Genomic DNA, 72,089 nt, shown 5'->3' with positions numbered 1-72,089 from the left:
AGGGCTTTGAAGTTTGAAAAATCTTTGTGCGGAATTCTTGCCTCTTCTTGTAGCTTCTAGGATTCCGTAATCCCAAACTATATTGCTTTATGTTTTGTGTGCGATCATTCATCTTGGCAACCAGGATAAGGGTCTTTTTTTTTTTGTAAACTGAAGTCCTTGCATCATTATTTATTTATTTATTTTTTTAAAGAAAGGAAACCCCTGAGCGGGCTTGAAAAATAACAATTAAATGTGTTGATACATGCAGCCATGCCTGTACACAATCACACACCATGTGGATTCGTTCTGTACATCACACGCTTAATAGTAACAGAGACGTGCAGGTCATTAAGACAGTGCACACCTTTTATGTAGTATTTCCCAAAGTAAACTGCTAGACATAAAGTGGACTTCTTTAATGATGTTATGCTTCTTTATCTACTCCAGTAGATGGCTGATGTAAGATAACGTACCTTCCATTCAAAGTCAAGCTGCTTCATGGCCCGGTAGACTTCTGCCATGATATCGTACGGTTTACTCTGGCTACGGATTCCCAGGTGCCATTTTGCTTTTTTCACTGCCAAAGGTTTGGGTTTGGTGGTGTTCAGCGCATCTAAGGGACATCTTGCTTTGGGGCTATCTGCTACTAGCGGAGGCATTCGTTCCGGATGTGGCTTGATGCCAGACGTCATGTGCATGGAGTATTCGTCCATGAACGAGCTTGTGGGTGGGCTGGATGCCAGGTAGAACTCACTGGCTTGGTTCATAATTCTTCGGTTGTCTATTATGAGGTGGTACGCTACAGCAAGTTGGTCTTGAGGGTCACCGCTGTATAGACTGTTCATGACTTCCGACTCTGTGCATTCGAACTTTTCGCACACTTCCTTTATCGCCTCGTCGTCAATAACGTTGGCATCATACGAGGGGTCCTCGGGAAACAAGTAACTGGGCAAATCCTGCTTGAACCACTCGTGTTCTCTGTGGAGTAGAAATAACCGAAATCATCAGAACTTTCTTATATATGAAAGTCTATGCAAGGAGTGATTGATCTGTAGATACAAAGTGACCTGATGTTGGGTTTCTAATCTTATGGACAATGCAAAAATAAACTATATTTCATGAAAAATGTAATACTTTTAAGGGAAGCTGTTCCGACCAGATTCTGTTCATGTTCAAGACCAAAGGTGAGTCTTTTATGTATGAATAACGTTATAGTTCGAAACCTTTTAAGACTCTTCATTTTACTTACCGTCTCCTTTAACCCCGTAAGTACAATGGGTTGTCCTTAAACCCATTAAAACCAGTGCATTGTGAGCCCATACATGTACAGGCTTTGTCATGAAGGGGTTAAATCCTCAACTATACCAACCTTCCCTAACCACTTTTCTCTGGCAATTAATTACTCCAACTGTCAGAGGACATTATTGACCTCGTTGATTTCTTAGTAACTGTCCAAAAGCTTAGAGAGCTCTTTGAGACTCTTAATCCAAGGTCTGTGTATGAAACACGTCTCATTTGCAGAAAAAAAAGGAAGACGTGAAAAAAAAAAGCCCCTTCAAACATTGGTTGCCAATGACAATTTTTTAAATTCCTTTCTGAAAGGGAAAGGTCACTAAAGTGTTCACAGCTGAGCAGCCGTAAAAAGTTAACAAATGTTCCTTGATGTTGTTGTCATCTAATTGAGGATGTGGAAAATTGTCCGTAATCCAATGTTCCATATGATACCATTTTTTTTCTATGGTAACTCACTATTGATACCATAACAAATGATTAAAGTCCTATATTTGTATAGATCTAATTGTCTACTCTTTGGGATTGTCAAAAGGAGTATGAGACTGGGAAGAAGAAATTTAATTGTATGTCTTCGTTTATGTGTTAATACATTCTGCATCGTGAAAGAACTTGTCAAAGGTAGCAGTTATGATAACATTATTTCCACACTACACCAATACTAAACACACACATGATTGATTATATATATATATATATATATAAAATTATATGTACCTGAATCTCACGTATTAAATTACTTTTTGTACTCTATTTACCCACTACTGGACCTTTTGGCGTTTATTCACTAAATGGAGTGTTTTCACGAGAATAGGCCTGTTTGTATTTGAGAACGTACATGAATATTACCTTATATCTTTTATTGTAGCGCGTTTCAGTGGGTCGACTTGCAGCATGTGCATCAACAAGGTCGCAACAGAGCGATTCAAGTACTCGGGGATGTAGAATACGCCTCCTCTTATTTTCTTGAATAACGTTGGAACGTGTTCATCGTCGAACGGGAGAGTCCCGCACAGGAGGGCATAGAGTATTACCCCACAGCTCCATATATCAACCTCAGGGCCAGCGTACAGTCTGCGCAAATAAAAGTGATAAAAGTTTGGGGTCAATTCTCAGCTTTATACACATGTAACAATACGAGAATTGTATACACTTACTCCTTAATAATGTTATGCGTGGGAGAAAAGGTTTGGGGTCACTCAGCTGTAACAATAATTGCAAAACAATTTTAAACTTAAACTTGGATTAGAGAACAAAAGGAGCCATTGGAACACAGGAGTGATGGGAGTGATAAAGGGCCATTGGAACACAGGTGTGATGGGAGTGATAAAGGGCCATTGGAACACAGGAGTGATGGGAGTGATAAAGGACCATTGGAACACAGGAGTGATGGGAGTGATAAAGGACCATTGGAACACAGGAGTGATGGGAGTGATAAAAGGCCATTGGAACACAGGAGTGATGGGAGTGATAAAAGGCCATTGGAACACAGGAGTGATGGGAGTGATAAAGGGCCATTGGAACACAGGAGTGATGGGAGTGATAAAGGGCCATTGGAACACAAGAGTGATGGAAGTGATAAAGGGTCATTGGAACACAGGAATGATGGAAGTGATAAAGGGTCATTGGAACACAGGAGTGATGGGAGTGATAAAGGGCCATTGGAACACAGGAGTGATGGGAGTGATAAAGGGCCATTGGAACACAAGAGTGATGGGAGTGATAAAGGGCCATTGGAACACAAGAGTGATGGGAGTGATAAAGGGTCATTGGAACACAGGAGTGATGGGAGTGATAAAGTGTCATTGGAACACAGGAGTGATGGGAGTGATAAAGTGTCATTGGAGCACAGGAGTGTTAAAGGGCCTCTGTGCGCCTATGAAGAGATTCCATAAAAAAATCGTTTCCAGCTACAATAGTCATTTACAACATTAACCCCGTCTTCGCTGGATTTCTGCAGCCTGAATCAATGTTACTGGAATTAAACCAGCCACAACTTTTACTCTCTTTTTTTAACTACATATGCCTCTTTTTTAATATATATATAAATATAAATAAGATTGTATCTGGCATACACAATGTACACTGTCATGAATAGCTACATTTATGACATCTGGATTATTCTTATTATTCTTATTATTATCTTTTATTTATATAGCACCAACATTTTATGCAGCGCTTAATACAATACAAATATTCAAGGGGTCTGACAAGAGGAGAATTGACAGACTAAGACAAACCGATACATTAGGTGGAGAGAGCCCGGCTTGCAAGCTTACAATCTTGAGATACATTGTAACAGTTCCAATTTATGCATTTACAATCAATTACCTGTCCACAAAGGGTTAAATAAATCAAGCAAAATCCATACCTCCCTGATATGACTTCCGGCGCGGCGTAATTGGGAGAACCGCAGCTGGTGCGCAGGAACTCCCCATCTGACATCATGTTAGACAGTCCTAAGGAGAATTATGCCAATTATGCATTAAATTGTTTGAGCTTTAAATTGTAAATTAGATGTTTATTTTAACTTAAAGCACCGTGTTTTTCTAACATTTGTTGGTCTATTAGTAAGGAATCAGGAACTTTCAAAGCGAAGTTTACTATACAAGGTATGTGAAAAATGTATGGCGTCTTATTTGAAGTTGAGACGCTTTATTCAGCCGACTTAGAAATTAACTTAAACTTAAATATGTTTCGGGATCTCAGAGGTCCCTTCTTTAGATGAAGAGGCCCCTGACTTAAGCTAAAGACTTCATTTTCTCTTGGGATAATACGGCTATATCTATTTTTTCTGGTGTAAAACTTCTACAACTCTGGAGTACTTATAATATTTTACCCAAAAATCTAAAAATAAAGTCAAAAAAAGGTTTTAAGATATCGAAGAGCAATGCATTTCCCTCGCACTGAAGGGGTTAACGGGGTGGCAAAAAATGTGATTTTTGGAATTTTTGGCAAAGGGATCATTTCCTTCTGGCTTTCAGTGGGTTAAACATGCAGTGTTCTGAACCAAGCTGCGGAGATAACCTTCAGAAAGTGACCTGCTTCTTGGCTGCGTTCCTGGAAGGCTTGCAGAGTCACATACCAAAATCTGCAATCTTGGCATTCATCTGTCCGTCCAGCAACACGTTCTCGGGTTTCAGATCTCGGTGGACGACCATATGCCTGTGACAGTAATCTACCGCGGAGAGGATCTGCTGGAAGAGGCGCCTCGCCTCCGCTTCTTCAACCTGGAAAACCATTAGCGTTACTCCTTAGTTACAAAGTAACCCAACATTCTTGCGTTCTGTACAGCGCAAAACAAGCCAAAACAGCAAGAAAAGCCCTTAATTATGTTTGGAAGGTCCCTGAGCCCAGAATAAGTAGCGTATAAGCAGAGGGGCTTAATCAGTAGGTGGCCCTAGGCGCCGTGCTTTAAAAATGTAAAAAGATCTGTAGGAAGGACATGGAACGCGAGTAGCGTGATGGACAATGAGAAGAATATGGATGGAACTTGATTGAATGTGCGGTGCAAAGTCAGGCGTGGGTGGAAGGGGTATCTAAAACCAAAGTTAAGAAACCAAATCAGGGCCAGACTGAGGATGCCTAAACGGCCCTGGCACTTTAAGGCCATGGTCTACTAAATGAGATGCGTGTTGCCTCCTGCTGGATACATACTTTTTATAGTATGTATAAAGCTGGCAGCCGCACATTTCAGGACCCAATCTGAACCAATACTTCATAATGCAGTGACGCGCTGTATAGATGGTGATCAGGAACATGTATTACTTAAATGCGTCGCCAAACGAAATAAGAGCAGCCTAGGGAGAACGTGACCCCCCCACCCCCACCCTGCCTCCTTGCACATTTCCACTTCTATGTATATTCATTTATATTGTTAGGTATATTTGAAATGCTGGCCTAAAATAAATTGCTTGGATTACCCGTCCATGTTTGCAGATATAATCGAATAATTCCCCGGCGGACACGTACTCCATGACCATGAAGAAATCCGTCGGCGTGCTGATAACCTGGTACCTTGGGAAAAATAATATAAATTCAAATACAGTAGGAATATCGCCCGGTAATACAGCTCTGCCTCAGGGCAGTTAAGTTGCGGAATTCACCAAGTGGCGTGAATGCAATTAATATTTTCAAAAACATTGGATGCCTTTCTAGGGAGGGGGGCACACCGGCAGTTACAACAATTTTACTTTAGCCTAGATTATTTTTATCCAGTGAATTATTTAATTGTTTTAAAGAAAAAAAAAAAGATTGGGAGAATATGAATGCACATTTTATTGTTTTTTTGCCTTCTTCTGTATCAACAGCTATGGGGTCTTGGAAGGGTCAAACTTGATGAACCTTGTCTCTTTTTTTTAATTGACATCCTCTTCTTTATTATTATAATTATTATTATATTTTTAGTTATTTCATTTTTTTAATAATAATAATTTTCTCCATATATACTTGTTATTTTTATATGCTACCATTGCAATGCACCTGCAGGCCCAGACTGGCCATCTGGCACACTGGGCAAATGCTGCTGTATCCATGTCCACCCATTACCAACACTGATGTCATCAGGTGGCTGCTGGCCTTAAAGTGCCAGGGCCGGTCCATCATCCAGCCCTGTGCATCTTGGTCACATAACTCCTAATATTTCTATCCTAAATCTTAGATAAAATTTTACTTTGGGAGACATATGCCTATCCCATGCACATATAACTTCCCTCATTGTATTAGCCTCTACCATTTCTGCTGGGAGGCTGTTTCACTTACCTACCACCCTCTCTGTAAAGAAAAACTTCCTTACATTACCGTAGCACAGGAAGATACATTTCTCTGTAAGGTGTGGTAAGTACCGTATTTGCTCGATTATAAGACGAGGTTTTTTCCAGAGCAAATGCTCTGAAAAATACCCCTCGTCTTATAATCAGGGTCGTCTTATAATCAGACCTCAAATAGGTCTGATTATGAGACTAAGATCCAGATCCCCCGCAGCGATGCAGAGGACCTGGATCCTCCTGTGTTAATCCCCCCCCCCAACTTACCGGTGCTTCTGAGTCCCCGGTGCTTAGTCCGGGCTGCGTGTAGAGCTCTACGCGATACAATCGCGTAGAGCTCTACACGCTTCCCGGACTAAGCACTGGGGACCCAGATGCAGGGGACCTGGATCCTCCTGTGTTAACCCCCGACCCAACTTACCGGTGCATCTGAGTCCCCGGTGCTTAGTCGCGTAGAGCTCTAAACGCTGCCCGGACTAAGCACCGGGGACTCAGAAGCACCGGTAAGTTGGAGGGGGGGGCATAACACAGGAGGATGCAGGGGACCTGCATCCTCCTGTGTTATGCCCCCTCCAACGTACCGGTGCTTCTGAGTCCCCGGTGCTTAGAGCTCTACGCGATTCGCGTGGAGCTCTACATGCTGCCCGGACTAAGCACCTGGGGCTCAGATGCAGGGGACCTGGACCCTCCTGTGTTATGCGCCCCCCCCAACTCAGAAGCACCGGTAAGTTTGGAGGAGGGAGGGGGAGTGTTAAATGTGGGTTTGAGGCATTTCTGGAGGCAGAGTGCTCTGTGAAATGCCTTTTAACCCCTTTAATGCCACTCTGCCTCCTGAAATGCCTTAAACCTCCCTATATGCCACTCTTCCCCATAATATGCCTTTTAACCCTCTAAGTGCCAGAGTGGCATATAGGGTTAAAAGGCATATCATGGGGCACAGTGGCATATAGGGTTAAAAGGCATATTATGGGGCACTGTGGCATTTAGAGGGTTAAAAGGCATATCATGGGGCACAGTGGCATATAGGGGGTATAAGGCACTTCTGGGGCAGATGTGCATAACTGGGGGACAGGTTGGAAAATAGGAAATAAAACCAAAATATTTTTCTCAAGCATAGCTTTTATTAAAAAAAGTGTTTAAATGAATTAACATTTACTGGTAAAACTTTTTTCCTATAGGGTCGTCTTATATTCAGGCTTTTTCTTTTTTTCCTAAATTAATATTAAGATTTGGGGGGTCGTCTTATAATCAGGGTCGTCTTATAATCGAGCAAATACGGTAATATTTTATGTATGTTATGATAAGTGTCATGCTATTTTAAGAAGCCCTGTAACCTCTCTGTCTTTGGTTCATTTTAGAAAACAAGTATTACTGGAATACACAAAGAGATCTTATTTCTGTAATGTTTATCCTATGATATATATTCTTGCTTGTAACAAAAAGAGTAATTCTTTATATTAGAGGGTAACATAGTAACTAAGATACTTGAAACAAAAACATAAGGCCTTACATTAAACACAAACGGGAACATAGAAACAGAAGGCCAATCAAATACACCCACAGGTTACATTACACCTAAAGAAAAGCTGAAAAGAGTTTCATGCAAACATTTTAATTTCTGAACTATCAATATCAATATAATTAATCCCACTTTAGGTACATAGATTAATTATGTTGTTAATAATAATAATAATAATAATAATAATAATAATAATAATAAATCTATGTACCTAAAGTGGGATTCATTACATTGTGGTTGTTAATTATTATTATTATTATTATTATTATTATTTCTTTTTTAAACACAGGGCACCAGTGGTCATAGACCTGAAAAAAAAACATTTATATTTTCATTTATATTATATAACATGTGCAACAACTGGTGCCCTGTGTTTAAAAAAAATAAATCTATATTTTAATATAAATAATAATAAAGAAATATATAATTCATCTACGTACATAAAGTGGGATCAATTATATTGTTAATAATAATAATAATCATATTTATAACTATTATTTTTTTTTTCAACACATAAACCAGTGGTCGTAGACCTGAAAAAAAACAAACATATATGTTTGAAGATGTGCAACCACTGGTTCCCCGTGTTTGTTTAAAAAAACCCAAATCTATATATTTTAATATTCTGACACTTACAATTTGATAATGTGCGGGTGACGGAATAGCTTTAGATTTTGAATTTCACGCTTGATTTTGCCAACAACGTCCAAATTCCGGATCTTCTGCCGATTTAAAATTTTCACTGCTACCTTATGCCCTGTGAGCTGATGTTCGCCCACTGAAGAAAGAAAACATGCGTTAAAATCTCTCTCACCCCATATACATGAATTAGATTTAAAACGTGGTTCTATTATCAGAATTACCGGTAATTAGTTTGATATTAATTGCTGGTCGTTTATAAAGCATAGACACACTTTCATGGTATTCCACCCAGTAAACACAAGGCTAAACTCTGGTATAATCTGGTATGGGTACCAATCCAGCCCTGAGGCTAGAATATAAATAAAATGAAATGTGAAAACATTATCGCCGTGATATAAGGACTTTATTTGACAGACTGAAAAAGTAGGAGCTATATTCTCAAATGATTATTAGAATTATTATTATTATATTTATTTAACAGATTCTCAGCAGCTCCTGCAGCACTATTACAGCGGACGGCAAAGACTAAATTAACAATCACATTAAAATGAACAATATATAAAATAATGTCTCGGTTTGTCTCATTTTGTCCATTCTCGTCTTGTCATACCCCGAGGGAATATATGTATTGTATTAAGCGCTGCGTAAAATGTTGGTGCTATATAAATAAAAGATAATAATAATAATAATTATTATAATAAACAGTAACCTGAACAAACATTAGATAATTCTGATAGAAGAGGACCCTGTTTTGCTAAGCTTACGCTCAGTTAGTAAAGTCATATACGGTAGTAAATACTCATCAATTAAAAAAAATAATGTATTTTATAGAAACTGACAATACTAACGATAAAATCCAATACACTTTATAAAATGACACCAACATAAAAATGGAAAATGATGAGATTTGCTCTTTAAAGGCAGCCTCCAGCCATTATAAGGACTTTAATGTAGGCCGTGCTGGGTGGTCCCTTTACATTTTTATGGCGCCCTTTTTTAAAATGCGAGGGGTTAATTTTGTCCCCCAATCCACGAATTGGCATTTTATTCCCCAACATCTCCTGCAGGTCGCTTCCACGTAGAATAGTCCCACGCAGAAACCGCTTCTATTGATTTTAATGGGAGAGCTTTCCTGCCACCGATTGGCTACTTTAAGCAGCCAATCAATGCTGGGGAAACGGAACCACCGAGGGATAGTTGTGTTGCAGCTCTGGAGCTGCAGCTTCCCCAAAAGTGAAGTGACTTTATATTTTCTTATTTATATAGGTTGAAGAACGCTCTTTAATATGCGTTCGTTGTTGATCCCTTTAACCTGCACTGTACATTATTTAATTCAGATTTTATATTATTCAACAAAACCATGGATACTTTTTCATGTATTTGCTAAAAACAACTTCCGCTGGGAAACATGCTGCGATGTGTTTGTTTTGGTCTGTTTTGGACGCTATTTTTAGCAAGGTTAAAGGGTCCTCCAAGAAACAGCTCATAAACAACAATTACCCAAAACGTCTACATCTTGTTAATAAAATCCCTAGGTATTCCTGCAACGGATTCCGAGGCACTAAAAGCTTTTTTTTCGTAACTGCATATTACTGGGGAATATTATTTGTACTAATTTAACGAGAAAAATACACGATCGCGGGAAAATATTTTGAAAGTAGGTACATATTTATATTGTACAGCGCTGCGGAATATGATGGCGCTATACAAATCGGTATAGCTCGGCCTCCCAAGAGGTTCTGCAGCAGCCACAGACGTTGCGAGGCAGAGATCTCCTCTAAGGCTTTCACCTTCCCTGCTTCGGGGCAAATCGTTCCTCGTCTATAAATACTACAGAAGGCAAGCCGCTCGCTGCCATCTCGGCCGACGAGAACGATTTCCCATCCACTTCCCGGCCGAAGCCGTGCCAGCCATTCAAGTCCCATTAGAGATTTCTGCCCCCCCATAACATAGTTTGTTTTCTGTGCTGACCACAAGCCAATCAGCAGCCTCGTTAGTACCTACTGCCCCGATGAAATACCCCTAGCACTCTACTGCCCTGATTAAATACCCCCAGCACTCTACTGCCCCGATTAAATACCCCCCAGCACTCTACTGCCCTGATTAAATACCCCCCAGCACTCTACTGCCCTGAATAAATACCCCCAGCACTCCATCGCCCCTTTTATATACCTCCAGTGCTCTACTGCCCCCAATAACTACCCCCAGCACTATACTGCCCCTGCAAATGTCGATCACGCTCTGATGGGGCCTTGTCACAAAACATCAAATTTTTCCGCCTTTACTTTATGCTCAGGGACAGAACACAACGTCACCCCGAAACTCAAACAACTGTAAAGACTCAAAACCTTAATCAGGCGTTGGTCTCGTCTTAGATTCGGGAGCCGTATGCCTATACCATGTAATTTTAAATCCCCTCACTGTATTACCCTCTACCACTTCTGCTGAGAGGCTGTTCCACTTATCTACCACCCTTACAGTAAAGTAAAACTTCCATCCATTCCATCTCAGCCTCTGACCCTCTAGTGTTAGATCCTGGCCTCTTGTTGTAATATTTATCCTCCTTTGAAATAATCTCCCCTCCTGCACTTCATTAAATCTCTCAGGTATTTGGAGCAGGACCCCCCTCCCAGCGGCCTCTCAATAAGCGGACCCCCTGACCCTCTCACGTAACCTTTAATACTAATTAACCCTAATAAAGTACCGGAAAGCCCCCCAGACCCCCCCTTGCTTCCAGACCCCCCGGCAGGTGCATTAGTGCAAAACCCGTTACAGTGTATCCACTTTCTCCTCCCTCCCGACGTTCTATACACTGACAGCAAGGTACGCTCTATTCACGAACCGAGATGCGCAAGGACCGAGGGGGTCTTTCTGTATCCCGCGCTGTGCACAGCGTTACGCAACTTGCGCAGCTCCCCGCCCTGCATGTTAGCAGCGTCTCTCCTCCGCACCGAATCGATAACATTGCGCTAAGCGGCGAAAAAACGGCCGCGAAATGTACTCAGCTTTTCACTTTGCCGAAGGTGCCGACTCCCAGCGTGTCCCCCAGGATGTAGTGTCCTATTTTAACCCGCCCGTCGTGCTTCTGCTTCTCAGCCATCTTTGCATGCCGCTGTCCCTGTACCCACAATGCAGCTGGGAGAGGCGATGCCCGGGACTGGCATTTGTCAAACCTGACAAGCCGAACAGCTGGACGGGGGGGGGCACCGGTCAGGAATAGCCCCGGGGACGCGGTGGGACAGGGGGGTGGGGGGAGGGGTAAGAAAGGGCAGGGGTTTAATTTACTTCAGCGAGGTACCCCCCGCCTGCCTGCGCCCCCCCCCGCACACACACCGTCTCTGCCACTCCCATCACCCTCAGCCAGCCACCGTGCCCAGAGTGTTCTCTCTCTCTGCAAGAGTCCTTTCCCTGCCTCGGGGTGATGGGAATGGAGCTCCACATTTCGGGGTACCCGAAGATTACATTTAATTTTCTCTTTTATGGCTTTACTGGCTTTACTGGCTTTGGGATTGAACAATGGCTGATTAAGGGCCATTGGGACACAGGAGTGATGGGAGTGATAAAGGGCCTCTGCGCCTATGAAGAGATTCCGTTAAAAATCAGCTGTTCCCAGCTACAATAGTCATTTACAGCATTAACCCCTTCTGTGCTGCATTTCTGATCCATTTCATGTTATTTTAATGGACAAAATGTGCTTTTCATTCCATATATAGTATATCTGCTTCTTTAACTAATGGGTTTACGCGGAAATACAGGCTGCAGGACAGGCGCTTAGTGCCTTATGTGAGGATATAGGTTCTGGGTCTTTACAGCAGGAGAAACGGGCGACTAGACAGGGGCCGGATGGGGCTGATCTGCCGTTAAGTTATGTTTCTCGTTTTCTATAGAATTGGAACACTGGCACATTGAAAGAAAAGGCAATGTTTACTAAATGATGCATGCTCCCTTTTCTTTTCATTTCAATTTGGGATTTATAGAAGTGCGACAGCTACAGTAAAAGACCTTATTCATAAGTTTTTGGGCTCGCGTCCATAAAAACGTTAAGTTTCGCAAAACTGAAAACTGGGATTTGTCTTCCCCGCGCAGGAATTCACTTCTGCCCCCCCCCCCTTCTTTTTACCGTAATACAAAATCTATTTTTCCTGTAAGCAGGTCAAACACCCCCCAAAGATTTCTGAAAAAATAAACTAGGATTGATTTTGAAGGGTTTTGTAGGTTTGCCCCTGGTCACCATTACCCAGATCACCTGCCCCCCCCCCCCCGATTCTCCGGCTGAATGGAAAGATTGCTGCGTTCACACATTCTGGAGATGACTTCTTTCTTCTTCTAGATCTGGATATCCCAGCCGTGCCAGATTATTGCCGGCAAGTATATGTTTTTTAATCACGGACGCTTGGGCTCCGATGAGTTTCCTATGCATGTGTATGAACCTCTACCACTTCCGCTGGGAGGCTGTTCCACTTATCTACCACCCTCTCAGTAAAGTAAAACTTCCTTACATTCCATCCAAGCCGCTGATCCTCTAGTTTTAGATTCTGGTCTTGTTCTAACATTTCTCCTCCTTTAAAAGATTCAAGGTCGTCTTATAACCTCAAATAGAAATGACTACAAGACTAAGATCCAGATCCCCCGCAGCGCCGCAGGGGACCCGGATCCTCCTCTTTGGCAGCCGGTGAACGTCTGTGCGATGCACTCAGGCAACCTCGGCTGCCGGGACTTCCGCCGGGGCTTCTATGACGGAACGCCGGCGGCACATGACCTTCCGGTGCTCAGTCATGGAAGTGCCGGGCAGCAGCAGAGGTTGTCCACACGCATCACACAGACCTCCACTGGCTGCCCCCACCAGGGAGCACAGGGGACAAGCCTGGGGATGCATTGGTAAGTCTGGGGGACAGAGTGGCATATAAGGGGGTATAAGGTACATCAGGGGGGCAGAGTAGCAAGCCGGGGGGCAGATGTGCATAACTGGGGGCAGGTTGGCAAATAAAAGGAAATAAAAACAAGAAATGCATTTTTTTCAATCATAGTTTTTATTAAATATGAAAAAATAGTTTACATGTGAATTTATTTTTTTTTTCTTCCTATATTAATATTCAAAATTTGGGGGGGTCATCTTACAATCGAGCAAATAGGGAAAATAAAAGATAATAATAATAATAACAATGATAATAATAATAATATTATCTCGTATCAGAAGACGGAGAGATATAAGATGCGCCTATACGTATGGGGCGTCTTTATTGCAAAATAAAAGAACATGTTCCGGATTTAACCCTTTATAATTCGTATTTAATTCTATGGAGCTGAAGAGGAAAACAAACGCGGAACCTTATCATAAACACCCTTGCTTTTTCCTCCCCAGGTACCGAACATCTGCAGGCCATTAGCCCGGCCTTTCGCTGAGCCTGTAATCCTAGCTGAGCGAATTGATCCGTTTCGGTGGGCTGCCGGCCCCTCCTAAACAGACGGGATTATTATTGTTACTTCTGCGGCAGAAATTGCGGTTTACAGGGTTGTCGTTTTTACGTTTTACAGTTTTATAATGCAGTTATTCTATAATATATAAAAAGGGGGGGTGAAAAGGAGAGTGAGGGGTGGAGCCAGCTCTGGAAGGGGAGGTACCAACCCTGAAAATGGGTGGGGCAAGAATAGTCGGACCGTGGAGCAGGTATATTAAAGTACTCCCAGGGTGTTAGGGTTAATATTCTTCTATAGAGGGTATCTCAGGGACATTAAACTGTCTCTTTAACCTCAAAAACCTAGAAATCCAAAAAATATTTCCACGTGTCTGCAATACAGAAATCTACAAAACTAATAGTGTTTTTATAACACGGCAATTTGTAACATAAACGTAGAAGTAACATTTTCCGCACCTTGACGGGAAGAATGCAAATACGGTAGTAAAAGGCTAATGGCGCTTGGCAAGCAATGCGTACCGCACACGCAAATCACATATAAATCAGCAAAAATGAACCAAAAACACTCTAAACCGTGTGCACTGAAATAACTCTATAATACTGGAACTTAAATACTTATCTAAATTCTAGATTTTTCTGGAAGCTTTGAGAATCAATGTTTCTCTGATTTTTGTTTTGTCAGAAACATTCCCTTACAAAAAATTACTGCAGTTTTTCTGAAGTAATACTGCAGTTTTTTGGACATGAAAAAACTGCAATACTGCACTTTTACTGCAGTATTACTGCACATTTAGTGCACTTTTTTTTTATACTGCAAACCTACAGTTGTACTTCAATGTACTGCAGCTTTATTGCATTTGTACTTCCGTACAAAAATAACTGCAGTACAACTGCAGTACAGTGAAGTACAAATGCAGTAATACTGCAGTAAAAGTGCAGTATTGCAGTTTTTTCATGTCCAAAAAACTGCATCCACTTGATTATAACCCCCAGCACAGATTTCAGTAATAACCCACCCCAGGGCTGTATACAGTAATATAACCCCCCAGCGCTGTATACAGTAATATAACCCCCCAGCGCTGTATACAGTAATATAACCCCCAGCGCTGTATACAGTAATATAACCCCCCAGCGCTGTATACAGTAATATAACTCCTAGCGCTGTATACAGTAATATAACCCCCCAGCGCTGTATACAGTAATATAACCCCCCAGCGCTGTATACAGTAATATAACCCCCAGCGCTGTATACAGTAATATAACCCCTAGCGCTGTATACAGTAATATAACCCCCCAGCGCTGTATACAGTAATATAACCCCCCAGCACTGTATACAGTAATATAACCCCCCAGCGCTTTATACAGTAATATAACCCCCCAGCGCTGTATACAGTAATATAACCCCCAGCACTGTATACAGTAATATAACCCCCAGCGCTGTATACAGTGATAACTCTCCAGCGCTGTATACAGTGATAACTCCCAGCGCTGTATACAGTAATATAACCCCCCAGCGCTGTATACCGTAATATAACCCCTCAGCGCTGTATATAGTGATAACCCCCCACGCTGTATATAGTAATATAACCCCCCAGCGCTGTATACAGTGATAACCCCAGTGCTGTATACACTATACAGTAATATAACGCCCCAGCGCTGTATACAGTAATATAACCCCAGCGCTGTATACAATAATATAACCCCCCAGTGCTGTATATAGTGATAACCCCCCGCGCTGTATACAGTAATATAACCCCAGCGCTGTATACAGTAATATAACCCCCCAGCGCTGTATACAGTAATATAACCCCCAGTGCTGTATACAGTAATATAACCCCCAGCGCTGTATACAGTAATATAACCCCCCAGCACTGTATACAGTAATATAACCCCCAGCGCTGTATACAGTAATATAACCCCTAGCGCTGTATACAGTAATATAACCCCCCAGCGCTGTATACAGTAATATAACCCCCCAGCACTGTATACAGTAATATAACCCCCCAGCGCTTTATACAGTAATATAACCCCCCAGCGCTGTATACAGTAATATAACCCCCAGCACTGTATACAGTAATATAACCCCCAGCGCTGTATACAGTAATATAACCCCCAGCGCTGTATACAGAAATAACCCCCCCAGCTCTGTATGCAGTAATATAACCCCCAGCGCTGTATACAGTGATAACTCTCCAGCGCTGTATACAGTGATAACTCCCAGCGCTGTATACAGTAATATAACCCCCCAGCGCTGTATACCGTAATATAACCCCTCAGCGCTGTATATAGTGATAACCCCCCGCGCTGTATATAGTAATATAACCCCCCAGCGCTGTATACAGTGATAACCCCAGTGCTGTATACACTATACAGTAATATAACGCCCCAGCGCTGTATACAGTAATATAACCCCCAGCGCTGTATACAATAATATAACCCCCCAGTGCTGTATATAGTGATAACCCCCCGCGCTGTATACAGTAATATAACCCCCAGCGCTGTATACAGTAATATAACCCCCCAGCGCTGTATACAGTAATATAACCCCCAGTGCTGTATACAGTAATATAACCCCCAGCGCTGTATACAGTAATATAACCCCCCAGCACTGTATACAGTAATATAACCCCCAGCGCTGTATACAGTAATGTTGGTCGGTTTTGACAAAAGCCTCTCCGCCGTTGCTGTCAGTCATGTGATATTTTGGGTGACTTTCCCGGCTCAAACACTGCACTGAGCTGATGCTTTATGGCAATGCTAATGAAGTCCGTTCCTCTATAGCCGCTTATTAGCCAGTGTGCTAGGAGTCGGGGTGTTTAGTAGATCAGGGATCAGATAACAGAGCGAGAATCATACAAATGGCTGATATGCAGCTGCCTGAAAATGATGGGGCAAAAACTACAACGGGTTTAAAAACGGAAACAGCGTAATGATAAATCTGATGCAAATATATATTTTTTTAAATGGCCGCGGCCCCCCTTTAGGATACAAAGGGAAATTGACAACACGCGGGGGTAACGCTTCCTTCTCCCCCCCCACGCACTTTACGCATACATTTTAACAGGGGGCTCTTTCATATTCCAAAACCTAATATGTTTTATTTCGCTTCTTTACAACCTATAAACTCCAAACATACTAAAGTCATTATTAATAACTTCTAATAATAAAAATTAAATAAATACATCGCCGTCTCCACAAATCACAGACCCACCGAGCGCTATGAGCCGCCCGCGTATTCATGTCATCATTTTCAGATATTTATAGAGTTCCTGGATTTAATTGTCGTCACGTGGTCGGCTTACATAAATAAATGTAATTTTTATTTAATAGCAATCGCTTTACAACGCACGCCGCTAAATATTTTCGGAGCGGATAAGTAGAAGTCTGAGGTAAACACCTGTAGCTGACAAGTTTATTTCGTAAGACCCGGCGGGTCCTTCTTAACGACTTGCGCCGCCAGGTTTAACGCGCAGGTGTAATAACAGAAAAATGAGTAATTCCAGGAATAACGTTATCGTAAACCCGCGCAATAAGGATTCGTGAAACCTCTCCTTTCAGGGCCGAAGTGTTAGCAGTCGCTCTGCAGCGGGGGGAATGATTTAGACGTAACACGGCTGCACGGCATAAGAAAGCATTGTTAGGTACCCCCTTTTTTTTTTTTCCCGGGTCTGTCGATGGAGTCGGGGCAATAAATCTTTAACTTTTTTTGTGGGGGGGGGCAGTAATATATATATAATTGCGAGCGCCACCTCATAAAGTGGATCTGTCACAAAAATGTAGGGCGAGACCGCACACGAGCGCTCGGCGAAAATCTTATAAAGAGTTACTGAAGCGGTCCGACGTTCCATGCTGTACGCGAGATTTACAATATTATATTAAAGGAAAATGTACGTCAATGCACACGTTTAACCCCTTCACTGCTGGGGTAATTCTATAGTACCCTAACCACCCTGCGTTTTTGTTTTTTTTTTTGCCATTTTTACAATAGGTGAGTTTAATTTGCCAGCGTATCAGACCCATTCGGCCCCCGACTAGTCGTCCATTTTCTCCTGTTGTAAAAACCTTAATCAGTCGTTGGTCTCGTCTTAGATTCAGGAGCCGTATGTCTATCTCGTGCATGTTTAAATCCCCTCACTGTATTACCCTCTACCACTTCTGCTGGAAGGCTGTTCCACTTATCCACCACTCTCTCAGTACAGTAAAACTGCCTTACATTCCATCTAAACCCTCTAGTTTGAGATTATTCTTTATTCTAACATCACTCTTTGTTTGAAATAACTTCCCTCTTGTATTTGGGTTGCTATGGTGATAAGAAACACTTATTATATGTAATCTCTATTATTGTTTTTTTTACTGTGAAACTGGGGGGTTCGCTCCATCCCCTCTTGCCCGGTGCCCTTAATAATAGCTCATTGTCTTCTACCGAAACCCGCATTTTAATGATGTCTTTGTCCTGCTATTGTCATGGTTATTTAACTTTCACTAAGTTTCCTTTATTAATCTCTCAAACAGTGTCACCTGTTTCGCTCTGCCCATTATGTGTCACTTTCACTTGAATTTACTTTAAAAAAAAAATAACGTTTGCACATTTAAAAAATCTCCATTCTTAAAAAAATTGTGGTTTATAATACAATTCAGAATATAGGGAATTTTAGACATATATAAGACATATGTAAATTTTATATATATATATATATATATATATATATATATATATCCTAATAATACATCTTTAATTTCCTGATTTTAAAGATCTTAAAGATCTTTAAGTAAAGTAAGTAAAGTAAGGAAGGTTTACTTTACAGAGAGGGTGGTAGATAAGTGGAACAGCCTCCCAGCAGAGGTGGTAGAGGGTAATACAGTGAGGGTATTAAACATACATGGGATAGACATACGGCTCCTGAATCTAAGACGAGACCAACGACTGATTAAGGTTTGGTTGTTTAGATCTGATCTATATACGGTATGTAGCTTTGTGTTTCACTAACGTCTAATTGCCACTAGATGGCAGTCTTACACTTCTTAAAAAAATTGTCAACCCCCCAAAAAAGTTTTCCAACTATTATTAAATAATGTGTTGCAAGAAGAACGGAGAAACAAATTGGGCTATTGTCTTGGTGTTCCCAAAAACTGTTACAATCACTTTAGTGCAGGACACAAAATCAAAATTGTTATATCTCCCGTCTTCTCCCTTTTAACATTTCTACTTTATCCCATCCTGCAACACCGCAGAATATGATGGTGCCATTAGAATCAATAAATAATACATATTGAGTATAGGGACCCATTAATAATCTATTGCATGCTGCACGGTTAATGAAGGGGTTAATCAATCTTTTAATGTAAAGCTCTAGCTTAACCCTTTTGGTGCTTGAAACATAGAAACAATTTATTAAAGAAAATTGTGTACTGTTGCCATGCGAAGCGTGATCATCTCCTTTCTAAAGTGGAATATATGAATGTTTGAGATTTTTTTTGCTTAATATTTGTATTTTTTTAACAAAACCTGGATTGCATTATGAGTAGAGGATTGGGAATTTCTAGTGCAGTCAAGGGATGCAAAATGTATTATTTTCATATAGGATCAATAACAAAACTCTTTAAAAAACTTGGTTGCTCACCACTCGTATTAACACGTACAGTATATGTAAATTAGGGTGTCAGAGGCTTAGATGTAATGTAAAGAAGCTTTAATTTACTTAGAGGGTAGTGGATAGGTGGAACAGACTTAAGCAGAGGTGGCAGTGGGAATGTAAACATCTGAATCTAAGACGAGACCAGCGACTGGTTTGAGTCTTTACAGCAAGGGAAACAGGCAGACTCGACGGGGGCCGACAGGGGCCGATCTGCCGTCAAGTTCTATCTATAATTGCTGAATATATGTCTTTAGCTCTAATTAATTTGGGAAACGAGATCTCAAATGCAACTTTTGCGATGGAAATAGCCCCACGGCTCCCTCTTCTTTTTCGTTGTCTTTTGGAAGAAGCGGCAGGTAAAAATAGAAGCCGTGTAACCTGATCTGGGTGCCTGCTGGATGCCGCGGGCTATTAATGGCGTTCACAATACCTTAAAGCAAACGCCTGGGAGGCCTCTCCTGCCTTAAACAAGCCAGACAATTGTTTAAATGCAACAAATAATAAAAAAACAAAACAAGACGTAAACATGGCTTAGACAACATTTTCATGGGTGGCGAGCAAATCCGCAGGAGGTGTAAGTAATTAGCCTTAAAGAAACTCTTAATTTATTAGAAGCCACATAAATGTCATTGGAATAATTAAGCGGGAGCCGGAATAGCCACTTTTTAAAGATTTTTTTGTTATGTGATGCGTTTGCTGAGGTTTGAGTCTTTACAGCAGGAGAAACGGGCAGTCCGAATGGGGCCGATCTGCCGACAGGTTCTACGCTTCTGGATAAAACTATTAAATCTTATGTCAGTTTAAAAAAGTACAAAGTTACCCGGGCAGGTCATCTCCAGTTTATCATAAAGTGTCCACACAGCACCCACCCCCCCAACCATCTGCTGCGTGCCGGTAACGCCGCGCTCTGGACCATGTTACATTTAAAAGCTCTTATCTCTTGTATCAGTTACCCAGCTTGCTTCTAGATTGTAAGCTCCAGTGAGCAGAGACCTCTGCGCCATCTGTCTTTGCATGTTACTAAGTGGACATCAGCTGTTGCATGTACTGTATTCCCTGTGTACAATGCTATAGATTATGTCGGCGCTACAGTAATACTATAGGAACACTGAATTTGACGTCAGATAAGAACCATTCAGCCCACCACAAGCCCTGTTTAGTCCGCAGTCTCGTCTTAGGTTAAGAATAATCATATGCCTAGCCCATGGGTGGTTAAATTCTTCCGCCTTATTAACCGCTACCTCTTCTGCTGGGAGGCTGTTCAACGTATCTACCACCCCCTTATCAAACTAACCACAAGTGCAATTAAAATGCTTTCAAGCTCCCTTATCTCTCCCATTAGGCCAGTATTTAGAATTTTTTTTTTTAATCCAGATTAATTAAAAATTTAAATAATAAAAACACTTTAGTGAAAATGCTGTCTGAGACACACAATTGGTCCCCAGTGTAAAACAATTGCATTTTACTAAGATGGGCCTCATTTCTCTTAAATAAAATGTCACTTTTTTCCCCCAAAAATATGACCTAAGCGTATAGGACAAGAATGAAATCACTATTTCAATTTTACAGTGAAAAAGAGGAATTGTTCTTCGCTAAACCGCATAAATACAGTATATTTGAGATAAAAATGTCCCTTTCTTTACTAAGAATGTCACCCTCGTTAGTCATGCGGTTGGCACTACGGTATGACCTTATCATCATTAATGGTGATTTTGGAATGCTTGCCAAATCAATGTCCAGCCACTAGGCATCCACTTAACCCTTTGGATACTCGCCATGCAATGGGTTATGATAATGTATTAAAAAGGGACCTGCTCACTGTATATATTTTGTTTATATATATTTATTATTATATTTATTTGTTTATTAAAATAGAACTTAAGTGTTCTTCGTACAGAAATATCCAGCAGGGGAACATCCACAAGACAATTAAAGTTAACATGCAACGTTTGTTCATGCCTTAATAATTTGAGAAAAAGTTGAATTTTTATTAATATTTTATTATTATTATTATTATTATTATGTATTGTAATAGATTGTAAGCTCATTTGAGCAGAGCCCTCCTCACCTGCTGTTCTGTAAGTCAAATTGCCTACCCATTGTACAGCACTACGGACTATGATGGCGCTATATAAACATTAAGTAATTATTATTATTTGTATTACAGGTAATAGTGTAACTGTGGTGGGTTCAACCCACTCATCATTAAATGTCTGCTTTGCATTTCACTTTCTACGTGTGAATATTCACCTGATTCTCATCTATTCAATGCAGACGATTTCGCCCGTCCTTTGTTCCACCTGCCTAGGGACAGGAATAACAGAATCCTCTTCAATCATAATGTACGGAGCTTTTCTTTGGGGCATAAAGATAGCGAAACGCTCCGCCGATACTGTCATAGAGGCAACCATACCCAAACATCAACTATACTTTATTTCTACCAAGAAAATGACATCCGACGCGTTTCACAATAAATAGCTATCCTTATAATTTGCTTTTTCATTATCTTCCATTATTTCAGATATGACAGATATGCTATGTATATAAAAAGGGCAAAGATAAGTAACCAGTGCTATCCGCCACTGGCCGGCCGGGTATTTCCCAGTTTGCCAAATGGCCAGTCCGGCCTGATTAGGTCTCTTCTTCTTATATTCTATATTATTTTACCTTCTCTATTATGTCTTATATTTTATTATATATTTTATATGTATATTTTTATTACTTTTCGACTTTTCAAAGTACTTTACAGTTTACAGTCTAACAAGGAAGTATGCAATAAGTGGCGTCATATAATAAACACAGTAGTCATACAGACTTAATGGTCGGGGTTCAACAGGTATGGATACATTAGGAAAGGAGGTCCCTTCCCTGCAGAGCTTACACTCTATTTCTCGATGTTCTCAACTTCCACTGCCCTTAACACTTTGCGGCACTAGTATGTTCCGTGGCCCTGAAGGGGTTAATGTCAAAGATGGTTAGTTAATTCGGGGCTGAGAATATAATAAGTACCCTTAGCCAGGGGGGCGTTGGAACCGCAGGAATTCAGCGGTGCAATTGATATTTTAACAGATTTCCTTTTCACTTTGCAAGTGGCTGTTAATTGTTTTATTGTTGGTGGTAGCGGGGCTGAGATAATGGGAGAAGGGGTTTGCCTGTTTTGGGATTTTAGCGAGGTTAGGGACATGTTCTTACCTGTTCGGTTTTCCTTTTTCGAAGTGGGTGCGTAACACAAGACTTTCACACATACTTAAACGCTTTCCTACTTTTCCTGCAAATCAACTTTAAATTAAAATAATTAAAAAAAAAAAGATAAAAGGATAATTCAAGTTTAAAAGACACATAATTACGATTTGTGAAAATGAGTGCAATAAAAATGTATTGTGACAATTTTCTTTAATTAGGAGTGTGTTACTTTACTGATAGGGTGGTAGATAAGTGGAACAGCCTACCAGAAGAAGTGGTAGAGGCTAGTACATGCATGGGATAGGCATACGGCTCCTGAATGTAAGACGAGACCAGCAACTGATTAAGGTTTCAGTCGTTACAGCTAGAAAAAACGGCAGACTAGACGGGCCGAATGGGGCCGATGTTTCTACGTGACTGTTTTTCCCCTTCCTAATGCCACAGCGGATAGCCACAAACTAGCTGTATGTGACCTTGTGGCCTGTTGTCACTTTCCCTGCCTTGTAACTGCTCCTTTTCACTTGTCACATAATGACACTATGACATCATCAGATAAGTGATTTTTCAGTTTTTTATTTACTGATTTCGCTCCGGGATCATAGACATGATTGGGAAATTCTGAGAATTATTTTATCAAGAATATTTTTAATCTATTTTAGGCTCTTGTTCAATATTGAAGGGTGAGGCTCGTCATTATATGGATAGCTGCAGGGTTCATCCAATAGAATATTTTACATGCTGGGATTTTTATAATAATTACTATTAAATTATTTATATAGCGCCATCATATTCCGTAGCGCTGTACAAGGTGTGAGCATGCGATAACAAGTAGTGCATCACATAACTATTTGGATTTACAGAAATGAAACTTACTAGGATAGATACATTTAAGGCTTTTAACCCCTTAAGGACAACGGGTTGTCCTTAAACCCATTAATGACAATGGCTTGTGAGCCCGTAAGTTTACGAGCTTTGTCGTGAAGGGGTTAAATCAATAGCTCACGTTTGGAAACAGATTTCACTTTTGGTCTTAAAGAGAGATTTGGGGGAGAAATCTGAAATAGGGATGAATGTCTCAATTTGTGGACTGACTTCTGAAGTTGAGGGCATCTTGATGTTTTAGTCTACTGGCCCGGTGGGTTTATCTGGGCTACATCGGATAAATACGTCGTCCTTGGAGTAGTCTCCGGGTTATCTGCCGGTCTCCATCCATGGTTTAGAGTTACACAGATCTGTTAATGTCACTGTTAACTACAGGGGGAATGGGGTATACAGTAGATCCCTATCACATCGCTGAGCTGGTTGGCAAGTATTTCAGTCTAGACAGGTCTGCAGAGTGTCTCAAGACTCCATCCTGATGGATTCCTTCAAACTTTTCACTAAAGATATGTGGGATGACAAGTTGGGAATGGACTTGTTTTGTCGAAACCTGGCTTACTTTGCCAAAAAGCTTCTTTTGTTGGGGGGGGGGGGTTATGTTAACCTGATTGTTAGATAACACAGACCCAAACTGAAGAAAAGGCTAATAATTTTGAATTATGTCCAACTTGGATTAATTATGACGGCAAATGCTCCATTGATTTCCAATGAAGACATGTTTTATGGAACATGCTACGAGTTTTCTCATTTGGAATATGAGCAAAAGAAGAAAAAAAAAAAGGAAAAATATTAAGAGGGGCATAGGAAAAGAAATTATCTCAAAAATGAATTACTATATTTTTTTTGAGTGGTAAATACATTTTAAGGGGAATTAGCTAAAAATATTGTAATTATTTTATGTTATTGTAGTTTTAAAACTCAGGTTTTGTATGTAAGCAGTAAGGTGTTAATTTGAATTGTAAAATGCATACATACATGCTAAGCTAAAGCTTAAGATATTTGTGGACTTAGATATAGTCTGGTCTTTGGGATAAGAATATCTTATACATTGTAAGCAGGGCCTTCTTTACCTAATGTATCAGTTCTTCATTGTCTTTTAATTCTAGTTTTGTCAGACCCTTTGACTGTATGTACTATATGAAGTGCTGTGGAAAGTGTTAGCCTTATCTAAATAAATATAGTAATAATAATAATAATTTCCTACGCCATCCTGAGATCAGTTTGAGTCTTAAATTCAGAAGCTATCGTCTAGCAATATAATATTTCTTTAACGTAGTAAAAATATAAAAAATCTAATAATAATAATTATTATTATTTTTATTATAGTGTTACTTCACAGCTTGAAGAGGTACAGTTTTATTAGTGACCACTAGAGTGCGCTCTGGTTTGGCGTATGTAAGCTGTTTTCCAGTTATTAAGCACTAGTTCTGATACCATCATTTTTTAGCATCTGGTACTCCATAAGTAGCACAAAAGCACAAAGTATGGTTGCGGGGTTCATAGAGTTTTACTTTTTGGATCACCTCTAAAGTGTAAGCTTGAGAGCCGGGCACTCTTTACGTAATCTATCCGTACATCTTAGTCTGTCAATTCTAGTTTTGTCAGACCCTTTAAAAGTATGGACTTTAAGAAGCGCTGCGTAAACTGTTGGCTATATATAAAATATAATACTGCTTCTACTACTAATAATAATAATAATACTTCTACTAATAATAATATTAATAATACTTCTACTACTACTACTACTAATAATAATAATAATACTTCTACTACTACAACTAATAATAATAATAAGTGAGTGGCAGGTTTGTAAACTGTAGAAATGCAATCTAAGCTTACCCACCCTTAACACTGGGTCATCATATGCCCGGGTTAAGAGTGATGGGAGTTGTCCAGCTAGAGGAAATATTGACCAACTCTGTTGTACAATAACCTACTGCAGTAATTTAGGTGCAAAAACATTGCGTATCCTTTTTTGTCAACAAAGTGTTTTAGTGTTTTATATTCCCTTAAAAAAATGTTAAATCTGGCAAGGGACATTGATACCATGACTATTCAGTAAAGTGACAGCAAGAAATATACCAACCCGAGCAGAATAGATAATAATTATAAACTTAGCCCTATATGATTTCAATAATAAAACATGGGACAAATGACACTACATAAGGTTGTATGTAAAGTATGTACAATATTAGATGATTATTTTAAAAAAGTGATTATAAGCTGCGCTTAATTCCTCATCCAACAATGAAGGGGTTAAATTAGAGTGTATTTTTGCTCGTTTCTCATACTTGATTCCAGTAAAACAAGATGTAATAATATGAAACTACTGTGTGTATATTCTAAGAGGAATATTAAAATTATATATAATTTTTTAATAAGTGATTATAATATGCGGTAAACTTCTTATCCAGCAGTGAATGTGTTACATTAGTTTTTTTTTTTACCCATCCCCAACCACTGCAGCAAATTGTCACTGACAGTAATACAAGTGAGAACTTGCCATGCATTGTCAGGCTGAAAACACAAACACACACACACTCAACACTATCTCTCCTAGCAATAGAAGTGTAAAAAAAAAAAAAAAAAAAAACCCCACAATCTTAAATCTAAATGTAAAATATCCCTATAATTTAAAAATAATATTGCATTGTCTGTCAAACAGCTTGAAAGAGAAAAAGAGTGATCTGGGTGATTTTTAAAGTGAAAACCATAATTCTTAACTCATAGAGAGATTAAAAAAAAAAACCCAAAACTTTTTAAAAGTTTAAAAAGTTACAAGGTTCTTTATAAAGTTACTTTTTTTTAAAATGTATTTTAAAAAGCCCTAACTTTGTGTCTTTTTGGATGCTCCCTTATTCTGCCAGTATCAGCTTTTCTTCCCCAGTTTCTCTATAGTTTGGAAACAAATGTGCAGTTAATTATATGCAGAAAAGTGAGTTTCAGGAAGTGGACTGTGCGCTGAAATCCCATCTGAGCCAAAAGCAGGCCCCCTGCTTCAGAGAGGGGTGGAGGAGTGGGCTGGAAAGACTTGTTAAATAAAAAAGAGTTGCAGCCTGAAACAGAGCACAACAGAGAGAGAGGGAGGTGAGACAGGCTCTGAGCTTTCAGGAGAGTAAGCACTGCAAGCTGGATGCCTTTTAACTGTAGCTGAACACTCCATTCATTAAGCCAAAACTACAAAGTGACTGCAAGGAACCCAAACTCAATCAAGCCAGGGATTGCAAACCCACAGAGGACACATCTGAGCACTTAACCAAGGACTTGTCACAAAACTGTGTGTGTGTGTGTGTTAGTGTGTGTTGCTGGGAAGCTAATCTATCCAGCTCCCAGGACTTTGCTCTTGCACAAGGGATCAGCTCCAGTCAAGGGAAGGGGACAAAGTCCCAAGCTGTCACTGTACTAAGTGGACTAAGAAAGGGGCCAGCCTGGATTTAAAGAAAATTGTCTCTAGCTGCACCACCACCATGCAGAATTACAAGTATGACAAAGCCATTGTGCCCCCAGAAACCAGGAATGGTGGCAGCACAACCTTAAACAACAACAACAATGGGGATAGAAACTGCAAAAAAATCCTTCTGATCTTCCTGGATATATTCTGCTTGATAGTGGGTAAGAAAACATTTTTTTTTCCTATTTTTTTTTTTTTCCGCACATAAATTCTGAAGTGCAAGACAGTACTGTAACTTATTGCAACATAATAACTTGCAGAGCTCCCTTGCATTGTAGGGATATCATTGAACTTTTGCATGATTTTTGTATCTACTGACCTCCAATGCATTACTCCTCTGTTACAATGTATGTTATAGTGTCATTGCACTAGCTGATCACCCACTCTTAGTATTGTTATTATTCTATAAGCGCTAACATATTCTGCAGCGATGTACAATTTAAATATGTATACAAAGGTACATTTACATAATTAAAAAAACCTGTATATTTATTAATTTTTTGAACAATACAGAACGTACAACATTGCCTATATGTGACAATTATCTATTTATTACATAGTCAACACATGCAATAAATGGATAAAAAAATAAATAATTAATTGCTTGCATTTTTTTTAAAAATCAAACAGTTTAATGGATTTTCCCCCTTTTCATTGCCTGACAGCCTGCCAAATATAAGTGGGCATTCTTCTATTTAACTTTTCTGGGATCCAAGTATATATATATATATATATATATATATATATATATAATTATTCTATGGATAGTATGCTATATATGTGTGTGCACACATGTTTATGTTTACAGAATTCTATTTTATAAACAGTGTATCAAACTCTCTATTTACCGTTCCTTATGACCAGAGTTTAAAAAAAATAATCTGTTTTACTGATTGCTTTTTAATGTATATAAAAACATTCAGGATATAAACACCCCTACAGCCATTCTGAAAATTGCATGTGTGTATTTGGTGAATCAGTTCAGGATTTCCACATGTAAACTAAGTGCAAGAAACTCATATACACTGCAGCTGTGTGGTCTTCATATTAACACAAGAGATGCCTTTAAGGAAACATATACAGCTTTAGTGCAAATTAATATATATATACATTTCCACGTGTAAGCAGGCTTGGCTTTAATTTTTATGTGAACAAATATCCATATACAAGAATAAAACAGAAAACAAAAATGACAACAACATAAAGGGGCTTGACATGGTTAAAGGTGACCTCTTTAGAAGGAGTTATTTAGTTCTTGCTGCAGAAGACAGGCTTATCTGATTAGGTTTACATACTCAAGGCATCTTCAAAGCAAAACTTCCAAATTGTTTTTGGGAACTGACTACTCCAGACTGAATCCTGTCTTCTAGAACTGATTTATAATTTCTGCATTTTCAGTACACCATACAGCAGAACATGTCTAAAATATTTTTGTTTTCTCTAACCCACATCTCTTTCTCCCTCCTCCATTTGTACTTTAAAGTTGTTGGTTTATTGATGACTATGATCTGATAAGTAAGGAGGTAGAGACACCAAGTCTCTCTTCTCCTGTTGCATCTACATTCATTGTCACTGAGATTTTTTTGTTTAAGTAAATATAGGTTAGATGTTTTTTTTTGCCCCTACCTACAAATAAATATGCATAGAGCTGCTGTGCATGTGTTTTCCGCATTTCCATAAATCATTGGTTCATCATAATGGCAGTGTCAGTTAATGTGTTGTTTCAAAGTAATAAAAGTGTCTGACAGTGTTTCAAAGTTCATGTCAGAGGGGAAAAAAACATTCAGTATTGTTTTAGGACATGCATTTGGGAACTTTGGTCTTGCTGAAAAAAGAGGTATCATAAGCCCTTAGAAAAGGTATAAAAAGTACAATAATAATAAAATAATAATAATATTTATTCTGGGTGCAGTACCTATCATAAACTTTCTGTTTTATGGGGGCGCTATTAGCTATTGTTGTCTATGAGAAATATTTTTTGGGACACCACTTTGTGCAGATACAGTAGTAATTGCCACCAAAAAAGAGTTGACAGCACATATTGCACTCTGATTCTTCCCAATACTATGTTTTTTTTTAGTAGTAACATGGATACAGCATAAAGCAGAAGGAATACTCTAAAGTCCTACTGAACTTCAAAATTAATATTTTTGGTAATTAATGATAATACCCTTTGAACTTTTTGGGGGGGTTTTCTTAGATTACATTCTGAGTTTTCTAAGACGGAGGTGTTTTCATAAATCATTGCATTAATGACATCTGGTTTGCATTGTGTGATGTAATTGAGAATGGTGAAACTTGGAAGGATTTAGGTTTTTTTTTAGTAAGTGTCCCCTTGATATACAAGCTTTCTTGGCTGGGTTCCATTAATTGTGGAAATTGCTGCCTTTACTGTTGGGGAATATTAAAAAAATAAATATATAAATAAAAATAAAAGTGGTGTTTGAGAAGGTATACTAATGAGTACGTTTTAAATGTTCTTTAAACATTGAAATGTAGAATTTGATGGCGGATAAGAACCTTTTGGCCATCTAATGTGCCCATGATGTAGGAATCAGGTCTAAATCAGTCCTTGACTTCGTCTTTAAGCATGATGAATCACTTGAAGTGGTAGTAAACTTTATGGAATTTTGAATTATTTTGCTGCAAAATAACAAAATCTACAGGAAGCAACTACAAGTCTCAGCATCCCCAGGCACTCAGATGGTGTCGTACAAGAATGGTCCCAATAACCAAACCATCCCACTTAGTATTAGCATTATTGTTATGTTACTCTGATAATATTAAAACTCAAGATATTGATTCCTTATTATTAGTTATTGATTATACAGCGCCATCATATTCCGCGGCACTGTACAATGTCTTACATCAGAACAGGGCAGGGAGATCCTGATTAAACTTCTGAATGAGAAAGGCTTGGGGAACACCTTAGTAAAACAACTTATTGTTGATCAGAAGGTTAGAAGCAAGTCTTAGAGATAAAAGCATCATTTTCTTAATTCCATGAAATAAGGGATAGAAGGTAAGTCTATGTAAACCTCTTAAGTATAGGGCTTGATCAGCGGCTGATCTCTATCCTTTACCTGTGAGCTCCTTATCTCATTTACTTTCAGATCCGAGATGTTTTTTTTTTGTTTCTTGTTGAAATTAGACTCCTTTGCGCAGGGCACAGGCAGCTATTTTTGAACTATACAGATGCGAGTTCCCCTACCGCTGCCTATGGCTGACTGGTGGTTATTGCCTATGGGCATGAAACAGGATCCCCAAATATTGTATCTGGAATTGATATCAGGTGGCGGCAGACAATAGAGGCGTTTGTTGACAGTCAGTCGGAATCCTGAAGAAGGGATAATACGTTTCAGATTTGTTTTCTAGAAGCTGTCAAATTCTTTCATATTCATAGCATGGAGCTGACGACGTTGACTGGCAAGACACCCTGAACCTGTCCAGCTGCTGATGGACCACAACTCCCAGCACACTCAGCACCCTTCTCTGTGTGCTGTGCAGGTAGCTGTCATCATCTGCAGGTGCTCCGTTACTCGCCCCGTAATCATTTTGCAATAATACAGTGAAAAAAGCTTTACACCTTAAAGGGTTAAATTATTAGCTAAATTTACTATACAAAGAGTGTTATTGAAGATTTCCGCTATGGGACGTCACTGTGTATTAACAAGGGTCATCCCAGAGAGCTTAAACTGACCCCTAATCATAGGTTATATGGGGACGTGTCTTACATTCGTCTTACCAATTTGCTTATACATGTTGCAGGGCTAGGTCAGATTACCATTTGGTATTTTACCTATAAACAGATTATTTTATTTTATCTGCTGGTCGCTCCTTGCCTCTCTAAAACACAATTACCTTTTAAAAAAAAAAAGAATACTAAATCATTAATGACCACCACAATGTTGCAATAACTCAAGTAGGGACTACTGTGGTTTCCTTCATGTGGAACTAACTGACCACTGAGCAGTAAATCAATAAGGGTAGACCTGTCACCCAGGGATTGTTGACTTTTGCCAGGGGGGAGGCGAGTGTTTTAATTACTGATGCCAGACCTTCATTACGGCCAAATTCCTCAGACGGAACCAGAAGGTGTCTTATTTTTTTTATCTTGTCTTTGCGTCTTCACGGATGCCTTCGCGAGGAGCCGGCCGTGCATACCGACCGCAGCAGGGCCTACATGGTTGTAAAAATATATATCAGCTCGGCCTTTTGGGCTGTTAAGTTTTGCCTCATTCATTAGTTTCCAGGGAATTGTTTAATTGTCACGTGACACAAAAGCAGCTACTAATAGCTTGTTGCCATAGAAACTGAAAGACCTCTGAAAAGCATCACTTTTTTAATTGATCAAACCTTAGGGAGAAGTATAAACTTAGATATCTGCCAAGGTTTAATTGCTGAAAATGCATTTAATATTTTGGCTTAGTGGAACTGCACCTTTATTTTTGGCCTCCTCTGCTTCATATCAGGTTGATACTTTCCTTTTGTTTTGTACTAATGGCTCCAGAATTCAGCTTTCATTAATTCGATTCCAGATCTTTGATGTCTACAGTCATACGTAATTTGCCTATCCTTGCCGCCATATTGTTTTTCTGGAGGTCTAACTGGTCATCTTAAGAGCTGGCAGAGACGGTCCAGCGGCACCAGAGGTCCAAGTATGCCACTACTTGAGTATCAATGAATCTGAGGTGGACTACAACTCCCACTGTCCATCTCTGGATCAGCCAACGTTCTTCTTAGGACTAGGCATCTGAAATTACTGACGCCACCCTTCTGCTCCCCACGGCAAATATACTTCAAACAAAACCTTTCTTGAGATGTTACCGTGAAATCTAGAGTAGTCGGAAAATCTCAAGTATTTGACTGATGCTAAAAGGCATATTGGACTAATTTAAGCCCACCCTTTTAATAATATTTACAAAAAAGAAAAACGTTTCTTTTTCCTACTTTATAGCGGTGGAGAATTTGCTGAGGAACATCTGGAATGATTTTAGTTTAGAGATGTGAAGCGAGGGAAGAAGCCAACCCTTCGAGTTCTTGAAGAGTTAGCCAAGTTTCAGCCGGCGATGAGCGTCTTTACAGCCAAACTGCTTGCGCGCTACTCTTCATGGAATTGCTGTTGGACTCGTAAGTGCCACAGCTGCCATGTTGAGTCGGAACCAAGGTTGATCTCAAGGAATAGGCGTCATTCTTAGACTTGGGTCATTGTTTAGTATACAAATTGGCGTTTTTTTAGAGAAGAACGGGAAATCCAGTCTCTACATTCAATGTCGATATTGAGGCAGGTTTTCCAAAACTCTCTCTGTGGTTGAAATTCCAGTTACTTTTTAAATACATTTTTCTTAAAATAAAAACAACCCTTTTTCGCTTTCTTTCTCAAACGGAAGCAGCATCCTCCTAATTTTTGTTTTAAAAGGGGGTTCACTTCAAAAAACATGAGAAATTCCTGACGTTCTCAACAAAAACATGGTGGTGAATGTTCTGCTTCATCTGGAAATCAATGTATATTTTATTTGCACTTTCAAACCTACCATTTGTCAGAACTTGGCTCGGAAAAAAGAAATTCGGAGCATCAAGGTCCTCCAGCTGACGCTCTGGCTTCACTAGAACTTGGAAACCTGATACTCATCCTTCTTAAAATGAAATATGATTTCTGATTCTTGAAGTGGCCTTGTTCCTAATATACTACTCCACATAACTGAATGTAATAATGATAGTAAGATGTGCTCCACATGTCATTGAATCCATCTTCGTGCATCATTCTTACTTTCTTTAGACCTTGTGGGGGGTTCTAAATCTGCGTATAAAACCCCATTAAGATTTCATCAAAGATACCACAACTACCACATTCACAGTAGAACATCACCAAGAACACTACATTGATCAACGGAACAGAAGATCACGTCTGGTGGAAAACCATTTTCAACGTTAATATCTAATGATCTAAGGCTAACCCAACACATAGACCGGTTTTCACGCTACGTGGACTCTTGTAAATATTATTTCTCGGGTTGGCAGGAATATTTGTCTTAAGGTTGTAGGGATGCAAGCTGATAATGAGTTCCTCTTGGAACCGTCTAAGTCAACTGTAAACAGGACATTGGCCACAAGACTTGTTTTGGCTTTTGAGGTTAGTTACAAAGTAGCTAAAATACATACTTACACTTCGGCTCAGAGAGAAAAAAACAAGTGCAAGTGTTGTCATCGGACTTTGCGTGGAGAGCAATCAAGCAAATCTGCATTCAGTTGAGTTTAAAGGGACAAGTCTAACCAGGCAAGCCTCGCCAATAAAGAAGAATGCATATGAAGGAGAAGCTGCAGCTGCAGAGCTGCAGATCCACGCTCCCCTCCATGGTCCGGTTTTCCACACCAGATTCAGTGGAAGGAAAGCGTTTTCTATGGATGCTTTCTGCAGGTGCGCACAGAGGGTCTTGTTAGACCTCCGGCGGGAACCCTTGCAGGGCCAGCAGTGGAGATGACTAGTGGTGAGTATACAACCAGGCAGGCGGTGGCCGAACACATCTCCTGCTAGCCAAGGAGCGGGAGGCAGGGAACGGGGCAAATGCATATGGGGGGATCGTATAGAGCCCCCCCATGCATATGCAACGGGGACCACACAAACATTTAAAGGGGCCACTCAGCTGTCATGCATATTATGGCTGGAGTGTCCCTTTCTCTAAACCCAGTATATACAATTCATTTGTCAGGCGTGGTAGAAAGTGAAATCTTTTGTCATCATTTATGGTACACATAAAGTACATTTGTGGTTATATCCTCTTAAAACAAGTCCCCCCCCCCTTTATTTAATACCGTTTTTGTTTCCTGCCTTCTGTACGCTGCTTGGTACATGACAGAATTATTTCCAATTATTCAATGGGCGTCCTGGCCGGCTTCCAACTCTACCTAAGTCGCGTAGTATCTGAAAGTTTTTGTTGTAACAGCTGACAGGAAAGCGCTGCATTGATGTGTCAAAGAGACATTTTTTTTAAGCAAATAAAGGAGAAAAAAAATCTTTCCGCTTTTAATCCTCTAATACAAAGAGCACTTATTGCGGGCCTGTGCAGCTAAACAGGGCTGGTTCGCGATTGACCTGTTCAGTGCCAGGACGGTAAAGAATAGCACTTTGCAATAAAATTCAGTTTTTGTGCCAATTTTTTTATATTTTTTTTATATTATACAGTATATCAATATATGATATATATTGTATATTATATTTATTTTTATTTTATTTATTTTTTTATATTTTATTAAACCTAGTGTGGTTTAGCTGTCCCAACTCCCTATTACCTGTATATCTTTTAGCTTTCTTTGTGTGGCCGAGGATATTGGGAGTTGTATTCCAACAATGACGGAAGACAATCAGGTTTGGATGATGGGGCTAGTGATAGCCACCCAGTTGCATTTCAGTACTTGTGCTCACATTTCTTGCTCCGTACATAAGCTTTGAAAGGATTTGGCCCCACGTGCCACTCGGTTTACCCTGTGCCCAGATTACATAGTGGCCGCAAGCTTTTTTTTTTTTTTCTCTCCCACCCACAAGCCATTGATTTTATCAGAAGCCAAAAGGCTCACTTTTGGCTCCATGACAATGTCACCGGCTAAGCCCACGCATTGGCGAACGGACACACTCTGTATGTTTTATTATGTGATTTATTGTGCTGGGGTTAGCTGAATCAAGGTAGTGCACCCAGAGCAGGTGGTCTACAGCTGCTGCGGCACCTCTTGGCATTTCACAGTTAGAATAACCTGATCTGGTAACAACAATTATTTAATCCCCAAATCTAGAGCAGGGTATGCAAATAAATTGGTCGTCTTCCAGCCATATCTATAACAGGAGCGTAAGCGTTATTAATGTGCCGTTAAGTTCTTCTGTAAATGATACGCTTGGAAGCCCAGATACGAGGGGGTAGATTGCTTGGACGGCGCAGTGTATCAAACATCCTGCATGAAACTGGATCGGTAAACTGGGCTTGTGCTATTTTTAAAGCCCTAATACCCCGAAATCCTGCTTGTGTCATCAACACATGGTTTAGATGTAAAATAAGGAAGTTTCACTTTACTGAGAGGGTGGTGGCTAAGTGGAACAGCCTCCCAGCAGAAGTGGTAGAGGGTAATACAGTGAGGGGACTTAAACATGCATGGGACAGACATACGGCTCCTGAATCTAAGACGAGACCAACGACTGATTAAGGTTTGAGTTTTTACAGCAGGAGAAACGGACAGACTGGACCCTGGCATGTTTATGTTTATAGCGCTTTTGGCCCGCAAACTTTAACCCTTTGACTGCCAATATGTATCGTACGCTCTTGTAAATGTATATATAATTTTTTACATCGTCGCTCGGCTGTTTGATTAGGAAATAAAGGAGGGAACCGAGAAGGAGCCCATCCACCTCCCGACAACAATGTCCCTTTCAACCGCCTGATCTAATTTAGTATCTTTGAAAAGTGAATAGGACGTTGTACTGTGCGGTTTTTATTGGCCATTGAAATACCTCCGCCGAAGCCAATAACCGAAGCGAATGCCAGTTATTTTTTCCCACCAACCCCTTTTCAAAGGTGTCCACAATGGTTATTGTTTCCACGCAGTATCCGTAGCAACGGGCCAAGAAAGCCCGTGGTCTGCATTACCGTCATTGTGAACCAAACCGCTTGCATTCCAACAGATACTCAAAATCTGTCCTCGGATGAAACTATGAAGCCTTCAGATAAAAAAAACTTTTGGCACATTGTAAAAGCTAAATATTTTTAATTTTAGTAAAATAAATCTTTAGATTATATAATTTTGGATATCCTGCTCGTGAAAAATCCCACCTTTGATATCTCTGCATCTGGGAGGATACCTTAGACATTCTTAAAGGATTTTGGTTTTTTTGGGGGGGTATTTGCACATAGTTTTGTTGAAAGAGAATTTTTTTTTGTTGTTTTTGTCCTTGAATTCCAGTGTTATTTTATAAACGTTTACTAATGAGACCGTGAAAGCTGCATTTTTTTTTTTTGGAGTGAAAGAGCTTAGCATTGTGCGGAACGTTGAATGCGAATCTGGCCCATTGTCAGCGCTCCATTCACATGGCCGTGAAGTTGAATGGCAGAGTGATTAGTATGGAAGTCGGTTTTCTTGTGCTGTTATGTGAATGCTTATTCCCAGATAAAGCGCTATTTTGATGGTTTTCTTTCTGCGCTTACAAGTCTGGCCAAGGAGTTGACGAATACATACTCGGTGGAATATGTCCACCCATGATAGATGAGTAGAGTCCATCCATGAATGCAGAACCCACCATCCAGATGGCGTGAAGTCGCATTTAAGAAATAAACAATTTTCCCCTAGGAGATAACAACTCAATCTTTTAGAGGCTCTTCCAGTTTTTGCTTGAATTTTTGTGTTTTTTGGGGTCAATTACTTTATATGGAAACTGTTGCTTTCATAGCAAAGGATATGTTTGGGGACAAATCAATGGGGGTGCGTTTGGTGCGTGAGCATGGAGGAGCGTTGTTCCCCATGCGTTTATAAGGGGATGGAAGTGATAATTTACTCCGCGTATTATTAAATGCTATCAAAAATTCAGCTTTGCATACATTTGAACAATTTGCCCATTTTTTCCCCATGTTTGCGTAAAATACATTATTTTTTGGTAACCATCTCTACTAAGCTAAGATATTACACACAATGATTGAAGAACTTTCTTTCATTCCACTAAATTCTGCTAATCCTTATTTTCTGGGGGGGGGGTTTTTGCTTTGAAATTCTTTTTTTTATTTCCTTTCCATGAAAGATGTTTTTTGGAATATTACGTGTCCGAGTTCTAAGGTTTCCAGGCCTGTTATGGACCGCAAACCTGCTGGCAGCGCTCGACGCTGTTGAAGCATTTTCGCCTTAAGGAGTCATCGGGGTTCAAGTTCAGGATACGTTAGAGTAAAGCTCATGGTTCTAAGAAAAGTAAAAGCTCAAGGATACAAACAATGGTTCCTTTCAACGGAACAGCAGAAACTTGGCATGGAAGCTGAGATATTTCTTTGGTAGATCAGACTGGGTCTCTGTAAAAAACAAATGGGTGTTCAAAAGTTATTTGTATGATTTCTCCGCTCAGAAATTCTAGATTTTATTTGAACCTGTCCGGGGTATGATTGTCGTTTGTTTTTCTTTGGTGGAGAATATGTTGAGAAGAAAAAAAAAACCTACTTCTTCTGATGTTTCCATCAGAGGTAGGTTCAAGGATTATGGAGTCGGCCAAAGCGGCTTCTGGAGATCTCTACCTTGTTCTGCCTACCCTGTGCTTGGATATCAGTTACATTTCAGCAAATTGGATTACATTTTTCCCCCCCCTTTATTGAAAGCGACTTGGCAATCATTTCTATAAGGTCATTGACGTCTTTTTTTTTTTAATGATTGTACTCTGAACTTTTTATGACCATCAAAAAACAGCGGCTAGATTGCGGATTTCTTTTAGTCTTTTGTGCCTTGGCTTGCAAAATTTGGAATGAGGTTCTGTAGGATTTGTACTTAAATCAATCGCGTTTCGGCCCTGGGAATCTGATTTTACTCCAGGGAACTGGATCGCCAAGGTCGTTTGCCAAGGTCGTCATGCCAGTTCTATAGATCTTTAAAGATGACATCCTATCGGGGCTATTAGACTTTCTGGTGGCACTGAAAGAGCTTAGCAATGTTGCGCAAATATCTGTTTAAAGCTTGTGTAGTGGCAGTGTGACTTATGTCGCTAATTTATTAATTTTTTGTGTTCAACGCTCCTGTTTTATCTTAATCTGCTAGATAAACATACAAAGGCTTTATTTAACTGCATTGTATTACTCAGAGCCTAGATTCTTAGCTACTAGAGGGCAAACGTACCTGCGGCAGTGTGTGTGATAATTACTGAACAAACTTCACATATTTTTTCACTTTTTGCTTAATACCCTATTTTTTGGGGAGTTTTCATGTTTTTCTTTTTTTTCGTTTTCTTTTTAGCTGCTGTGCCTTATAAAGCCATTTGCCTGAAATGTCTCATGGGAAATTCAACCCTGGCAGTTTCCAGGATAATTAACATTGTCACGCAGCAGTGAACATGTTAATATACTTGGTAATGCACATCAATCACTTGTTGCAAGGTGGAATTACGTTCATTTTAAAGGCAGGCTTTAGCTAAAGTTCCATTTCTCAGAAAACCGAAAATGTCACGGAGTTAGGGGAGTTTTCCTTAGCCGTTTGCGATATAAGCATCTGTCGGTTAGCATGTGTTCGTAAACTGATAATAAATTAGTTAATGGGTAATATAGTAACTGGATAAACTACTCCCAATGGGATATGGGATATGTTAATGGCTCGGCTGAAGGCTGAACCTGCCTGAAGCTTCTGTGTATTTTCTCAGGTATTTTCGCAGTTTTTTTTTTTGCCCATATTATTTCCCTGTGATAAAAGTTATGATTTGAAAGGCAGCGCTAAGTAAACACGGCAGCTGTTTAAACAGCACAACACTGCTAAGAGCGGAGCAGGTACCAGTATTTTCTATTCGTCTAGGTGTATTCAGGTCATTAGGACCCTTGTTGCTCTATGAACCTGGATCTGCTTATTGCATCTTCATCCTTTCCACAGAGCCTTATGCCACCATTCCTCTGCACAGCCTTGTTCTTTCCATTCTCTCTGTAGTGCTTATTACAGCTCATTCCCTCATGTAGTGCTTAGTGCTGCCTCCTCCCCTGCAGAACTTATGCTGTCTCCTCCCCTGCGGAACTTTGTGATGTCTCCTCCCCTTCAGAACCTCCTTTCCTGCATAGCCTTACACTTACTCCTCCCAGAGCCTTCCGACACTCATTTCCACTGCAGAGTTCCATGCTTTCTCCTTTCCCCACTAAACATGCATTAAAAGGTTTATTTAAATGAAAACTATTTTATAGTTTAACATCAATACTTATAGTATAACCTCTGTGTACAAGCCTTTATTCCATACAGAGTTTGTATCACAGGCTTTAACTTCATGCCAAGCTTCTCATGTGAATTGCTGTTTACTATTCCTGTCTCGCATTGGTCTCTTGCGTCACATCTCTGCCTTGGTCTGACTGCTGCTGTATCATTATGGCCAAACACTGCAATATTATGACTGAGATGGTTAAATTGTTGCGATTTTCCCACTGCCACTGTCTCTGCAGACAATAACTCTGCAATCTGTCAGCATACTTTTATCTGGAGCCTGCGCTGACAAAAGAAAATATCAGCCTTTTTTTATCCCTGGAGGTCTTGGTGAAAAGTGATTAGATGGTGCCGGCTCAAGACAAATATTAACCCGTTCATTGCCAAAGCTTTATTTTCCAGTTTTGTTGCATGTCTTTGCTTTTTATTCCCATTTAAAAGGTGTCTTAGAACCTAATACCTTACATTCTTTGGTCAAGCACCTTCCTAAACTTGTGTGCCATTAAAAAAATTTCAGATACACGGTGAACGATTTTCTCGTGGCTGATCAAAGTAATTCACTTGGCGGTGACGTTAAAAGGGGCGACATATAGCATTTCAACAGCATGAAACTTTTCATAGAACATAGAAATGAAGGGAATCTGAAGCAAATCATATGCCTCATTTTTCCAATAAACATCTTTAGCCTTGTCTATCCTTTCCAAACAGATTTAACTGTTTGATGGGCACAAAATGGTCTCCAATATGCTCCTCGTCCCTCTGGTACCCATAAGGCTAACACTCGGTTGTAACATTTGCTATTTTTTTTAATTTCTGTTAAATAATCTGTGTGATGCGAATCCTGGTTATTCTAGTGTTAAAATCCCTTCCCAAGCAAGCCTGTCGAGCAGGGATTTATTTTTCCCTCTATCAACAGGCTTTTTGGCATGAGACCTGCATGTAATTACAAGCCACACAATCCCGTAAGTACCAAGCGGCTGCCAGGAACTAGTTCTCTTCACGAGGTGTCTGAAGCATTCTTGTCTTTCAGGATATTGTATTGTAAACTTATTGAAAAGAGGCAAATCTTGAGTTGGTAAAGAGTTCACTGTCTGATTAATTAGAGCTTTCAGCGGCTGCGTGAACCAGGCATGCAATTGATTCGATTATTCTGAAGGGATAGGGTTCTCTGCATCTCTTGCTATCTTCATAGGCAGGAATGATTTTCCCATACTGTGAATCTTTATGTTTAGTGGGGGGTAGGAAAAATTGGGTATAGAAGGAGGGGCGTAAAGTACCCCCATTGTGCTCCAAAGTAAAGATTGATGGGCACAGCTACATTTCAGCTTGACAGCCACAATAATACGCGTTAACGTAGAGAACAGAAACCACGCCAGTGTCTCGGCCTTTAAAAATTGTTTAATGTGTCATGGATCTGAGAAGACCTACATCATTAGGACATCCAACAAAACACTGGAACTCAGGCGCCTCTTCATGGTCAAGGTAGCCATGCTTTTGCTTGGTCTTCAACTGCCCAAGCTCAAGGTAAATAATGTTGCTTTAAATTGTAGTTTACATTTTGTAGCATTTTTTCCCCAATGTAGAATTCCGTATTGAGCAAGGAATCAATGTTCTTCCATGGGCTGCTAAAATTATGTTCCTTGGCATTCATATCCAACTCTAATTGAGGGAACAGAGAAGTCTTTGTTGGCACTTGACGACAATGAATCCAAAAGAGACCGCCTGCCCCTTGAGCTTGTTGAAGTCCATTTTCTCAACATTCTATTTAGCTTCGGCAGGACAGCGGGACAGGTCATTGTAACTAGAATTCTGAAAGCAGACATTTGGAATTGTCCATCTTTACTTCTGCCATGAAACACTGTACGCATTGTCCTCTATGTAAAGTGACTGACGTCTGTACCCCTTGTAGCTGGAGTTTAACCTGTTCGATACTAGCAATTTTTTTTCTTTAAACATGACCAGCCATTAAAATGTTGGAACACACACAATGGGGCCTTCACAGCCAATGCTTTTGTCTTTTTTGGGAGTTAGCATACGGTGAATGGAGGTCAGCTTCAGAGCCACCAGTAGTGAAATCCCTCCCGTGGGAAAAGAAAGGATCCCCTTGTGATCCACACAAACCTGCGTGCCACGGGACAAAGACTTGGGATTTAGCATGGCAGAATTCCTATTGAACCAGGTGACTGAGCAAATGTGAGCATAATTACAAAGCTTTAAAATACCATCCCTATTATAGACCCCTTTAGAGGGCGCTTGCATTGAGGGTCCCATTCTGTCAGCATCAATCAACTTTTGTCTGTTAAAAAAAAAAGACGCTAGAGGATTTTCATGGAGATTTTAAAATTTTCTTAGCCGATAATACAGACTCTCTTTGTGACTATTCTGGCCGGGTAACATCTTATTTTAAGATTCAGCAACTCAGGAAGGAGATACTGGATCCTTAAGAACCATTTTCCTATTATTTACATATCTATAGCCTATACCTATACTAACTTTAAAATGACTTTAATCTAAATTACTATTTATAAGCAATAATTGTCATATAAAGTTTATTTTTTCATATAATACACGTCTGTTTTTTTGGGGCGTTTTATTCAATGATTAGTGAAGTAGTTTTTTGTAGGATTCCATTTTTTTCTTATTAAACCCTTAAGCTTCTAGTTCTTGTTTTTGTTACATGGCTATACCATTACGGTACAGTATGGTATTTATGCAGGTGGCAACTGTTCGTACCGAAGAAGGCTTTTTTTTCTGTATACAATAAAAACACTGACAAAACTGGGGAAGAAAATGCTAGTTGTAACCTTAAGCTTTATGCCTGGTTCTTTCCTACGCCATCCTGAGTCTTAAATTTAGAAGGCTAGCAATACATATTTACAAAGATGGGCTTTCGGTAAAAAAAAAATAATAAAAAAAAATAAAAATAATAATAATAAAAAAAAATAATAATAATGCTTTTTTTTTAAGGAGAAGCTGCAGCTCAAGAGCCCTGTTTTCGTGCCACTGGTTAGCTGTTTAAATTAAGAAATGGTGTTAAACATCTGAAATTCATTATTTTTTTAATGGATTAGAGTAATATGTGCAGTTCAGACTAAATATATGAACACATACATTTTATATGCGTACGATTGTTCAATAACACAGTCAGGGTGGTAAAGGAACAGAAAGAATTCTTGCAAAATAGACTTTTATGTGGGTGTATTCACAGATATAATGTGTTCAGAAATGGTTTGCCTTCAAAGAATCTAACGCGAACCAAAAAAAATTCAAGCAGTTCCAGCGACTCAGGCTTCGTGCCAGTTTCAATAATCAGAGCATATATTACAAACTAAACGAGGTTTATACATACCCCAAGACCAGTAGCTTATAGTGGCCTAAAATAGCACCCTTGTCACATGCATGAAATCATAATATTTACTATGTGCGTCCCGAGGCAGGTATTGCTTGCCAGACGATTTCTACGGAATCTGGCGTCTTTTTTTTTTCCCCTCGCTCTCTTTTTTTTGTCGCCCCCCCCCCCCCGCCCAGTGATTAGGCCTGATCCCCAAAATTAACCACTACAAAATATTAAAGAGAAATTTCCAGTCTCCGTGCGCCTGCTTAACTTTATAGCGGTGAAATTAGTGGAAAGTCAATTTGGAACAGATTTAACTGTTTCCTTGGTCAATAGTGTCCTGGCCTGAAAGCAAACAGTGTTACCTAAAATAACTTTAAATGAAAGAGTAAAGCAGGCAAGTAGTCAATTTGTTAGAGAGTGCGAGAAGTACCGGAGCGTTCATGAAGCTATATTTCAAGATACCAAAGACAGTAAAGGATTTCCTTGGTTTGATGGCAAAACATGTGCTTGGCAGGGGATAATCACCTTAATTGAAGTACCACCAAGCGGATGGGACGTTGTAATAAGCATGTCATGGGATGTCCATAATGAGGAAGCAAAGGCTACTTTGTAACAGTGTCTATTGCACTCAGGGTCATAGCCACTTACGCTAAAAACCTTTTGTCACGGTGATAAGATTACAGAGAACATAATGGCTCTTAACCAGTGCTAGGAAAGTAGACTGTAATATCACAATTAAAGCATGTCTGGGGCAAACTGATGCCACAGGACGACAAAGGGGGGGGGGTGACCATAAGGTGAAGGGCAAATAAAATTAAGCGAGGTTCCACATGAAGACCACAGGTTATATCCTAGGTGTAACCTCAAAAAAAAAACATTCCTAAATGTAGGATTCTTCTTACTTGGCCTGGCATGAATGCAAAAGCAAAAAAAATGTTTCCAAAGAAGTTTGAGGCTACTTCATCAAAGTTGCTTGCAAATTGAATACATCCTTTTGGACCACAAGTCTAACCAACCTTCTAGGTTCTTGTAAGTTAGGGGTTGTTGGCTTTATCACGGTAGACAACTCAGTAGTTAACATGGAGATCCCAAGTAGGCTCGCTCCCAAAATCCGTTCTGTATAGATTCAGAATCCTGTCCCTCTCCAGTTTTTCAAATTTTCTCCATGCATTTATCATTGGGGATACTCGGTAGGCATTTGATGTCTATACCTAACAGTTTGAAGGTTGAGATAACGAAGCCCATGTATCGTCTGATTGTTGGAGAATGAATTCTACGAAACTTCTTATTCCAGCTACTCCTTGGAATAACATCTGAAAATACTTAAGGTGAGTAGTAAAGAAGCCTCAGTCAGTCGTCAATCCTTCTGGTAGTACTGAAAAGATTAAAGTATCATTCTCTTTTGGCTAAGAAAACAGAGGATGTGTAGACTGTCACACCGCTCTCTCTCAGAGATTAAGTGGTTAACATTCCAATGAGCTTCACTCTCCTAACATATGTCTTAAAGACCTGTCATGTGAAAAACATTTGTTGAGGAGCCATGTGGCAACCTTAATTCCTCTACATTCTCTAACCAAGAGACCTATATTGGTTGACATAACCAGTTGAGCGTCATGGCGGTTGTAGCTTGGCGTTAGACGATATTTATTAGAGTTGGATTTCTGTATCACCAAGATGGTAACCTGTTGGAAACCACGTCGATAAAGACACGTTGGATTATTATTACTACGTATTATTAGTTATTTGGGGGTTTTTTTCACAAGAGAACTATTCGCTTTGGATTTTTTTTGTACTGTTGGCCCAGAAATGACTTCGCTGAGCCAAGTTGGCCTGACTTATAAATGCTTAGGTAGTGAAATGGAGATGAGTAAATTTTTATAGATTTATTTTCCGAGCTCTGGAAAGCTTGTCTGTCCGCAATAGAATGATGTTATTCAGTCCTTGCTGTGTACCAGAGGAGTAATGCATCTGTTAATAAACCTCAAGTGTTTTCATTTCATACCGTACCGTGAGTTAATAAGACCATTACTTATGTTAATAATTATTGTATGTTAACTTTAATAGTGGATCTGTCACCTTTCCCCAAATCTCAACTTCGGGGTGGGGGATGGGGAGTCAATTTCCATTAAATATATATATATATATGGTTATTCCTGATTCTTTATTCTGTATATTTGATGAAATTTGGTATGTTCTGGAAGCTTTAGAAAAAAAAAATAAAAGAAAGAGAGGGGAGCGTAGGGCTTCCAATTGAATCATCATGGAGATGTCGCCATGCCAGACCCAACAAGGCACAAAGCGAAAGGTGACAGATCCTCTATAAAGACAAACTAGAAAGCCCGAGATTGCCATGTTTGTGATGTCTCACCGTTTGTCCTCACAGTTTTTCTCCCAGCAGTGGTGCTGAATACGTCCGGTACGCCCTACCAGCGGGGCTTTTTCTGCAATGACCAAAGCATCAGCTATGAGTTAAAGAAAAGCACTGTAAAAATACCGGTGCTTCTAGCGTTATGCGTGTTGGTGCCGTTATTGTCTGTAAGTGAAATGTTTGCAATAGTCAAGGAGCCACGGGACTATGCTACCTCTGGGGGTGATAGGTGTTTGGGTTTTAGAGCCACGCAAAGACACAACATTCTAACACGTAATCGAAAAAGTGCTTCTTGAAGGCCACCAGTCTCCCTGAGTGCCCAATAGTCACCCATATGGGAAGCATGTCTTCGAATACCAAACTCGTTGACAAAATTCTACGTTATTAAAAACGTCCTTACTTCCGACGGGTTTTGCATGGTCCCAGAAGGTCTGCGATGTTGCATTTATTTATAAAATGTACAATACGTTCTGGAATTACAATGTTTTTGTTTCTTTTCTCTCTTTCCCCTGCTCTTTTGCTCTTTCGCTAGCTGGCCTGCCTTTCCTGATAATTGAAACTAATGGAATCGAGCCGTTCAAGAGAGGATTTTACTGTGAGGACGAGAGCATTATGTACCCCTACAAAAACGCAGAAACCATTAGCGATACAGTACTCTCTGCTGCCGGCATTTTAATTTCGATCTTTACTGTAAGTGTGCAATCTAACAATCAAAATAAAAATCATGTTTTTCCTTTCTTCTCTTTAAGTGGTTTGGCTAAATGACCCTGTTATAGGCAAGTCTGGATTTATATTCTCAAACATTTGGCGATTTTTCTGGGGCATTTACCAAAAAAAAGAAACATACCTGGTGGGGGAAATCACCAAAAAAGCCACAAAAGCCACTCAACATTAATACACCTTATATTTCTTAAAGCGAATCGGATTAAAAAACACTGAAACTTATTTCCTTATTTCCAGTAAACAAAAAGAAAAATGGCAAACACACATAGGCCAGTTCCATCGAAAAATGTCTTAACCCCCCCCCCCAAGAATTAAGTACTTTCACCTGCTTCTCAAGATTATTGCGCAAGGACTTCTCATAATCATCTTCTCAAAAGTCCCTAGAATTCTGTATTGAATAAACAATTAATTTAATTTCTGTTATTTGATCACAAACCTGTACCTTCATGAACACATAACCTTCTCGGCCACATTCACTTACACACAAAAAAGCCAAACACTAGCTATTCAGATATTGGTCTACCGCTACAGCTTACCATACATATATTTCTCATAAATGTAATGATTTTTATGATTTTATTTCTTTATTCTGGGCTTTTGCATTGGTGTTGGGTTCAAATTTGCTTTGCTTTCTATATAGAGAGAGATATACATGTATGAATCTGTTTTTGCAGCTAGATATCTCAATGATCTAAATTGCTTGTAAAATGTATGCAGCATAGCTCAATGTATTATGTGCCAACCAAGTTCTTTCAACCAGGTGGATAGCTAATGGATTCGTACAGGAGAGAAATGATTAAAATAAGCTTGTGTGCGTGTATGAACGTTAGGAACGCTTGACCTTTAAACGGCCACGTTTCATGCGGTCGCACTCCCTATAATGTTTTACTAGTTCACGTCCATAACTTGAAGAGCGGAGAGTTCAGTCGCCGCAAGTGCGTCTGGCTGCCGCTCAGATCAAGCTTACATAGTTCAGCAAACATTGATATCATGGGGAGTGCTTTGGCGCATGAGCGGAATGGATATTTAAGTCGATGCAGGTAGGAGGAGGAGCACTCCCGTAACTTTAAGACAGGGGGTTTCTATGATTTAGTAGCTAATGTTGGATTTCCAAAAACCAACGTGGATTTTAAAGGGTTAATAATTAAATATTTGTTAGATTTGTGATGGACGTTTATCCCCCTTATCGGGGGGGGGGGGGTGGCAAGTGTATTGATAACATACGTTGCATTAAAAGCTGGGTTCGCAGCTGCGAGAAACTTCGTTACGAAGTATCTCTTTTTTTAAACATCTGGGACCAATCAGGTCTTTTCCAGTTCTGTTGTTCAATAACAAGATCCCAAAACACCGATCTGTTATAGGGAATCTGTTTTTCTATGAAAATAGTAAACAGTCCACCGGGGTTAATTGGTAGGGACTTTTTTTTTTTTTAAATCTTCTGACGTGTGCAATTATCAGGACCACCAAGGAAGACCGGGGCAGATAGGTTGAGAAAGATACAAAATAACTAAATAAATAAATATGGAGGTACCAAAGGCCTCTAGAGATGGCTTCCAGCTTCCGCAAACGGTTGGCTGAAATATAACCATTTGTTTTTAATGGAACTAAATAAGTATTTTAGATTTAGCTTTAGATTTCCCCTTCTAAGATGGGGAGACCATAGAATTCTCCTTGTTGGGTAAGCAGACGAAAGCATCTAGATACTTCAAAAAAGTCAAAGCAAAAAGTTTAAAAATAAGAATACAGATATATTTTTATAATCATGTTACATTATAACAGTTTCCTCAAGAATAGCAAGGTTTCTCTACGATCTGGCCAATTGAACTAAAACGAGTTTATCTTTCATAAGATTTAACTTTGTTAACTAAAAACTCGTTCTCCTGTTCTCCAACGTCCATCCATCTGGAAAATGCCCGTATGCCTTAAATATACTGGAGCGATGTACGACCAAACTAGCAGGAAACTCGCAGAACCTCTTCCATAAACTGCTTAAATAAAATGGACTTGACTCCAACCCGTTTCATCATCATCATCATCATCATTTGGACTTCGTTTCACAGTCTGATCTTCGTTCCGTGCCCTTTTTAAGATCGGAATGAAATAACTGCGCCTTTTTCTTAGGTCATAACTCTGGTTTATGGCAAAATGGTCAAATCAAAAAAGTTTTCAGCATTTGTAGGGAAGACATCCCTAATAAAGAGGATTTATGGTTAACCTTTCGAAGGGTCCTACAATAGGGAGTTTAAAAATAACAGGGCTTACCCGGCAATTATAGAACATCTGTTGAGAATTTATAAATATATATATATAATAGTTGTATGTTTAAAGGGGGCAATTATGTAAATGTTTAGCCTCTTATATAAAAGAACTCTAAATCTAGTCTTCAAAAAAATAAATAAAAAAAATAACTTACTTCTTTAAGTAAATTTCCTGAGTTTTATAATATCTGTACAAGAAATACTACTTTAGAAAGCAGGGTTACTGGAAAAACACCTGGCGACACTACAAAGATAGTTTTGCCAGGAGGCAGCTCTTGACGTTAAAAATATGCTATTATTATAATTTTTACCTTTTTATTATACTGCTTGAAAAACGCATACAAAACAAAAGTCGCATAAAAAAAATATGACTGGTTCTTTCTTTATATTAGAAACACACTTGATGGATGTATCATATGGTAAGCCATCTTAACTTCTCGTTTTTGGTAAAATTATTCCTCCCCGTTAAGTTATCTCTCCACTGTTGTGAAGTTGCTGATTGTTTCAGGCAGCTTTTTTTATTCTTAAAGAATGAAAAAGGCCTTCAGGACAGAATATTAATTGGATAATGCTAGTTTTGCCACAGTTTGCCACAGGCCTCAGCTTCCCCGAGGTAAAATAGTCACTTCTAAACTAAATATTTCAAAAAAATAATGAATAAAAAAACCAAAATGTATCATATGTTATTTTAATATACAAATGTGCTCTAAAACCCTTGAAGGCAACAGTTACCCTTTAAGGGATACTTTTGTTGCTCATAGAACAAACCTCTAGGCCTAATAATTACAGGTCATTTCCGCCATTGTATCCATGGTGATTGCCGAGACTTCTAACGTCAGTAGTGTCTGCTACATTCATGATGCCCCCTGTTAAAAAAAAAAGTTGTTTGAGGCAACTCACGCTGCCATATTACAGGCCTTCGTGGGAAAGGCGACCGATGACTGGTTTACCGAGCTTTACCGCATTCATGTGTAAATAGGACTTAGTGGATGGACGACTTTCAAAGAGATTAAACCACCACACACTCTATTACTTTCATCAAAGTTGTATTTCTGCCTCCGTGCTCCATGCGCTGATATCTCAGTTAGGGAAAGTTTACAGTATTCTCCCATTCAGTAGAGGAAACGTTGGATGGAACGTCTGTTCATGGATGACCGAATATGTTGACTAAGCGATAACTGGGTCCAAGTTGCATGTCAGTTTTTAATATTTTATATTTAGATATATTTCTAGTGTGGCTAGAGACAACGTACAGGGCATGGAAATTAATTGGCCCGTTAAAATGCCTTTTTTTTTTTTTTTAAGAAATGTAATTTAGGGTGACTTCGGCTACTCTATTCACTAGAGCCAGAACGGGCCTCCGTTTTAGAGAAGTCTCAGAGTCTTTGTTTTAATATAACAGAATGTTAGTCGTTGACTAAAACTAATCCTATAATTATCTAATTTGGAAACAAATTCCTCATATGGACAGGGTATTTTTATAAAATTGTATTGGCTAAGTCAACCTTTTATTGGTCTGCAGGGAAGGCCAATGAAATAAGACATCCCAAAATCATTTGATATACTTATTGGTTCAATAAGCCAATGAAATACCCGACTGCATAGTCTTCTTAGTGTTCCTCGTGGCAGATATATGGGAAAATCTTTGTTAAATGGTTACGTAGGTATTAACTTAAAAAAAGTCCACTAGTGCAAAGCGTTCCGGGATAATTTGTATTACATCAGAATACACCAGAGCACATTCTTCCATCTTGTCCTTCCTACGGACCAAGGGCCAATGGATTTACTAACCACTGTAACAAATGGTACTAAATGTTAGGTAAAGGGGCTCAGCTCGGACATGTTTCTACGTCCAGGTAAAATTGCTTCCCCGCACATCAGAGAAATGTGGTCTTGTTCGGTTTGGTTCTAACGCTCATTCATACGCCTCCTACTCCAAACTGTAATGTAGCCTAATCGAGTTCTCCATTATTTTTTTTTCCCACAGATAATCGTGGGGGAATTTTTCCGAATCCATTACTTAAAAGAAAGGTCTCATTCCTTTATCAGGAACCCGTACCTCTCAGCCCTGTACAAGCAAGCTGGGTACTTCTTATTCGGCTGCGCCATCAGCCAGTCGTTCACCGATATCGCCAAGGTGTCCATCGGTCGCCTGCGTCCTCATTTCTTGGCTGCCTGCAATCCCGATCCTTCAAAAATCAACTGCTCCTTAGGATACGTCTTGGATTATGAATGCAGGGGGTCTCTGAGAGAAGTCAGGGAAGCAAGGTATGTGGAAATATTATCCATTTTTTTTACAACCTTTCGCACTGACACATATACATTTGAAGTTAAAGATAAAACATAGGTAGGGTACAAAAAGGAAATATATTTGCAATGAGGAGAGTAAACATGTAAGTCTGTTGACTTAACAAGGTGCCCCAGGTAACCGCAAATACCTCGCAACAGTTAAAGTTCAACTAGATATCGATTGTAACTACTTGATAAATATAGGTGAAATGTACGTGTATCTTCCATATAATTAAGAATACTTTGTATTTCCTTGTTACTGAATTTTAAATGTTCTAAATTAATGGAGAGAACAAAAAACAGCTTTGCATTACATTTTTAATTATATAGTGCCAACAGGTGCTGTAGCGCTGTTACTAAAGAGAAGTGAAGCCTAACAACATTAAGTGAATCCATGGAGAATAATAATAATAAAAATAATAATAATCTTTACTTTTTGAAGGCGATTGAGATTTTTACCAATATTTTCACACTTAGTTTAGCGAGCTCTTTTGTTTAGAACATTTCTGATTGGCTAATCCCTTACATACAAATAACCTTTATAGATACAATGTACTTGTTTGCACCTGTATATTATATAATCCAAAGGGTTTTTTTTTTAATTTATTTTTTTTAGAAACAATGTTTCAATATGTCGGAACACTTTGTTACGACAAAGAAATCGAAACACATTCCTTTTTGTCCTAATCACAGACTTTCATTTTTATGGCACAGTTAAAGTATACGGTTCAATTCACTGATTGATTTATTACGTGATAATCTTGTGAATCAGAGTTTGCAAAATGTGATTATCGTGTTTTAAAGTTCTTATTGTTGCTCTTCTTGCGTTACAGGAAATCATTTTTCTCGGGTCACGCGTCATTCTCTATGTATAGCATGTTGTATTTAGTGGTAAGTTTTTCTTTTCATTAAATTATCTTTTTTTTTTGTATGTTTCTGATTGGTTAATGAAATAATGATATACTTAAAAATGTTATATGCCTATGGAAAATATGATATTTATAGCCTTCGCTTCCGACCTAAGAGGGGCATGTCGTGGTGTTTTTTTTTTTTACTGTGCTAGGGGTAATACCATATACACATTGAATGGTTGGAAGCAGAAACAGACCATTACTGGCTTTTTTTTTTTTATTATTATTATTTATTTATTTAAAAAAATACTTTAAATTATCAGTAAAAAAAATAATATTGTTTATAGTGCTTCTCGGTTCTAACATGTAAAAGATAAAATCGCCCTATTTTGTTCAAACATGAGTTTTCTAGATAAAATTCCTTACAGTGAATTCATCATCCTAACCTACATATAATGCTCAGATGGCCTCACCCCCCCCCCCACCTTGTCCAGTAGGAATGCAATATATCTATCATCTTTATCACTGTCTACATAAACTGATTTATTACTGTGTAGGTCTCATTCCTTCCAGAAAAGGTGAACAACACACCTCACACTATTCCATATGTTCCATATGGCCAACGAGGTACACTTTTGTTATAGGGGATGTGGTTAGTGCCTATGGGGCAACAAGACTGTTACGTAATTTTGTGACCTGCTGTCGACCCCTCTTTATATTGCATTTCCGAGGTTTTTAGTGAATTTAAAACCAAACCAAAAAAATGGTGGTTCTGGTGCCGCATCCTTAATCCCCGTAGAATAAGCTATTGTGAAGCTTTGATCCGCAGCCAAATAATAATGCTATCAAAAAAGATATAAGAGACAGACATACAGCAGCTCGCTGAAGGTCTAGACTGCTGTTTATGGTAAGGATCATTTTGAGATACTTTTTCCAAAATGATTAGACGGTTGACGCACTCCCCAATGAGGTCTCGCCAATGGCCAACCTGCTTTGTATTGGCCCGACTTTGTCCATCGGTCTCATTCATTTGGCAGAGAAGTCGAAACTCATTCTTTAACATTTTGTTGGATCCTTTCAAAATATCGAAGAATTAACAGAACAGTCTATTAAACAAACAAAATCCACTGAAAATCTATTCCTTAAAGCAGTTGCGAGATGAATGACCCATGTCAGTCCCTCACTGAGGATATTGCTCTGACACTTTTCAGGTGTTTCATTTCCTTTTTATTCCTACAACAACCATATCGCTGGTAGAAAATCCACATTTCCACCATACTATGATTTATTCTCTCCATTCTCCTTTTTATGGCTAATTATCTTTGCATACATGGGGGGTGGGAGGTGAGATACACATTTATTAACTAATACCATATAACACCACTTTATTTTATTTATTCAGCCTTTTTTTTTAGAATTCAGCCAATACTCCTCAGGGTATCAACGGTCTTCATGGCCAGAATGAATGGAATTATTCTTCTAATCACAAAATCAGTATAGTTAAAGTTAAAAAAAAGGCTAAAAAATGAAGAAAATGGTAAACTGAACCCTATCATGCGTTTAAATGAACAAAAACACAAAAAATGCATACATTCCATTCAAAGAATGCGGATTCCTTCCCGGTAGAATTATTTTACGCACCCTTTCTACAGGTCAGAACATATCTATTTTTTTTCCTGTGGAATCCCATCTACCCAGCTCATTATTTTTGCACTGGGATTTATGTGGTGTCTACTGAGTTTTCTTATCCCTCCACATGTCGAGGGGATTTGTAGCCAGATACCTTTTCGTGTACAATAGTGGCACTTAGCCCTTAATCTATTGATTTCATTGTTTAACGATATACTCTTTTTTAGCCGGTCAGCGACCATTTCCCTGGATTCATAAATCCTCAAAGGCAGTTTACCGCTATCTAGGAACAATGATAGGGAACATCTGAATTGATACTGTTAATCTCCAAGTAGATCAGATTAGGACTGTCCACACATACACAATGATAGCTATCTCAACTCATTGTCTTCTTGTGGGGGGTTGATGGGACCGCTGATTGATAATACAGTATCGGTGGAACCAGTGATAGTCAAATCAAACACCGTCCCAGTTTAAGGTGTGATAGGGGGTCACCAGGATCCAGTATCGTAAAAAATGTTTAACTTTGCTATTGTCATCAATCATATTATCAGGGGCTTCTATCACTTTTTAAATGCTTTGAAAACCGAGACTGTCTTGGACAGAATATGATGGTTTACAGTCTATTGTATTAGGGGAATTTGAACCAAAATGCTAAATCCTGTCTGTCCATGTATTTTTTTTTTTTAAAGTAACCTAACCCACAGAAGCAGCTAATTCAAATGACGCATTAACTCAGATCAGGATCATCTGCAGCTTTTCAGATTCTAAAAACGCTTAATATTCCGGCAGGTCGCAGTGTGAAAATTCCATTTAATAAATTAATAGCGCACTTAGAAGAAAGTTCTAAATAATTAATGAGGCAACAAAAAAGTCTACTTGTGATCAAAACATTATACTGGAAAAAAATAAAATAAAAATAAATAAATAAATAATAATAATAAAAAAAAATAATAATTATATAATATATAGATCCTTAGGAGTATTATGCGTAGAGATTTAAAGGGACGCTGCAGAATCCCCCTATATGAATTTGCCCCTCCCCCCAGCTAGTTTCCGAGATTTTTTTATTTTAATTTTTTTCAGCAAATCATTGCATCGCAATCATATAATTTATGTTCAGGAAACAGCCAAAGAGGACTTGCTGAGTTTTACTTAAACACATGAGTCACTTAAGGGCTTTTTTCCCCGACTTTCATAAAGAATAACAACCTGCCCTGAGTTAGTGATGGTAACATCACTTTTGGGGTCAGAGGGCACAAACGGGAAAAGTGATGTCATTATATTTAATAAAGTATAGAAGCTGTCATCTGTATAATGGTAGGAAAAGAGGGTCATTGATCTTAGAGGTGGAGGCGAATGACGAATGCCATTTTTTAAAAGATCATCCGGTGACACACTATTGCGCATAGAAACAACGTATCTGATAGCAGATAAGAACCATTACGACTGTCTAGTCTATCCATTTTTTTTAGATTCAGGAGCCATATGACTATCCCATGCATGTTTAACCCCCCCCCACACTGTATTAATCTCTACCACTTCTGCTGGAAAGCTTTTGCACTTATCTACCACCCTCTCAGTAAAGTAAAACTTCATTCCCAGTTACTGGGGAATAATACGCTCTAATTAAAGTTTCATTAACCATTTAAATGAGATTTTTTTGCCCTGGCTCAGCCTCATAGACCGCATTAGATTTTTTGTGAGGACTTTCGTAACGTTTTATGCAGAATAAGTTGTTGATCCAGAGATGATGATGATGATGATGATGATGATTATTATTATTATTATTATTATTATTATTATTATTATTATGTCAATTCAGTGGATTTTTTTCCCAGTAAATCTTTAAGGGAGGTCATTAAAAAAAAAAACACTATAGAATTACGTATGGCCCTTGGGCCACAGTTTGGACAACAAAGTTGTCTGAAAAACCTCTGTTTGAACTATGATTTAAACATTTCCAAAAGAATTTGGCAGCAGAAATATCTAGTTTTCTGAGCTCTGATGAGTAGAGCAGTTTTTGCATGGATTTGTGCAACTGAAAGAGTTAAAAGAACACAGCCCAATTCCTTTGCCATCTTTAAAAAAATGCTATTTTGTTTAATTGTGGGAACAATAGTATACTTTTCCTATGGATCTTATGCTCTGCCAATTTTATAACATAACGCTTGAACTTCCCAGTTCCGGAAAGTAATATTTTTTTTCGCAGAAGTTCCTGCATGTTGTACAATGTTTCCGGACGTATACGCCATAACTTAAAAATATAGGTCTGACTTTTAGACAGACGGACCCTTTAACTTCCTTCCTCGCGTTCAGGAAGGGAGTGATCGCTCAGTGGGTGCTGCCATTCCCTGCCTCGCTCAACCCTTCTTGGTCATCAACAGTCAGCTTTGATTTGTTGGGAGAACATTTTTTTTTTTGTTTTTCCTGCATTTAAAAAAAAAACAAAACGTTGTCTCCTTTAGGTTCCCACCGTATCTCAGCAAACTAAGGGGGGGGGTCAAAGTTCAAAGAGAAACTACAGCTCGGTAACTTACAGTAGACAAACATTCTGTACCTTGAGTATAAGTATAAACCATCGGCCGTATGTGTTTTTCTAAATATAGTTGGGTTCTCTTCTGGATTATGTTTTCTTTTAATGCGAGAAACATATCTCGGCTTTCAGCAGTTAATTACATTAACCTTGAAAAAAAAAAACACTCAACAAGGTACTCCTCCATGTGGTCTTTTTTTCCATGACATTATACGCCAGACTGAATTTAATTGTTATTCCTGGTTTATACAAAGTTTGATTAACAGACAGAGAAACTTCATACTCCCCGTAAAAGCTAATGGCTTACATTATCCAGTAGTTTCTCGGGCTTTTAAATTTACAATCCGCTAATATCCAACACTCCTGGCCTTGACTCTGGCTTTCAGATGTTAATCTTGTGTTTTTCTTTCCAGTAATTTTGTGCTGTTTTCATGGCCAATTATTGGAAGCGGTTATAAATGTAATGTACAATGTAAACACTACAAATCAAAACTTTGTTCATTGCCCCAATTTTATGATACCTAGAAACCTACTCAGCGGGTGTCCTTTTGATTAGTGGGGGTCCCGTACCAAGAAATAGAAGTTTGGGGAGATTTTGTGAGCTATTTTTTTTTTTTGTAATTGTATAAGATACATAAATTATTAATGAATTCATTAATTAATGGTTAAACTGTCACCTCCAAAGCCTACTTGAGCGATATGGAGAAACGAGAAACAAAAATGTGTAATAAAATTGATCTTTGACGATTCTTGGTTTTTTTTTCTTTAACAGTTCTACCTGCAGTCAAGATTCACATGGAGAGGAGCCCGTCTCTTGCGTCCTCTTCTGCAGTTCACTCTTCTCATGATGGCCTTATACACGGGACTGTCTCGTGTGTCTGACCACAAGCACCACCCTTCGGATGTCTTGGCTGGGTTCGTCCAAGGAGCTGTGGTTGCCTATTGCATAGTAAGTACGCAGTTATAGCCCCTTAACATTAAACTTACTTTTTTATAAGATATCATGGTTGTGTAGCTACTGAAAGAAGTTACATTGTGTCACTTGTTGAAAATAATACAGCCAATAAGAGATGGAATCTTTGTGTCGCTTGTATTCCATGACGGGTAAATTCATAATTGAAATGATGTCCATTTAACAGGTTGTTCTGTTACTCGATTAAAAAAGGATAAAAGCCTGAATAATTTGAAGCTTGTTTCAAAATAGCCTATGCTTGCCCCATACATAAAAATGACGTATATCGTGTACATGAAGATAAAAGTAAATAGTCATACACATATGTCATGCATAACCGCCGGTTTAAGTAGAAAAGTCTGGATGTTTCCTGGCAAACTATTAGCCTAATAGATCTCTGTGTGAGCAACTTTTGCACATATGGTCAAAAGCTTCTATAACTTGGGAGGAACAAAGCGCCGTTCTATAGGCTGCCTTTTCTCTGGCTCGGAGCATGAATATAGGAAACAGCTGGTTGACAAAGTAATAAACTTTGCATTGTGTGCCCCTTCCAGACCAAGGAACGCCCTTCTGTACACACATGTTCTAAACCTTCTGTTGTTTTCTTTCCTGAAAGTTGCCTTAAAAATAATATTAATATTTAAATATTTAAAAAAAAAAAAAAAAAAAAAGAGAGAAAAAAAGTCTAAAAAATATTTAAAAAATAATATATAATATTAAGTAAATAAAAAGAAAAATAGTTTTGGTTTTTTTTGTAAACTATATCCTGCTCGCCCCTTCTGGCACTTAAAGGGTTAATAATTGCACATGACCTTTATCAGAGGAAACACAGCATTATTGTTGTATTTAATGCCAGCCTCCCCTCCGTAGACGCTGTAAAAGCCTGCTTCGTGTCAGATAGCATCGCTTTAAAGTTCACATTTACTTAAAAAAAACCCATGATCTAATTCTTCCGGAACATTCATTAATTTGTCTGTCCTAATAATCATGGTTTATACGATACAACGCATGGACGTATCGAAGCATTTATGGAAAGTCGGCCTTTCCATTGTGACAAAGCACTTTAGGAACAGGATACGGTTACAATCGTATTGCTTTCCAGCTGTCTGTTGTGGTTACGAGTTGCGTCTTAGCATTATTATCATTTACGGGCCGCCAAATGACCGTAGCATTGAGTAACACGCCTGCGGCTGGCTCAACGTTAACGGATATCGGGGTCTACGGCCACTGAAACTGCAACCGTTGCCTGTCCATTTCTGTTAAGCCAGCCGCGTATTTGGAAGGGATAAGATAATTTAGCAGATGTCAAGTCCTGTAATTAGTAGCTCCCTGACTTATAATTATACAATCATTTAGCAAATTGGAAGGTGAAAGACAATTCCCAACGTATTAAGGACTTTTCTGAAACGAGAAGAAAAGCGTGGACTATAAACGGAAAGTGGAATCAGTTTTGTTACATTTTACATCAATATGAGCACCATTTAGTACAGAAAATACATTTCCCTTCTTTTTATATTGTAATTTATTATAGTGGAATCGCCTCCTCTGGTCCAAACCCTTGAAAATCCATGCAATGCTATTAATTAATTTAGCGATAACAGTGCCACCTCCTGCTATACCGTAAAATAATCTACATAAAAAAAATTTGCAAGGTTGTTTTTTTTATAGGATTATTACTATTGGCATGGTAATAAAAAAAAAAATATGTGAAATTAGAAGATGTTTGGTAATAGTTTCCTTGTGCCTTTGACACAAACTGATGGATGTATAGAAAGAAAGATCTGAGTGAACCTGAAATACCAATAAATTGTTTTTTTTTTATGTTCACCTCAGCCTTTAAGAATTAACCAACCTGTACCTTCTATGGTGATATAATACATAATGTATATTTCACCGGCGCAGAATAGTTTGGTGTCGTAGACCATATATCTTCTTTAAAAAAAAAAAAAAGAAAATAAATCCAAAAGTAAAGGCTAGGAATGCCTGATCCCAAATCAGTAAAGAAGGAATGCACATTCCTATCGGAAACCTACCAAGTTTACTTTATGGGTGGAGATCCCTTTCTGCAGGAAGCGAAACAAACCCAAGTAGGAACATTTTTCTCCCCGTGTCCTACCCTGTCTCGTGTGACCTAGTTCAAGTCCTACACACTACTCGAGGAGCCCGAAGAGGTTATATTTCACTTTCACTGCCCGTGTTTGTATAACCCCAAGACTAACCAAAAAGCAGTACAGCTGTAGAACAGAGGCAGAGGCCAGCCCATTAGTAACCTAACAATTTCAAGGCTGTCAAACTGAAATTCCAGGTAGACTTTCAAAGGAGAACTCCAAAGAGTTGGGTGTTTCTTCACATAGTGCCACTTGTCTGGCTTTTGGAAGCTTTCGCTACATGGAAGTAGGAACAGCCATGACCCGTGGTTACTACTCTCGGCCTCCACTTGCTTTGAGGCCATAACGGAAACCTTACAATATAATCAAATTTTTTTGCAAAGATTAGTACCGTGTATCGCAGTTGGCTTTGAAGTGGGTTAGAAGAAATGGATAAAGAATTTTTTAATATTATCCACGGATTGTTAAAAAAAACACTATATTTTTATTTAGAAAAAAATTTAAATTGTGCACAGGGATCCGTCACAACCATACAATTAATTGGAGAGGTTTTAAAACATACTGGCAAAGGTCTTGGTCTCGAGAGACTATATTGTATGCTTGTTTAATTAGATTGAATACTAAGGAAAGTTAGCAGCTGTTGTGGGACTGCAATTCTCATGATCCGTAGTCTGAGCCCGGTCAGAGGCAGCTGCTGGCTATCCTTGATACTTTGTAATATATTAAATATTTGATTCCGGCAAGCTCACAATTTGTAGCCCTTACAACCCGAGAATGTTTCCACTTTCACATATTTGGTCCGGGGTTCCATGTCCTCGGTTGACATTCTAAGTTAGAAAATGTCGAATCCGAAAGCCGGTCTGAGAGGCTTTAGACGGAGGAAGTTAGGTGGCGGTAGTTAAATGCTTCCCTCCACGCACTCCTTGTTCCTCTCTAGCTATATTTCTATCCTGATAAGTTGAACGTCGGCCCTTTTTCACATCCTGCAGACTGCATCCGGTATTGGGCATTCAGGAAAAGGCGGCCGGCTATCTTTTCCTTCCACTGGACTTACAAGTCACCATGATTAACGCTTCGCATTATTAAATATTACATTTGCTGGTAACAATTGACTAATGCCGGATATGCGACTGGTCTTATCTCAGAACATCTTTCCATTATGTGAAAGCTTCATTTATGAAACGCAGGGCATGAAATTATTATCTGTGACGAATATTAAATCATAAATTTAGCTCTAAATTTTCTTCTAAACATTAACAGAAAAAAAAAAAAATTATTTCCTGCTGTAGATAGACTCTAAATAATATATTCATATTATTGTAAGAGTAGTAAAAAAATATATATAAATATATTATTATAATTTACATTTCTTTTTTACTGCGAATATTGTAAATGTTTAGACATCTTTGTGAGCAAAATATTTTTTTTTAATTTTTTTTACATTCTTAACCATGCTGATTTTTTTTTTAATTTTTTTTAGGTTTTTTATGTATCTGACCTCTTCAAGGCAAAGAAAAGCTGCACACCTCCTTCAGCAAGAAGAGATAACCTCTCCCCTGTGGATATCATAGACAGAAACATCAACATTGTATAAAAAAAAAAAGAAGTCTCAAGCCAACTGAAGACTCTTCTTCACTTCTGATCGTGAATACAACTACCTGCTGCTTTCAAATCTCATCAGACAGTAGAATGTAGGGAACAACTGTTTACCCAACAAAAAAAAATGAAAAAAAAAAGAAAAAAAGTCTGCCATGAGACCATTTCGATTTACATTTTTTGCATGATCTGGGTGGTAATCAACTAAACCCGAAAGCCAATGAGAGACAATGAGTTGGAAGGCAGGATGTGTGATTGGTTACTATGTGTTCATGTTCTAATGAACAATACATCCATTGCTCATATATTTATAAAAGCTATACTTTTTCATGAAAAAAAAAAGGGAGTCAACTAGATTTTGCGGCTTGTAGGCTCAAAAATCGAAACAATAGCACTATGTATTTTGTAAGAAATAGCACTGAAAAGGGTTTGGGATCTTGTCCCATGAAATCACCTCTTTTATGATGTTGTTTCGGGTTGCGTTGCAAAGTTGTGTGTCAGTGTGAATCAGGACTGGTTGACAACATCGGAGGTTTCTCTCTGTGCATTTCATCCAAACAAAGACTTTTTTAAAAAAAAATGTAAAAATACATATTCTTTATTTGCATCAAATCCACCAAATCATCTTTATACTCAAGTCAGACGTTCCTGTCGAGGAGACACTTAATAAACAATAGGACGCTGATCAAATTAAAGAAGGAAGATTTTCACAAGCGAAAAACATTGTCGGGTTTTTAAAAATGTTAATTTTTTTTTTTGCCCCGACCTAATGGGATGCGTTAGTGGTCTTAGTGGTCTGTCTTGAGGTTTATAGCACTACGAACTTGGGGTTGATACCCAATTACCATAAATTCACTATTCTGGATTTTGTACCGCTGGACGGGACATCCAAATCCTTTAAATTCTGTTAAAGTTTGTCCAATCTCACAACGGTTGAGGTTCTCCAAACAAGCCATAGCATTTCAAATACCAAACACAAACCGTATGACATTTCTGATGAATTACAAAAAAAAAAAAAAAAAACGTGAAGGAATTTTTTAAAGATTTTAATTAAAAATTTTTTTTAAAAAAAGGGCTTAATCTATGTGAACCTTATTAACTAGGCATAGTCGATAGGTAGCTTTCTGGCTGTTTTATTTTTTTTTTTATCTGAAGTCCTTATAGCCACCATTGAGCCAGTAGCCACTAAAGAATTGTTGTAGTTCATTAACAGCAGGAAAGCTATCGATTGATTAAACCCTGGAATAAATTTTACATTTATTCATAAATAAATACCATTTGCACATCCTTCTATATAAAAAAATAAATAAAAAAAAAATCCGTCCTATCATTTCAACTATAGCAAGCTATGATTTTTATATAAATATATATATATATTATATAAATAATGTACAAAACATTAAAAAATAACTATGTAAAATATTATTTCTCCAAACAACTTTAGATATATCCACTACGATTATAAACTTGTCCTGACCTGTGTAATATTGCTGCTTAAAAAAAAGCACCGGTTTTAATTTTTTTAATTTTTTTTTTTTTTGTATAGTCAACTAAAATATTGTAGAACTGTGGTAGTAATTTCACTATTAATAACTACAGCTAGAGACAATTGTATAAAAATGAATTAAATTGTCTGTATTTTTGTAATGTTTCATTTTGTAAAAAAAAAATAAAAAAGAATATTATTCAAATACTTTTGTAGAATACAAATATAAAATTTGTTTTTGCAGAAATTGCTGTACAAAGATGCTTTTTTTGAATAAAAGCTGATAACGTTTATTGATTCTATCAAACTGTGTTCTGTGTGGTGCTGTGTGTGATGATACGGGAGTTAAGAAAGTAACTATGGCACATTGAGCAGGGTCAACCCAGCGCTGTACATGACCCACCCTCTGCGCTGTATACAGTAATAAACCCCCCAGCGCTGTATACAGTAATATAACCCCCCAGCGCTGTATACAGTAATAAACCCCCCAGCGCTGTATACAGTAATATAACCCCCCAGCGCTGTATACAGTAATATAACCCCCCAGCGCTGTATACAGTAATAAACCCCCCAGCGCTGTATACAGTAATATAACCCCCCAGCGCTGTATACAGTAATATAACCCCCTCAGCGCTGTATACAGTAATAAACCCCCCAGCGCTGTATACAGTAATATAACCCCCCAGCGCTGTATACAGTAATAAACCCCCCAGCACTGTATACAGTAATATAACCCCCCAGCGCTGTATACAGTAATAAACCCCCCAGCGCTGTATACAGTAATATAACCCCCCAGCACTGTATACAGTAATAACCCCCAGCGCTGTATACAGTAATATAACCCCCCAGCACTGTATACAGTAATAAACCCCCCAGCGCTGTATACAGTAATAAACCCCCCAGCGCTGTATACAGTAAAATAACCCCCAGTGCTGTATACAGTAATATAACCCCCAGCGCTGCATACAGTAATATAACCCCCCAGCGCTGTATACAGTAATATAACTCCCCCCAGCGCTGTATACAGCAATAACCTCCCAGCTCTGTATACAGTAATAACCCCCAGCGCTGTATACAGTAATATAATCCCCCAGCGCTGTATACAGTAATATAACCCCCAGCGCTGTATACAGTAATATAACCCCCAGCGCTGTATACAGTAATATAACCCCCAGCGCTGTATACAGTAACAACCCCCAGCGATGTATACAGTAATATAACCCCCAGTGCTGTATACAGTAATATAACCCCCAGCACTGTATACAGTAACAACCCCCAGCGATGTATACAGTAATATAACCCCCCCAGTGCTGTATACAGTAGTATAACCCCCAGCGCTGTATACAGTAATAACCCCCCAGCGCTGTATACAATAATAGTCCCCAGTGCTGTATACAGTAATATAACCCCCCAGCGCTGTATACAGTAATATAACCCCCCAGTGCTATATACAGTAATATAACCCCCCAGTACTGTATACAGTGCTCAATCATCACAGTGAGCTGATGCTTTATGGCAATGCTAATGAAGTCCATTACTCCATAGATTCTCATTAGGGTCTGACTGGGTGATTAAGACTGAGCCATTCTATTGTTGGGCAATATGATAAGGAGTCAGGTATTTTGTCTGGTAGATTGGACTCAGATAACAGATATAAAACACACACCAACTGCCTGAAAAGTGAAAACATTATATTATCGGGCAGAAACTAGAACTGAAGAAAATACCATATTTTGGAAAACTTATTTTTAATTTGATACCAGTAATAAGCAAAAGTTGTCAGTTCTCAACTGCCCCTTCTTTTCAAGCAGCACACAAATATACATTTTTTTTTATACATTTTTACTTGATACTAAATCTGATAATAGTAATAAAAAAATAGTGGAAGTCCCACTTTTACCCTCCATCATATTAAATAGGAGGAAATGTTTGTGTCTGCTTTACCCCAGCTCTATGTGAGCCGTAACAAGTGGCGTTTGGTTTCCCATACATTGTAGCTTTAGTTAATTGTGTCAGATTTGGTTTCATAAAATACATTGGGTTTTAGGGGTTTGTTCACTAAATAATGAATTGAAAATGAGATATGACAAATCGAAGCCTTTCATCTCACCGCATGGAAATCCATCCCCTTCCAACAATGGCGTATCAGACATCAGCAGGACCGCTCCTCAGCATCAGCAGGACCACCCGCTGACATCATAGGGACTTTCAACCTGGATCCCGCAAGGGGGGCTCCTGGTAGCTATATTTAGTAATAGAAAATAATGACTGGATGTGTGGAAACGTGCGTTATTTACCTATAAAGCATCAACTACGATGTCATACGACATACAGACAATTTGGAGGAATCTAACATCTAACAAGCCTTAGCAAATGTAAAAGTATAGACATGTTATTCAAAGTTAACCAAATATTTAAATACAAAGATATATATTATCATTATAAAAATATTTAAATATAAAGATTTACGATATTATAATTATAAAAATATTTAAATCTAAAGATATATATTATCATTATAAAAATATTTAAATATAACTATATATGTTACTATCATTATTATAATATTTAAATATAAATATATATGTTATTCAAAGTCAACCAAATATTTCATAGCGAGAGGAAATCTAAATATTTTAATAGGAAATACCTGCCTTTTTTGTTACATTTTTTCTCTGATATAAGTTTAATTTACTCTGGCTCCTCATTCCTTCATTACTTTATAGGGTGGTCCAAACTCCACTGAAATATTACATTCCATCACCCCCCCCCCCCGGGGAAGACAAAAAGGAAGTCGTTGGCCGGGGACTCCTGAACCCCCAATGCTGTTCCCTGATTAAAAATACGCATTCACGTGTAAAATAAACATATAAAACTGTTTAAAAGGGAAGTGTTGCTTTCACAGCTTCGTTGATTTTCAAACCAATGTTTGAAGACATTTATTTTAAAAGTAAGGGACTATTTTACCTCAAATATGTGGCATAAAGTGCGAAAAATTTTAGTATTATCTAATTAATTGCCTTTCTTGAAGCTCTCTCCTCACGTCGCCCTTACAAACAGCGGTATATTCTGGCCTAGGCCGACTTCCTGTAGCGCCACTGTCCAATGTCCCCCTTGCGGGACGCGGCCATTATTTGTCTGGAATTTCTGAAGGTAAAATGATGTTTTACTTATTTTCACTACATCCTCACTTTCCTTGTCCTAGGACTAAACACACAAAGCGAAACCACGAAAAAAAAGTTAGCAACTGTTTGTTATTTTTGGGTAAAGACTTCAAGCTATCGCGCACGTTCTTGTGATGTGTATTCGCTTTGTATCACCGGCTTCTGCTATGTTTTTCACCTTTAAGGTATAACTTCTAACACCTAATTATTTTTTTTTCGCCATACGTCACCCTATATAAGTTGCATGTGCAATGCTTCGTTTGACTTCTCTCTTGTTAACAAGACTTAGTTTTTTCATATATATATAAAATATTATTCCCTGCACAGGGTAAATCTAGCACAAAGACCTATGTGTGAGTCCTTATGAGTACCTTGTTAGATGTAGAGAGGTCCGTAAGATAATTAGGAGGACTTATTGTATTATGGAGAGTTTTGTAGACCCCATCTCCATAATGGTATGGACATTCTTCGAGAAGAGGGCAACCAGAATAGTGAATGGTTTGCAGGATAAAAGCTCAGGAACTTAGGGACATCAGGGAAGGCTGAAGGATCGTATGAAGAAAGACTAGGAGATCATATGGATGGCTTGGAGGATAGGTGAGAGAAAGGGTTCCGGAGGGAAGTTTATTTCAAAGGAGGAGAAATGTTAGAACAAGAGGCCATAATATAACACTAGAGGGTCAGGGGCTTAGCAGGGGTTAACGGAAGCGGAAATCCGTAGGTTCGCCGTCAGGGGTTAACTTGGCCGGCAGAGACCACTGGGTAGATAACGTAGGTGTACTTCATTGGTTGATGGCAGAGGAGGCCCCTGCTGGCGACCAATAGAGTTGCTCGTACGGATTTTTTCCCCCCACCGAAGAGTTGGTCGGCGCCCAAGTCTAGTGGCAGGGTAGAATTTTATTGCCACTGGTGTATTGGAGGCTCGTATACCCAATCACCACATTCTATAATCAACCAGATGGGGAGAGGCCTGCTTAGCTTTATTAAGTCCCAATAATGGCCCGTCTGCCCATTTATGCCAAATCCTGCAAAATGCCTTGGTTCTAAATGTTAGTGTACATTGCTGTACAAGTCCGGACACTATTTTATTATAGGCAATTAGTATTTATTTATATACTCAGGGTGCATCGTTAAAGACATTACGTTTCATTATACTGTTCTTTTATATATAAATGTTTTTTTATGTTTCGTACAGGTCTGCAAAACCTCAGAGCGTTTGGTGTTGTGATGGGTATTTAAAACAAAACCTTCTTTGGTGGTATAGATTTAAGTATTGTTTAAAAAAAAAAAAAAAGTACATTTATCACACATAAGATGGAATGTCTACTATTGTCATGAGTGGTGGATCTACACAAAAGCAAGGAAAACAAGACACGAAGGAAGGAAATATAAACCGAGTGTCTGAATGGTTAGAAAACCCAAAACACACATCATAAAACTAGAGAAAACCATCGTAGTAGAGAGTTTCAGACAAAAAAGTGGACATAATTTAAAAAAATATGAAAATTACCTAAAAAAGGAACAAGGCTGGAGGGAATGGGTATATTCGGGTGGAGGTACCAACCCATCTGTGGTAGACCATCTTTTGAGCACTTGGTCCACCAGAGTTATTGCTTCAGGGTGTTTGGTAGAACATCAGACCTTAGCTTGAGTATCTTCTGGAATATTTGGATGGGAACCATGTGACCTCATTGCCTCTTGTTATCTGTCCTCTTTAGTCGTTGGGCTGTGAAGCTCTTTGGCACCTTTGCCTTTGGTCAAGACATGCATGTAGTCAAACAAATACATCTTTTCCACGATTAATATATGTCCTAACATGCAGCATTCCCATCCCACAGAATATTTAGAAACAAGAAAACTCTACCGTAATCTGATTGGCTGTAACACTAGACCACGTGTCATTTACTTACATTTCGAGGCGTGAATTGTAAAAAATGGGTTTCTTTGTGATAGTTTTATTTCCCGAGGGCAAAGCCCTTGTTGCGACTGACACATGTCACAACGACATAAATGTGGTGATAGACCATCAGACACACCTCATTTTGGAGATGTTGGTGAAGGTGTTTAAAGAACCTTTGATTGGTTGCGAAGAGGTTTACCCTGAGTATGGGGTAAAATGACATGTGAGACATATCCCGTTGGTATGTGGCGTATAAGAACCATGTGTAATTTGGGAACATGTATGTACAGCTTCCCACCCACATTTCCATTTGCATCATCATGGGAACGGAGTTCCTGCTATTCAACTTTCTTCACATATTTATTGGTGACACTGTTTTGGCATGAGCTCACATAGAAGCTTTATTGTTACAAATCTCACGTGAGGATTGACATGTTTTGTGAAAATCCCAAATTATAATATTAGCTCAACGTCACATCACAGCTAGACGTGTCGGGAGACGGACGTGATCGGCGACGGGATCTTAAAGCTGGTGTTTGCAAACACTCGTACCTGTTAGGGATGGGCGACTCTTTCGGTTCAAACAGTGAAAAATGGAAAATGTCGAAAAGCTGGAACTTTACAGATTTTTGGGGGGGTGTCTACGCAATAAAAAAGCAATAAAGCTGAGACTCTAAGATTGGTGAAATTGTGTTTTTTCCCATCATAACCGCTAGGTTGTATTTTACCCATTTTAGTCATGGAATATATACCCCCAAATTAAAGGGTTAGGTTATGGGAACCCAAGGGCAGCCCATATGGAATTGAGTATGTTTGGAAGATTAGTAAATTAAGTTTAAGGGGACCTGGTGTGGGATAATCCAAGCACATCAGGGTATAATTACCCCTGCCTGCCATTGGGTAGGTGGTAGAACAGTTTACCCCACGTTATATAAGAAAGCATGTGACTCCTTTGAAAACTTCTTCAAAATTTGAGTAAGATAAGAAAAATTGATATAGCTGGATTAATCCCAAAAGAAGATGGAAGAAGAGACCAATGAGATACTGAAAGCCTTTATAACCATACATTGGTTTTCAACGTTCACCCAATAAATGGTATCGGCTTCCAAGACTCAACCAACTTTTTTATATAACCATATAGAAGGGGTTAACGCATAATACTTGTTCTGGGTTGGAAGATCATGTTTCTTTAATTAAATTATAATAAAACAAAATGAGAATAAAAAAAAATGCATAGAGTTACAATGTGACCAAATACTCTTCAATGCAACACCACAACCACTTTAAAGATTTGGGAAGATACTTTGCTTAACATCACAAAAAGCATTGCCTTGTTGCTCCTTAACCTGAATATCTGAAGTAGGATTACGCACAAGTCTGTCTGTTCTGTCTGGAACCCGAGCCAACATTTCTGGCTCAATTTTTATCTGACGCGAAGCAAACGTCTACACAAAAAAATAAAAAAATCATTTGCTGTTCTGTATTCCTGATTCTTGTGCCAAGATTATTAGTTTATTTTGAAAGCAAGAAAAAAAAAAAAGCAGTTTATTTTACATGGGAAGTTCGGGGTTGTTGCTTAGATAAAGCGGAGGCATCAAGGATATCTACTTTGGAACCCCCGGAAATGATAATGATTTTTCTTTAACAAAAACAGCTATTTTAAGGAAATATGTTATTGTTATTGACTATAAACTCTGTGATAGTTTCAAGGCCAGATTGAAGGGTAGGGGCCCAGGAGTGCTTTTTTCTAGGTCAACACAGGTAATGTAACATTAAACAAAAAACAGTTAAAGGCTTTTGCTAATTTCTCTATGACTTCATTATGATGTCACACCCTGTTCATGTTAAGCATTGGCCTTAAATGATGTCCAATCTAATCTAAAGCCTGTTTCATAGGCGCCATGTGAACCCAAATGAAGTACCAGTCTGTTGTGGCTTTGGTCAAGACTGTCCTGTTGATATCAGGATAATTGGCAGAAATATAAGGCTGGACCAAACATAATATAATAATAAAATACTAAGTAATAAAATAAAAATAGGTAAAAATATGTAGCTTGGTGCTTTTATATTCTGTAGTATTCTTTAAAAAAAAACAAAAACATAAAGTACATAATGCAACATATAGCCAAATGCCCTTAACCCCTTAAGGACCAGGCTCATTTTTCGTTTTGTACCCTGTGGGACCGCAGCTGTTTTGACACTTTTGTGGTGCTTGTGTTCAGCTGTAATTTTCTCCTCACCCATTTAGTGAACCCACATAAGTTATATATTGTTTTTTTCAGGACAAGATGGGCTTTCTTCAGATACCATTATTTTGATCGTATCATCTTATTTACTATAAAAAAAATAAAAAAAACATGGTGAAAAATTGAAAAAAAAACAACACATTTTATGACTTTTATTTGAAAAATCTTTTACTCACCTAAAAAAGCAAGTAAAAAAACTAGCTAAATAGATTCTACTACTTGTCCTGAGTTTAGAGATACCCAATGTTTTTATGTTTTTTTGCTGTTTTTTGTAAGTTATAGGGCAATAAGTACAAGCAGCGTTTTATGATTTCCAAATCTTTTTTAACAAATCTGGTCATTCTGCCTCCATCTCCTCTTTGGAATATCTTTGAAGCGGGTTAACTCAATTTAACCCATTTAAACCATATATTTTTGAAAACTAGACACCCCAGGGTATTCCAAATGCTGTTATTTTAACCCTTTCCATGCACCAATTATAGAACTACACTTTGTCAAACTTTGTAATAGTATTTTTTTTTTATTTTTTTTCACACAAATTGTACTTTAGTTATAGATATACAGGTTCTGGTATATGTCACTGTCAAACAACCCCCCAATGTGTGTTCAGGGACATCTCCTGAGTACAGCGATACCCCACATGCATGGGTTTGTCAGATTGTTTGGCTGGTAAAAGGCTACTTTTGGGGCATGCGTAATCCAGGTGGTCATTTGGTCATTCTGCCTCCATCTCCTCTTTGGAATATCTTTGAAGCCGGTTAACTCAATTTAACCCATTCAAACCATATATTTTTGAAAACTAGACACCCCAGGGTATTCCAAATGCTGTTATTTTAACCCTTTCCATGCACCAATTATAGAACTACACTTTGTCAAACTTTGTAATAGTATTTTTTTTTTTTTTTTTTTTCCACACAAATTGTACTTTAGTTATAGATATACAGGTTCTGGTATTTGCCACTGTCAAACAACCCCCCAATATGTGTTCAGGAACATCTCCTGAGTGCAGTGATACCCGACATGCATGGGTTTGTCGGGTTGTTTGAGATTTAAAATGCCACATTTGGGAAGTGCGCTTTTTTTCTCCGTTTTGGTCAGTCTGGACCTATGTCCTATCTTTGAGCTTGGCCACTCCAATTTACCCCATCAGCCATTTTTTTATATATTAGACACCCCTTGGGTATTTGAAGTGCTTTTATTTTAACTCTTTGTTGAGATTTTTGAGAAATTTTAGCACTTGCTCAAAATAATAAACTTTATTTTTTTATTTTATTTTATCTTTTTAATACTTTTTTATATTTTTTTACACATTTTGCAATGTACTGGATGGTTCATCTAGTGACATCACTGCATAATTATTTTTAAATGTTAGCACATTTTTTTTATTTTTTTTCCATTTTATTTTTTTTTTTAAATATTTTACTAATCACATAGTGATTAGAAAGCTGGGCTCCATTGACTTGCATGGTTGAATGCAGTACCTGTATTCAACCTGCAAGTGGAGCCAGAGTTCTCTAGAGGGTCTGGAGACCGTCTAGCTAACTCTATCATCTTTATTGTTTATTTTCCCGGACCGCCGCCATCTTGCTTGATGGCGAAGATCACCGGCAGCGGCGGCTGTGACCGCTCTCCGGAGCGGTCACAGCCCACCCAGAGGTAAGTGTTTGGTGTCGCTGGATGCCTCCTGATTGAGGCATTCCAGCGACACCATTTAAGTTTAGGAGGCGATCGTCGATCGCCTCCTAAACGCTTTTAAAACGGGCGTCCGCCGCCATACAATGTATGGCGGCTGTTGACGCCCCGGGGAGGGGCCAGACATGGCCCCCGATGCCGATCTCGGCGTTACTGAATGCCTCGACATCGAGGCATTACAGTAACGCCGTTTAAGCGAAGAAAGTGATCGTTGATCACTTTCTAAGCTTATTTTATTTTATGACGGTTCAGGACCGTCAAAGGTCATTTAGCGACCTTCATGTCATGACGGTCCTGAACCGGCAAAGGTCGCGAAGGGGTTAATAAATAATAAACAATAATAATAATAATAATGTAATATTCTTACTGGAATTTTATTATACAGATTCTTTTTTTATTGAAAGTCTTGAGGCAAAAGCAAACTTCCAAATAGTAGAAATCTCTGCTTGTTATAGTCTTTAGAAAACAATTAATATCCCCCCCCCCGATTTATGTATTTACTTCCTTATTAGAAATAAATGAACACGTGGTTTCTCAAACGTGGCTTGGCAAACAAACTCTCCGCTTGAGTTTCAGCAATAACGGGGATATCTTGGCTCACACTCCATGGGACATTATATAACTAGACACTTTTATTTTGGGCCACTTCATTTTTAATCAGCTTTTCGATTTTATTCCAGAAACTGGTTCCAGGAAAAACATCACTCACACTTTAAAAAAAAAAAAAAAGTTTTGCAGAAAGTTCTTGGGCTCAAACAGCACATTTTATGAGAGCTTCGACGTGGTTTATTGGTAAATGTCCTGTAGTTGCAGAGAAGAGATGGACATTTTCTGGAATTCCAGCCGATAGGACCTTGGATGGTCATACACCATGTCAGCTTCAGAGCTTATTTCTCATTTTGAGTCCACTTTTTCTACTCCTTGGTGGTCATTCAGAGATTGTGCTTCTCCTACACCCTTGGACCCCCCCCTTCAATGGCTACACATTGAGGAATGCCATGTTATGATGTCATCACATTACTCGGGGAAGCAAACCATTCAAGAACTGGCCCGGCCACTTTGTATAATACAACATGAATTCATAGGGACATATTTATTAAAGAAAATCGGGGGAGAATCAGTAAATTTGCAGCAGGGAACAGGTTTATTTTGTTGGTTTATCGGGTGATCACTTCTTACTTCAAACTCAAAGATTTCTTTAGTTTTAACTGTATGGTCCATTCAATAGCAAATAATGACCACACAGCCCGATAACATGTTTTATAGTTTTAAGAACTCAAACTCTGTGTTTTTAAAAAAAAAAAATTCACTTTTTTATATTTTCTACAAAAATACAAAAAACATGGACATAATTACATACAGAACATGAAAAAATTACAGACAAGACAACCATTAACCAGTGCATTGCCAAGAAAAAAAAATGAAAAATACACTCTATGTTAGTGTGTGGTTGGCTCTTATGGGGTATCGATTTTCCTAATATTCCATTCAACAAGAATGATTCCCAAAAAAAATAATTCTTATAAAGATTGCTAAGTATTACCAATCCAGTTTACCCTCTAGAAGGATTTTTATCCAGTTTTCCCAGGCTTCATAACTTTTTTTATTCCATCTATCATGGGTCGAAATCAATTTCTCCATATGGCATTGGTGTAGTATTTGGGATTTAATCTTTACCCACAAAATTGGATCTAGGGTTCTCCAATTTCTGGCTAAAATTATCTTAATTGCCTTCAGGAAATGTAATAAAAATTGTAAGTTCTGAATTGAAGATTTAGGTAGGTTTATATGCAATAAGGCTCTTTCTGGTGTTAATCCCCATTGTGGCCCAAATACTGTGTTTTTAGCTTAGTTTCATTCCCTAGGTGGCAGAGTCAGATATTGATGTCCTTCAACAGTAATCTTTTCAAGGGTATCTCAAAAAGGAGCAGCTTGGCATAATTTTCAATAATTATTATAAATTTCAATATTCTTAGTTAGCCAGGAGAACATGCCTTTTATTTTCTATAATCTTAAAATTTTCTACCCTACCGCTGCCTGTACCTGAATAATGAATCAAGCTACTTGCCTTCCGTCTTCCTACCGGCATTGTTTGCCATCATAAATAATGGTTCCTGTTTTTTTCCTTTGTTGATGCCATCAGTACGGGGCCATTAATGCAATATTCTGTCCACGTACTTGTATGTCCCTGGTGTGAAAAGTCAACAAACTTATCCCAACATCTGGGATTTTGTTATAAATTATGTTAAATTGGGCCAAAAAATTGGGTCATCGTTGCGCAATCT

The 72,089-nt window shown here is 38.7% G+C and overlaps 2 protein-coding genes across 2 annotated transcripts in view; one reads left to right on the top strand and one right to left on the bottom strand.

Moving 5' to 3' along the window:
- LOC149282145 (5'-AMP-activated protein kinase catalytic subunit alpha-2) overlaps positions 1–11,299 on the bottom strand; it is a 12,424-nt gene extending 1,125 nt beyond the window's left edge. Inside the window, exons 1-7 of the mRNA XM_089498559.1 lie at positions 11,206–11,299; positions 8,194–8,335; positions 5,196–5,289; positions 4,358–4,502; positions 3,644–3,731; positions 2,122–2,346; positions 456–960 (exon numbers count right to left, since the gene is read on the bottom strand). Coding sequence (XP_089354685.1) covers positions 456–960; positions 2,122–2,346; positions 3,644–3,731; positions 4,358–4,502; positions 5,196–5,289; positions 8,194–8,335; positions 11,206–11,299 — 1,293 coding nt within the window. The remainder of the gene's footprint in view (positions 1–455; positions 961–2,121; positions 2,347–3,643; positions 3,732–4,357; positions 4,503–5,195; positions 5,290–8,193; positions 8,336–11,205) is intronic.
- Positions 11,300–26,781: 15,482 nt separating this feature from the next.
- On the top strand, positions 26,782–59,314 carry LOC149282144 (phospholipid phosphatase 3-like). Its single transcript, XM_089498567.1, has 6 exons — positions 26,782–26,926; positions 44,907–45,064; positions 49,343–49,623; positions 50,478–50,535; positions 55,433–55,609; positions 59,201–59,314. The coding sequence occupies exons 1-6, from the start codon at positions 26,782–26,784 to the stop codon at positions 59,312–59,314; spliced, it is 933 nt and encodes a 310-aa protein (XP_089354693.1).
- Positions 59,315–72,089: the final 12,775 nt, after the last annotated feature.

This window comes from Sceloporus occidentalis, unplaced genomic scaffold (assembly GCF_023333645.1).
Source record: "Sceloporus occidentalis isolate IW3139 unplaced genomic scaffold, rSceOcc1.0.p SCAF_122, whole genome shotgun sequence".
Classification (NCBI taxonomy): domain Eukaryota; kingdom Metazoa; phylum Chordata; class Lepidosauria; order Squamata; family Phrynosomatidae; genus Sceloporus; species Sceloporus occidentalis.
Note: the sequence above shows the minus strand (reverse complement) of the source record. Positions and strands in the feature narration are given on the sequence as shown.

Bases quoted from the DNA above. Each gene is read 5' to 3' on its own strand.
- LOC149282144 (XM_089498567.1), top strand. From the start codon at position 26,782: ATGCAGAATTACAAGTATGACAAAGCCATTGTGCCCCCAGAAACCAGG. The intron at 26,927-44,906 runs GTAAGAAAACAT...CTCTTTCGCTAG, and splicing joins TATATTCTGCTTGATAGTGG to CTGGCCTGCCTTTCCTGATA. The intron at 50,536-55,432 runs GTAAGTTTTTCT...TTTCTTTAACAG, and splicing joins ATAGCATGTTGTATTTAGTG to TTCTACCTGCAGTCAAGATT.